The following is a 72,089-nucleotide window of genomic DNA, read 5'->3' as shown; positions in this document are numbered from 1 at the left end:
CTGCTCTCTTTGAAGTTCTTGATGATCTGATAAATGGTTGATTTAAGTGCAATCTTACTGGCAGCAATATCCTTGCCTGTGAAGCCCTTTTTGTGCAAAGCAATGATGATGGCGCGTGTGTCCTTGCAGGTAACCATGGAGGAAGAACAATAATTCCAACCACCTCCTTTTGAAGCGTCCAGTCTGTTATTCGAACTCAATCATCATTACAGAGTGATCTCCAGCCTTGTCCTCGTCAACACTCACACCTGTGTTAACGAGAGAATCACTGACATGATGTCAGCTGGTCCTTTTGTGGCAAGGCTGAAAAGCAGTGGAAATGTTCTTTGTATGACAAAGAGGGACTTTGCAATTAATTGCAATTCATCTGATCACTCTTCATAACATTCTGGAGTATATGCAAATTGCCATCATACAAACTGAGGCAGCAGACTTTGTGAAAATTCTCAAAACCTTTGGACACAACTGTACTTCATACCAGGTAGTTTACAGTTGTGTTATTAAATGATTTTAAATAAGTATCTGAAAGTATCTATATATTGTGACATACTTTTCGGGTAAATACCAAACTAGCTCTAACAGAATTGTAAAATAAAGCATTACCGAACTCTATTAGTATTGAACCCCCATCCTCCAAACACAGAAACAAACAGTGGAAACAAGACACCATACCACCAGGTTGTTTTAAGCACTGGCAAGGAGTAGAATAGACACCACAACTCACTAGAAACAAACATACTTAAAAGAAATTACTGATCAAATGTTGTTTTGTTTGTTATGTACTGTAGCTAGCTACGTATCTCAAATCAAATCAAACTTTATTTGTCACGAACACACCTTAGAGAGGCGTTTTATTTCTCTATTTGGTTAGGTCAGGGTGTGATTTGGGTGGGCATTCTGTTTTCTATTTCTTTGTGTTTGGCAGAGTGTGGTTCCCAATCAGAGCCAGCTGTCTATCGTTGTCTCTGATTGGGAATCATACTTAGGCAGCCTTTTTCCCACCTATGTTGTGGGTAATTGTTTATTTTCTGTGTGTGTTTGTGTGCGCCACGGTTGCGTCACGTTCGGTTTCTGTTTACCTGTTTTTTTTTGTGAAAGTTTCACTTTATTAAAAGATGTGGAATTACATGCACGCTGCACCTTGGCTCATCTATGACAGGGGGTTTGAAGACAGTGAACATGACAGTCTGTCACGTCCTGACCTTAGTTCCTTTTTATGTCTCTGTTTTTGGTTTGGTCAGGGCGTGAGTTGGGGTGGGCATTCTATGTTTTTGTTCTATGTTTTGTATTTCTGTGTTTGGCCTGGTATGGTTCCCAATCAGAGGCAGCTGTCTATCGTTGTCCCTGATTGAGAACCATACTTAGGTAGCCTGTTCCCACTTGTGTTTGTGGGTAGTTGTTTTCTGTTTTGTGTGTCTTCACATACGGAACTGTTTCGTTTCGTTCACTCTCTCTCTTTGTTGTTTTTTGCTTATTACAGTGTTGAGTTTATATATTAAAATTAACATGGACACTTACTACGCTGCGTTTTGGTCTGATTCTTCCTATTCCTCATCCGAGGAGGACGACGATCGTTACAGAACTACCCACCACCAAAGGACCAAGCAGCGTGGAGGAATGGACTCCTGGACATGGGAGGAAATCTTGGACGGCAAGGGACCCTGGGCACAGGCTGGGGAATATCGCTGAGTGGCGGCGATATGAGGTAAGGCAGCGCAACAGGCACGAGAGGCAGCCCCCCAAAAAATGCTTTGCAGCCCCCCAGTGCTTACCGGAAGAAGCGTAGTACTGGTCAGGCAGTGCAGTGAAGCGCACGGTGTCGCCAGTGCGCGCTCATAGCCCGGAGCGCTATAGGCCAGCCCCCCCTCCGCAAGTGCCATGCAAGAGTGGGCATCCAGCCAGGGCGTATTGTGCCAGCTCAGCGTGTTTGGTCTCCGGTACGCCGTTTTGGCCCAGGGTATCCTGCGCCGGCTCTGCGTGCTGTGTCTCCGGGGCGCTGGGAGAGTGCAGGTCACCCTATGCCTGCGCTCCGCCCGTCCCGGGTGAATGTGGGCATTGAGCCTAAGGGAGAGGTGCGAGTGGTATGCACCAGATCTCCAGTGCTCCCCCACAGCTCGGTTCAACCTGTGCCTGCACTCCGGAGGGTCCGGGCTAAAGTGGTCATCCAGCCTGAAGGATTGCCAAGGTTGCGCACCAGAGCTCCAGTGCTCCCCCACAACCCGTTCCATCCGGTGCCTCCTCCACACACCAGGCCTCCTTTAGGTCTCCCCATGCACCAGGCTGTCTCTCCATCTCCTCCCTCCAGGTTCTCCCGCCTGTCCGGAGCTGCCAGAGCCGCCCATCTGTCCGGAGCTGCCAGAGACGCCCGTCTGTCCGGAGCTGCCAGAGCCGCCCGTCTGTCCGGAGCTGCCAGAGCCGCCCGTCAGTCCGGAGCTGCCAGAGGCGCCCGTCAGTCCGGACCTGCCAGAGCCGCCCGTCAGTCCGGAGCTGCCAGAGCCGCCCGTCAGTCCAGAGGCGCCAGAGTCTCCCGCCTTTTACTCCGGCGCCGCCAGAGTCTCCCGCCTTTCACTCCGGCGCCGCCAGAGTCTCCCGCCTTTCACTCCGGCGCCGCCAGAGTCTCCCGCCTTTCACTCCGGCGCCGCCAGAGTCTCCCGCCTGTCCGGCGCCGCCAGAGTCTCCCGCCTGTCCGGCGCCGCCAGAGTCTCCCGCCTGTCCGGCGCCGCCAGAGTCTCCTGCATGTCCGGCGCCGCCAGAGTCTCCCGCGGTAAGGGTCTCCAGTCCGAGGGTCGCCACTCCAGAGGCGCCACATAAGTGGGCGAAGACTAAGGTGGAGTGGGGTTTACGTCCCGCACCAGAGCCGCCACCGCAGTGAAATGCCCACCCAGACCCTCCCCTATAGGTTCAGGTTTTGCGGCTGGAGTCCGCACCTTTAGGAGGGGGGGTACTGTCATGTCCTGACCTTAGTTCCTTTTTTATGTCTCTATTTTTGGTTTGGTCAGGGCGTGAGTTGGGGTGGGCATTCTATGTTTTTGTTCTATGTTTTGTATTTCTGTGTTTGGCCTGGTATGGTGCCCAATCAGAGGCAGTTGTCTATAGTCTGATTGAAAACCATCCTTAGGTAGCCTGTTCCCACCTATGATTGTGGGTAGTTGTTTTCTGTTAAGTGGTTGTATCACCTGTCAGAACTGTTTTGGTTATTCATTTTGTTATTTTGTATTTAGTGTTCAGTTTCGAATAAATAAAATGAACATGTACCACGCTGCACCTTGGTCCTCACCTTCTTCCTCTGAATGCCGTTACAGTCACATGCGCCGAATACAACCTTACCGTGAAATGCTTACTTACAGGGCCCTTAACCAACAGTGCAGTTGAAGAAAGAGTTTCAAGAAAATATTTACCAAATAAACTTAAGTAAAAAAAATATAAAAAGTAACACAAGAAACGAGGCTATATACAGGGGGTACCGGTACCGAGTCAATGTGCGGGGGTTAGTCGAGGTAATTTGTACATGTAGGTAGGGGTAAAGTAACTATGCATAGATAATAAACAGCTAGTAGTAGCAGTGTAAAAACAAATGAGGGGGGGTGTCAAAGTAAAAAGTCAGTGTGGCCATTTGGTTAATTGTTCAGCAGTCTTATGGCTTGGGGGGAGAAGCTGTTAAGGAGCCTTTTGGTCCTACACTTGGCGCTCCGGTACCGCTTGCCGTGCGGCAGCAGAGAGGACGGTCTATGAATTGGGTGATTGGAATCTTTGACAATTTTGGGGGCTTTTCTCTGACATGCCTAGTATATAGGTCCTGGCTGGCAGGAAGCTTGGCCCCAGTGATGTACTGGGCCGTACGCACTACCCTCTGTAGCACCTTACGGTCAGATGCCGAGCAGTTGCCATACCAGGCCGTGAGGCAACCTGTCAGGATGCTCTCGATGGTGCAGCTGTAGAACTTTTTGAGGATCTGGGGAACCATCCTTTCTATGCCTATTTGTCAGAATATGTTGTCTTGGGTTTCGTGAATTGCTTTGTATTGTGTTGTCTATTGTACGTTTGTGTATGAACCCAGTAATTTTAGTGATGATGGCCTTAATAAACTAAACTGTTTATTGTATTTTTTTTGTATAGACAATTGATACATTAACACATGCCTAATGCCTTTTGACATAAACACTTAGAGGACTAGTGGAAGACCACACTCCACCACCAGGTACAATCTCTGGCTCCTGTCCCACCACCACCATTCACCCAGGTCCTATCTCTGGCTCCTATCCCTATCATACCACCACAACCCCCAGGTCCTCTTCTCTGACTCCTGACCCACCACCACCCCCAGGTCCCATCTCTGACTTCTGACCCACCACCACCCCCAGGTCCTATCTCTGGCCCCTGTCCTTAGCTTAGTCTTCTCCCTGAAATAGCCTCCGCCGCCTGGCTTTGTTAACTTTGTCCCCCATAACACTTCCTAGCCTCAGCCCATCATAGTAATAAGCCAAACGATAGCCAAGGAAGTCTCAGGACAGGGGAGAAGGTGTTTGGATTTCTATTTTTATCAGATAAGTTGAATGAGTACACATTGTAATTTACAGCAACAACCTGGGGAATAGTTACAGAGGAGAGGAATAAGCCAATAGGAAGTTGAGGATAATTAGGTAGCCATGATGGTATGAGGGCCAGATTGGGAATTTAGCCAGCACACCAGGGTTAACACCCCTACTCTTACAATAAGTACCATGGTATATTTAGTGACCACATGGAGACAGCTCCCTATATAGGGCAATATCCCCAATCATTGCCCTGGGATATTTATTTTTTTAGACCAGAGTAAAGAGTGCCTCCTACTGGCCCTCCAACACCACTTCCAGGGCCATCTGGTCTCCCATCCAGGGACTGACCAGGACCAACTCTGCATAGCTTCAGAGACAAGCCAGCAGTGGGATTCAGGGTGGTATGCTGATGGCTGGCTGACAGACATAACACATACTTGGCTCCTCTCCTCTGGCCTGCTCAGACTTTCTCTATGTACATTAGAAACTGCCTGGGATCCCCTTAAAGTAAGAATGTCCAGGCTTCACATAAAATTACTGAGACGATTTACATACTTCATTACTAGAGACGCAAAACTAATGTCTTGAATGTCATAATTGTTTAGACGTGTAAGAGGCATAGCAAATCCATTGTACTCAAAACAAAGCACTACCGTTTCATACTGTTACCAGATTGATGTCTTAGCTTGGCTTAATTGTATCGTCCTTACAGTTTGCCCGGAGGCATAGTAGTAACTATCCATGGCCAGAACAAGTCATGTCTGTGTCAGGAGCAGCCAGCATGTAACCCTATAGGAGGGTTGAAAGGTCAATACTGTACTCAGGGTATTGCTGGTATTGCTCAAACAGCCTGTGTGTTTTCTCATTCTCAGAATATCTTGAGTTGATGCAGGAGAGTGGGCTTGGGGTTGCCTATGGGTGTGTGCCGTCGCACATGCAGTGATGTGTGGGCCAGTGGAGGCTGCTGAGGGGAGAAAGGATCATAATAATGGCCGGAACAGAGCAAACGGAATCGTATCAAACATATGGAAACCATGTGTTTGATGTAGTTGATACCATTCCACTGATTCCGCTCCAGCCATTACCACGAGCCCGTCCTCCCCAATTAAGGTGCCACCATCCTCCTGTGGTGTGAGCATAGGTCGACAGAATGGGAACGTTAAAGCAACGTTTCCTGGTAATTGGTATGTATAGTGTAGATTATTTGCTAAATGTTTTGAACATATATAGTATTCCCGGAGTATTATTAATTTAATTATGTCTTCTTGAAAACAAATGTTGACACCTTCATATCATTGCCTACATACAGCCCCTTCCACTACACACCATAGGTACAAATAGAGAGTCACAACTAACATTACCAAATCCCCATTCTGTTCTCCAGGGGAGTGCTGTCCTCAGCTTTCACGTGCTGTGGTAAGTAGGACTGAGGTGAATCAGAGAGGAGGGGCGTGAGAACGACGACCAGTGTCTGGTTTACAGCGTAGGACTGATGTTCAGGGCTTTTGAAGTACATTAAACCAGTTATGAGTTGTGAAATCTACTAATTCCTCTTCGCTGACGTTGTTGTCAGTGTTGTCACTCACCCTCATGATAAATCTCTATTCCTTCTCCTTTTAGCAGTTAGTTTCACAATACCACAGAGCAAGCCGGTGGCATTGGATCTTTGCTATAAGCATTTAGCTACACCCGCAATAACATCTGCTAAATATGTGTATGTTACCAATAACATTTTATTTTATTTGGTAAGGATGCTATTGTCACGACTTCCGCCGAAGTCAGTCCTTCTCCTTGTTCGGGTGATGTAAGGCGGTCGACGTCACCGACCTTCTAGCCATCATTGATCCATTTTTTCATTTTCCATTTGTTTTGTCTTCCTACACACCTGGTTCCAATCCCATTCATTACATGTTGTGTATTTAACCCTCTGTTTCCCCTCATGTCCTTGTCAGAGATTGTTTTGTTGTATGTAGGTGTGTTATTTGTTCTGGTGTGCGACGGGTTTTGCACCCTATTATGTTATTTTTGTATACTTTGGTTTTCTGAGGTTTTTTGAATGTTTATTAAACAGCTCCGTTTTTACCAAGTTCATTCTCCTGTGCCTGACTTCCCTGCCACCAGCACGCACCGCATTACAGCTATGTGAACACTGAAGTACAAAAATATATACACCATATTCTTAGGTGCTGCCACATTCCCATGTCATTTATTTTTGCCTTTGCAAAATATCAACTGAATACATTGCTGTAGTATTACTGATAAATAACTAAAACATTAGATGGCTTGGCATAAAGATAAAAATAGCCAAGAGTATGTTAAAGGGCCAATCAGCAGTTGAAACAATAACAAAGTGTTGTCTCCCCCACTGTTTCGGTAAAAGGACTGACCATCAATAATATAAAAATTATAGTTTTAATCATGTTTTGAGGCTTTATAGTGTTTGTTTGCATTTACTTCATTTACTAACATTGGAGTAAACAAGCTTATATTTTCAGTTCTGATGGGGTACAACAGTTGAATTAAGCTCATGAGGCATTTATAAGTTATATTCTTCAAGAATCTATGGGTACATATCATTAATTTATAAGTCCAGAATTGGATGTAGCAGCTACTGAATGCCCCTTTAAGTATGTCACTCAGAGAGCTGTTTGCACGTGGTTCTTTTGCCACACTCTGAAATGACAGTGATGATAACAAAACTATCTAATTTATCTTATGGTTTTGATGATCTTCCTTAGGGATGCCTTCCTTTCTCTACTATGGCTAAAATAAGAAGGTAACCTTTACAGCTTCCTAACCTTGTTGTTCCTCACATTCCAATTGGCTCTTCTCCAATACGCCCTACCTTCTTTGTGCCTTGTTCAAATAATGGCCAAACTGCTCCTTGTAAATTGATAAAAATTTTCCCAGCTTCATTGTAAATCTTGATGTCAAATATTATTATTGCCAAAAATGAAACATAGTGAATATTATTTTGGATTTCAATTTTGTCACTTCCTCCCAGTGCAGTCCTACTTGTCGGTGGTCTTCTTGGCCTGCGGGAGTTTCACACAACCACACACACACACACACCCACACACACAACTCTTGTCCTGTTTCCTGTTTACAACGCTGTGTCGCTGCTGGTTATTTTGATCCACCGGAGAAAAAGTAGACCTCTTGGACTGAACAATAGGGAGAATCTGGGACCAAGAAGAAGAGAGAGAGAGAGAATGTTGGCTCAAAATAAATGTGGGCCTTTTGTTCTATGCACAGAAGTCCTTACAATTATGTCACCAGAGGCTCAGTTTAGACCAGGCTCACTGTTTCAATGATGAGGAGCTAGAGACGGAATAGATCTATGACTTATTTGAGTTTTGAGCAATTTAAGAAACTGGTAATAAGCACATGTGTGCGAACTATTTATAAAAGTACATATCAATGTAATCACTTTTCATGGAGTGCTACGGGTGACCAAAAACCTTTGCTTACCTCTTAAGGGCACTTGGCCAGGGGACGAGGAATGGAAAGCGTGGCCCATAAATCAGGAAAGCGCACTCACAGAGTTCTGTCTTGTCTGTCCTGGCCCTGCTTCCATCCGCCATGACGCCTATTTATCTTACACACTTTGTGCACGTGCAGACCTTGTCTCAGTTACACACACACACACACGCACACACGCACACACACGCACACACACACACACACACACACACACACACACACATGCACACTTGCTCAGACACACACACAAAAATCTAATAAAATAAAATGTTATTTGTCACATGTGCCGTGTCATGACTGTCCTGTGAGGATCCAAATTGGTCAGATCAGCTTTGCAATAAATAACTTCAACCAGACACTAACTCAACTGCAGAGGGAGGAGGAGGAAACTGGTGGGGGTTAATACCTCACACCCTGTTGTAAATCAAGGAGAGAATATTCAGGTTTCCCTCTCCAAATTCACCAGAGGAATGTGCCTTTGTTTCACAGACTTTTCCCACCAAAACGCTAACACGTTCTAAAGAAATAGTTTTTGTAACTGTGCACAGTAAGTAGTCTAGTCACCGCCCTCTTGAATGAGGTCAGAGAGACGATAGAGATTGGCTGGATTTACCGTGTATGAGCTGGATTGTTTTGGACTTACCTGTTGGCGTTTGGACCTGGACCTACCGAGAACCCGATTCGTGTACCGAACCCTGCTATCCTTGACCTCGCCTGGTCCTGGGTGGACCAGGACGGAGAAACAATCGATCGTCTCTTTCTCTATTGTTCATATATCCTTCCAGCACTCTCTCTCCCTCTTCCTGGTTTTTCTTGACCCTTTATCTGTGGGTCGGCTCCACCTTCTGAGGGTTCCCCTTGCTTCTGGGACTTGTAGTTTTGGCGGTCGGCCATTTTGTGATCTGTAGTTCTGACAGGGGTGGCCATTTTAGTGATCGGGCAGAGACCGTTTATTACTTCTGCTCTCACATATCTGCCATTTATCACTCGACCCCCTTCTTTGCCACAATACATTCATGATTTCGTACTCCAAGCAGGCGGCGGTTCGTGTGCAAAGTATAAGTAGTTTCTAAATGTACCAACATTAAGTGTCTCTGTCCCTCTCTCTTTCTCGCCCTCTCCATGTCTTTTGTAACAAGCAGCCATATTGTTGTCAGTCCGCTAGGGACCTGTTTTTAACATATTAAGTGTTTATTTATCCTGTGTTACCATTTAGTTAGCTAGTATATAAATAATTAAACCAATTTGTGTAGTAATGAGTCATAAGTAAGGCTCGGGTTTTTGCAGATGCAAGGAGTTTACAACTGTTCAGAATGATGATATGAGGTTATGATTAATAAGTTGACTATTTATAGATGTAATGAGTAAAGACCATTAAAGTTTAATTTGGGAGATGGCAACTCTTTAAAGAACCGCTCTCGTGGTGCCCCAATTCCTAATGAGTTAATTGTTACATAATGAATTTAATCGGGTAACAATTAAACATATTTAGGTTGATTAGATAAATAACAGTCTTCAGATTAATGTAAAAGTCAAGTCACGACAGCCAAATACAGCAGGTGAAGACTTTACTGTGAAATGCTTACTTACGAGACCTTTCCAAACAATGCAGAGTAGCCAGCTATCTAAACTTGTAGTAATCATGGCCAAATACCGAGCGGACATGAAGGGCACGTTCCCACGGGCCCTGACCTCCAAGGGGCCCCATTGGTTTTGCTACTCATTCTCACTCAAATACAGTATCATTAACATGGCATAAGTCATGGCAAAATGTGTAGAATTGCACAAAATTAGCTTTAAAACTGCAAAAATGTCTCCCTGCCCCATGGCAGAATGAATAGGATTGTACGAAATGTGTTATAAAATTGCACAATTTTCTTTTTGAGGATCTGGGGGGCCATGCCTATGGAGAGGCAAGAGGAACTGCCCCTCCCTACTTTCAGGCTGTGCTCAAACTCCACCGCTGGTCTTTTGGACCTCCCTCCCCTACGGCAGGGCAGCTCCCGCTCAGCCCAGTCCAAGCTCTTCTCTGTCCTGGTACCCCAATGGTGAAACCAGCTTCCCCATGAAGCTAGGGCAGCAGCAGAGTCCCTGCCCATCTTCCGAAAACACATCCTCTTCAAAGATTATCTTAAATAATCCCGCAGTAGTGTATGGTTACACAGTCGTGGGTGAACAGAGAGAACAAAAGGGTACTAAGCCCGCACCCCGGGGGGCCCCCGTGTTGAGGGTCAGCATGGCGGATGTGTTGTTACTTACCCTCACCACCTGGGGGCGACACATCAGAAAGTCCAGGATCCAGTTGCAGAAGGAGGTGTTCACTCCGAGGGTCCCGAGCTTGGTGATGAGCTTGGAGGGGACTATGGTGTTGAAAGCTGAGCAGTAGTCAATGAACAGCATTCTCACATAGGTGTTCCTCTTGTCCAGGTGGGAGAGAGCAGTATGGAGTTATCTGTGGATATTTTGGGGCAGTATACGAATTGTTGTGGGTCCAGAGTGTCTGGGATGATGGTGATGATAGGTGCCATGACCAGCCTTTCAAAACATTTCATGGTTACAGATATGAGTGCTATGGGACGATAGATGATTAGGCAGGTTATCTTTGAGTTCTTAGGAACAGGGACAATGGTGGTCTGCTTGAAACATGTTGGGATTACAGACAGGGACAAGGAGATGTCTGTGGGTCTATGGTAGCATGCAAGCACACACATACACACACACACACCAGAGGAGGAAGGGGAGGACCATCCTCCTCAGTGAATTTCATAAAAATAAAAATTGTAAAACATTAAAAGTGTAATCCTTTTTCGATTAAACTATACAAAATATATTCAGGCCACCAAATAATTGATTAAAACACACTGTTTTGCAATGAAGGTCTACAGTAGTCTCAGCAGCACTATGTAGGGTAGAACCATGGTGTAGCCAAAGGACAGCTAGATTCTGTTCTCCTCTAGGTACATTGACTTCAATACAAAACCTAGGAGGCCCCCTTCCATAGACTTACACAGTAATTATGAGAACTTCCAGAGGACGTCCTCAAACCTATCAGAGCTCTTGCAGCATGAACTGACATATTGTCCACCCAATCAAAGGATTGGAGAATGTATCTAGTACTGAAAGCATAAGCAATAGCTAGCTAACACTGCAGTGCTTCAAAGGTGGTGAGTAATTGACTCAAAGAGAGAGAAAGACAATAGTTGAACGGTTTTGAACAAATTAATTTCTTCCAAAATTAGGGAGAAGCAAGAGAGAGAGAAAGATCGAGAGAGATATTTCGTAGTCATTTTTTTTCTCACTTACTGAGCTAGCATCAAATGCAGCTAGCTAGTTTAGCCTACTCAATACTATGTTAGCTAGCTGGCTATGGCTGTCCAACACTGGAACTCTTCGAGGGCAAGGTAAGCTTTTGGTTTGAATAATTTATTGTCACCGGGGCCCACCGTTGTAACTGCTAAACTGCTTGCTGCTGACTGTACACTGTACTGCATGATTGTAGTGGGTTAACTAACGCGTTAGTTCTAGTAGCTATGTTGACTGTGATGTGACAATTATGTAGACTGTGTCTAGCGGTTAGCGGTGATAATATGAAGGTGTGACTTGAAAAGGTTTTTCAGCCTGGTCACAGACAGCTGATATGTTGTGCACTGATGTCCACAAGAGAAGACGAAATGTGAGAAGTGGAGAGCACGTAGATAGATGCGAGAATGAATTATATATACAATGAGCTTTTTGTATGTGGCTGCTATGAAAGTGAACTGTGTTTGCATGTGGCCAGGTGTGTATTCATTCCACCGATTCTGTTGAAAAACATTTATTAAATGGAAGCAAACGAAATGGGGATAAACATACCTGAATTTGTCCAATAGAAACTCTTGTTTGCAACTGTTGGACTAAATATAACACCCTAGATCAGCTAGATACAGACAAGAGTGTGCAAGTCGGTATTGAATGAGTCACTGTCTGTCACTTTGGGTGTGTTCATAAAGTCACTCTGGAGTGCCAGACTGCGCTCAGAGTGCTCTTTGGGCATTTGTACACACACACACACACACACACACACACACACACACACACACACACACACACACACACACACACACACACACACACAGAGAGAGAGAGGGATGGCTGCTCTCTCCGTCACAGCAGCTCAATTTTGTATCCCTCCACAGTTCAAACACAACACAGCAGGTCTATATTTAACACCTGTTTTTTCTGAATATGCTTAAAGGTCCAATACAGCTAGTTGTATCTCAATATCAAATCATTTCTGGGTAACAATTAAGTACCTTACTGTAAAATGGTCAAAACAAACAAAAATAGCTTCTTAGCAAAGAGCAATTTCCCAAGCAATAATTTTGCTAGGACTGTCTGGGAGTGGTCAGTGGTATAAAGTACTTAAGTAAAAATACTATAAGGTACTACTTAAGTATTTTTTTGGGGTGTCTGTACTTTACTATTTATATTTTTGTCTTTTACTTTACTACATTCCTAAAGAAAATAATGTACTTTTTACATCCAAAAGAATTAGTTACATTTTGAATACTTAGCAGGACAACAAAATTCCTGCTGCCTCTGATCTGGCAGACTCACTAAACACACATGCTTTGTTTGTAAATTATGTTTTAGTGTTGAAGTGTGCCCCTGGCTATCCGTAAAAGTATAGTCTGGTTTGCTACTGTCTGGTTTGCTTACAGTTTTTTTTTACAATCGCTAAGACACATTTCTCAATACTTGGGTCACTTTTTCAAAACTCTTCACACAGTTCACCTAACCAACTTTCAGAGTTAATTTCACATCCAAAATGTACTAAAACTACCAAAACACTTCATACATGTCTCAAATCAACGTACGTACTATGGTGCGAAAAGATCAAATCAGAACAACAGCAAAGGACCTTGTAAAGATGCTGAAGGAAACAGGTACAAAAGTGTCTATATCCACAGTAAAACAAGTCCTATATCGACATAACCTGAAAGGCCGCTCAGCAAGGAAGAAGCCACTGCTCCAAAACCGCCATAACATAGCCAGACTACGGTTTGCAACTGCACATGGGTCCAAAGACCATACTTTTTGGAGAAATGTTCTCTGGTCTGAGGAAACAAAAATAGAACTGTTTGGCCATAATGACCATCGTTATGTTTGGAGGAAAAAGGGGGAGGCTTGCAAGCCGAAGAACACCATCCCAACCGTGAAGCACGGGGTGGCAGCATCATGTTGTTGGGGTGCTTTGCCTCAGTAGGGACTGGTGCACTTCACAAAATAGATGGAATCATGAGGCAGGACAATTATGTGGATATATTGAAGCAACATCTCAAGACATCAGTCAGCTAAAGCTTGGTCGCAAAATGGGTCTTGCAAATGGAAAATGAACCAAGCATACTTCTAAAGTTGTGGCAAATGGCTTAAGGACAACAAAGTCAAGGTATTGGAGTGGCCATCACAAAGCTCTGACCTCAATCCTATAGAAAATGTGTGAACTGAAACAGCGTGTGCGAGCAAGGAGGCCTACAAACCTGACTCAGTTACACCAGACTGTCAGGAGGAATGGGACAAAATTCACCCAACTTATTTGGGGAAGCTTGTGGAAGGCTACCCAAAACGTTTGACCCAAGTTAATTAAACAATTTAAAGGCAATGCTACCAAATATTAATTGAGTGTATGTAAACTTCTGACCCACTGGGAATGTGATGAAAGAAATAAAAGCTGAAATAAATCATTCTCTCTACTATTGTTCTGACATTTCACATTCTTAAAATAAAGTGGTGATCCTAACTGACCTAAAACAGGACATTTTTACTAGGATTAAATGTCAGGAATTGTGAAAACTGAGTTTAAATGTATTTAGTTGAGGTGTATGTAAACGTCCGACTTCAACTGTATAAAACACAGGAACATAATGTTTTTGCCCGCACTGGGCCTTTAATGTTTGGTAGCATGCTCAGTTAGGACTGTGTTACCCAGAGGGTATATACTCGCTGATTCTTATTTCAACAGTACAGTAAAGTGCATTGACGGACACAGTCAGCGCTGAAGACTGTCTCTCAAAATCTTTTCAATGACGGGACATCTTTATTTGGAATTCATGCATCCTCGACAGTGTAATGGCATCCCCCATGCTCGGTGCAGGGTGCACCACGTCCACCTTAACCTTGTTACAGCCTTGTTACAACACTTGGTCAAACATCAACCATCTCGGCAGACCTGAGCTGTGCTCCCGGCCGAGTGGAATTCTAATTCTAGCTTGTTGCTGTTGTTTTTCACCAGGTTAATGCATATGAAGTCCCAGCTCACCATTTTTATCTCTCTTCTTCATTCTCTCTCTTTTACCCTTTACTCTCTTTTCCTCTTTCTCTGGCTCCCATGCAGGCACTCCACATAAAGCCCTTATGGGGAAGAGAGAACTAGAGGGATGGGACAGAGTAAGGAAAAGGAGGAGTATGGTATACAGGCCCTGGGTGAGTATAGAAGAATACTACTGAGGTATTTCAAAATGCTGGTTTTGAAATACTGAGAAAGTCTGTGGATTAAGGTTAGGAAGCCCTAGCCGGAGCCAGCTTGAGTTTGTCTACTTGTTCTATTTCTGGACTGGTGAAGTAGGGCCGACCCAACTAGCTGGTGTTAGCAGTTTGAGACCTTTATTATGGTAATATAATGGGTGGGACATTTATTGTGAAGCGGTATTCTGGCTCTTGGGAGAAGAGCAAAGGTTAATGGATAATGCTTGAGTCTTGAGTTGAGAGTGGAAGAAGGAGCCACACTTTATTATTTTTTTCCCCTTTTAAGTTGTGTAGCACTCTGATAATAAACATTGAGTCTAACAGTGAAGTCGCAGCTTTCCTGGTTTACATTATTATCATCAGCCTCACAGTAGTAAGCATGCCAAGCTCACAGATTCAGTGTTGTGCTGCACTGTGCACCCCTAAACTGCCAAAGTCCATTTGATATCAGTCATAAAGACATGTTGTCTTTTGTTTTTAGCACCAGAACTACTCAGATAGAATTTCATGACATTTGTATTACCTTGCTTTACTTATTTCCTGATTTGAACCAGATTTAACGTAACTCTATAGTGTCATATACAGTACATAGAGTATTCGAACTGGGAATATACCATTCAGATGACTTGCTGTCAATAGATATGAACCAAGGCCTCTTACCTGCTCTCTTTTCTCCTATCTCTCCTGTTTTTATATCTCCCTTTCACACATCTCATGTATGTATCTGAATGAACAGACTTCTGTGCCAATATCAAGTGGACCTACAGTATTTAGGTGGGTGTTCTCACTGTAGCCTAGCATTCTAAGAATCTGCATGCAGGTACTCTGAGACATTGCCATAGTGATGAGCCATGGTGATAACATTAGCAGAGCGTGGGAGAGCTGAGCCGCCAGGAGCGAGTGTTGTTTACCTGACCAGAGGGCAAGACAGGGAGTTGTCAACAACAGTATATGGTTTTGCCTCTCTCTCTCTCTCTCTCTCTTTCCCTCCACAGGTATTGCAGGGAAGTCAAGGACAATGAAGAGGCAGATATCAGAGGCATTCCTAGCATGCTGACTTCATGAGGTCTGCTGTAGCTACAGGTTAGTCAGTGCTGCAGCATGTTACGTGGACCGATGACAGACGGGAGGGGAGAGCCAGGGACTCAAAGGATTCAACCTTCAACCCTTCAACCCCAGCCAGACACTCACCCTGGCCAGGCACCAGAGAATCTCAATCTCTATCTCTGTCTCTCTCTTCTCTTTCTCTATTTTACTCAGGGCCTCTCTGCCCACAAAAATAGTTTATAACAGCAGTCTCAATTAATCTTTGGCTGTTGTTTCCCCCCTAACACATTTGAACATGACCCATTTATTCAGAAGTGTGAGTAAAGCTGGAGTGAGGACATTGTTTGACACTATTCTGATTCAATTTCAGAATGCCACCACCTGTCTCTACATTTCTCAAGAGTGAAGTGTAATATTGTAAACATTTCCCACGGGGAGAGGCTATACGCACAAGCCTGGTGCCCAATATTGATTCCGTATGTCGCACAGCGAGAGTTGCGTGGGTACGAATGGATTAGGTTCAGTCAGTGGTCCTGATGAGCCCTCCCCAGCTATATAGTTTATGCTTGTGGCTGGAAACTTCAACGAGAATTTGAAACTTGTCTGCCGAAGTTGGGACTTGAGAGTGTAAAGAATTATTCAGTAATTGTGTGAAAATTACTACATTAAGTGTGCTTTAGCTGTCACCCTGATTTGATATTAGCTACACTATCTAGCTACTTCCCTCTTCTTTTTGCAGGATAGCAGTGCTTGACAACTTGGCATGTGGGAGCGAAGGACACACTGTGCCCCGCGTTGTTGTGTGCTTGACAACTTGGCATGTGGGAGCGAAGGACACACTGTGCCCCGCGTTGTTGTGTGCTTGGCAACTTGGCATGTGGGAGCAAAGGACACACTGTGCCCCGCGTTGTTGTGTGCTTGGCAACTTGGCATGTGGGAGCGAAGGACACACTGTGCCCCGTGTTGTTGTGTGCTTGGCAACTTGGCATGTGGGAGCGAAGGACACACTGTGCCCCGCGTTGTTGTGTGCTTGGCAACTTGGCATGTGGGAGCGAAGGACACACTGTGCCCGCGTTGTTGTGTGCTTGGCAACTTGGCATGTGGGAGCGAAGGACACACTGTGCCCCGCGTTGTTGTGTGCTTGTAGTGCAAATTTTCCCCATTGAGCAGTAGACTGTATCACGGTGACATCTTGATGGTTACTACCAATATTACAAGTTATTTCTTGTGTAGGCTGCTATCCTATTTTAAATATAATCAAGTGGGATGGAACAAATTGGGGCGTAAGCTACTGCCAGGGACATGTGATAACAGCTGCTTGGTGAAGCAACTCCTGCCAAGTGGGAAGCAACAGTGGCAAGCACCTCGATACAACATCATTGCACTGGTAATTCACACCTGCTTGTCGTTACATTAGATAATTGGTATTTCACGGTGACATCTAGATGGTGACCAATACTACAAGTTATTTCTCCCTCACCCATTGAAAAAAACATCACTTTCTTTTAAAAGTTTTAATTAAAGCCATGCTGCTGTTGTTGCCAGCTAGCCAGGATAAATTAGCTAACTGGGAAGGGCTCATCAGGATGACTGTCTGAACTGACTTAACCTAATCCGTTCGTCTCCTCTGGTCTCTCAGCTGCACGGCTTACTGTACGTCATCAATTTGGGCACCAGGCATTACTGTATAGCCTCTCCATTTCCCACGCCTATCAGGCGTCACTCTGTGTGTGATAGTATGTTCGGGTTATTGAGAGTATTCTGTTGAGACATGTTGATGTCTGTCTTGATAACATGTTCCACCTGTAATTCAGCATTGCAATAATGCAATATACTCATTTGCATGGGAACACCTTGTTAATCTCAGCAGGAGGGCATGGAAACACCCAGTTGCACGCATGCACATTCACACACACACACACACACACACACACACACACACACACACACACACACACACACACACACACACACACACACACACACACACACACACACACAGCGTGCAAGGGAAAACCGGTTTCTTGAAAGGCCTCCAGCAGCCTGCATCTCCACTGTTGAGGAAAAGTGTATGTCAGTGTTTCTCCACCTGATGGATAGGGCTGCATGCTCAGATGACAGGCTCAGCATGCTCACTACAGATGTAGGATCTCAACTGAATCACCCTGTTGCAGAACTTTCCTGCAACGCAGGACATTTAAAACTTGTAGTGCATTTAATTTTGAAAGGCTTCTGAAGTTTGTCATTTGCACCTTGAAATTTCAGACTTTATGAAAAATGTATGAACCCATACAAAAATGTCAGTTAATTATGATCCACATGATAATTAAAAATGTATTTTTCTACAGGATAATTTACCTGCTGTAGCTGTCTGAAATTAAAATCCGACATCTATCTATCTGTATGCAGCAGTTGTGAAAAAAGTTTGAACGGAAATGGCGCCACACCAAACTGGAAGTCTTCCGACTAGCTTGGAAAGACAGTACCGTGCAGTATCGAAGAGCCCTCACTGCTGCTCGATCATCCTATTTTTCCAACTTAATTGAGGAAAATAAGAACAATCCTAAATAAATTTTTGATGCTGTCGAAAAGCTAACTAAAAAGCAGCATTCCCCAAGTGAGGATGGCTTTCACTTCAGCAGTAATAAATTCATGAACTTCTTTGAGGAAAAGATCATGATCATTAGAAAGTAAATGACGGACTCCTCTTTAAATCTGAGTATTCCTCCAAAGCTCAGTTGTCCTGAGTCTGCACAACTCTGCCAGGACCTAGGATCAAGAGAGACACTCAAGTGTTTTAGTAATATATCTCTTGACACAATGATGAAAATAATCATGGCCTCTAAACCTTCAAGCTGCATACTGGACCCTATTCCAACTAAACTACTGAAAGAGCTGCTTGCTGTGCTTGGCCCTCCTATGTTGAACATAATAAACGGCTCTCTATCCACCGGATGTGTACCAAACTCACTAAAAGTGGCAGTAATAAAGCCTCTCTTGAAAAAGCCAAACCTTGACCCAGAAAATATAAAAAACTATCGGCCTATATCGAATCTTCCATTCCCCTCAAAAAAAAATTAAAAAGCTGTTGCGCAGCAACTCACTGCCTTCCTGAATACAAACAATGTATACGAAATGCTTCAGTCTGGTTTTAGACCCCATCATAGCACTGAGACTGCACTTGTGAAGGTGGTAAATGACCTTTTAATGGCATCAGACCGAGGCTCTGCATCTGTCCTCGTGCTCCTAGACCTTAGTACTGCTTTTGATACCATCGATCACCACATTCTTTTGGAGAGATTGGAAATCCAAATTGGTCTACACGGACAAGTTCTGGCCTGGTTTAAATCTTATCTGTCGGAAAGATATCAGTTTGTCTCTGTGAATGTTTTGTCCTCTGACAAATCAACTGTAAATTTCGGTGTTCCTCAAGGTTCCGTTTTAGGACCACTATTGTTTTCACTATATATTTTACCTCTTGGGGATATCATTCGAAAACATTTCACTTTCACTGCTATTGTCACGGCTGTTGAATGAAGTGGACCAAGTTGCAGCGTGGTGAGCATACATTTTCTTTTATTATAAAAAATTACGCCAACAAAACAATAAACACTACAAACACATAAACGAAAGTCAACTTCCCACAAAGACAGGTGGAAAAAAGGGCTACCTAAGTATGGTTCTCAATCAGAGACAACGATAGACAGCTGTCCCTGATTGAGAACCCTACCCGGCCAAAACATAGAAATACAAATAATAGAGAATAGAATACCCACCCCAACTCATACCCTGATCAAACCAAAATAGAGACATAAACAGGATCTCTAAGGTCAGGGCGTGACAGCTATGCGGATGACACACAGCTGTTCATTTCAATGAAACATGGTGAAGCCCCAAAATTGCCCTCGCTAGAAGCCTGTGTTTCAGACATAAGGAGGTGGATGGCTGCAAACTTTCTACTTTTAAACTTTGACAAAACAGAGGTGCTTGTTCTAGGTCCCAAGAAACAAAGAGATATTCTGTTGAATCTGACAATTAATCTTGATGGTTGTACAGTTGTCTCAAATAAAACTGTGAAGTACCTCGGCGTTACTCTGGACCCTGATCTCTCTTTTGACAAACATATCAAGACTGTTTCAAGGACAGCTTTTTTTCCATCTACAGTACGTAACATTGCAAAAATCAGAAACTTTCTGTCCAAAAATTATGCAGAAAAATTAATCCATGCTTTTGTTACTTCTAGGTTAGACTACTGCAATGCTCTACTTTCCGGCTACCTGGATAAAGCACTAAATAAACTTCAGTTAGTGCTAAAAACGGCTGCTAGAATCCTGACTAGAACCAAAAAATGTCATCATATTACTCCAGTGCTAGCCTCCCTACACTGGCTTCCTGTTAAGGCAAGGGCTGATTTCAAGGTTTTACTGCTAACCTACAAAGCATTACATGGGCTTGCTCCTACCTATCTTTCCGATTTGGTCCTGCATTACATACCTTCACTCACAAGACGCAGCCCTCCTAATTGTCCTTAGAATTTCTAAGCAAACAGCTGGAGGCAGGGCTTTCTCCTGTAGAGCTACATTTTTATGGAATGGTCTGCCTACCCATGTGAGAGACGCAGACTCTGCTTCAACCTTTAAGTCTTTACTGAAGACTCATCTCTTCAGTGGGTCATATGATTGAGAGTAGTCTGGCCCAGGAGTGTGAAGGTGAACGGAAAGGCTCTGGAGCAACGAACCGCCCTTGCTGTCTCTGCCTGGCCGGTTCCCCTCTCTCCACTGGGATTCTCTGCCTCTAACCCTATTACAGGGGCTAAGTCACTAGCTTACTGGTGCTCTTTCATGCCGTCCCTAGGAGGGGACTGCGTCACTTGAGTGGGTTGAGTCACTGATGTGATCTTCCTGTCTGGGATGGTGCCCCCCCTTGGGTTGTGCCGTGGCAGAGATCTTTGTGGGCTATACTCGGCCTTGTCTCAGGATGGTAAGTTGGTGGTTGAAGATATCCCTCTAGTGGTGTGTGGGCTGTGCTTTGGCAAAGTGGGTGGGGTTATATCCTTCCTGTTTGGCCCTGTCCGGGGGTATCATCGGATGGGGCCACAGTGTCTCCTGACCCCTCCTGTCTCAGCCTCCAGTATTTATGCTGCAGTAGTTTATGTGTCGGGGGGCTAGGGTCAGTTTGTTATATCTGGAGTACTTCCCCTGTCTTATCTGGTGTCCTGTGTGAATTTAAGTATGCTCTCTCTAATTCTATCTTTCTCTCTTTCTTTCTCTCTCTCGGAGGACCTGAGCCCTAGGACCATGCCTCAGGACTACCTGGCATGATGACTCCTTGCTGTTCCCAGTCCACCTGGCCGTGCTGCTGCTCCAGTTTCAATTGTTCTGCCTGCGGCTATGGAACACTGACCTGTTCATCTGACGTGCTACCTGTCCCAGTCCTGCTGTTTTCAACTCTCTAGAGACAGAAGGAGCGGTAGAGATACACTTAATGATCGGCTATGAAAAGCCAACTGACATGTACTCCTGAGGTGCTGACTTGCTGCACCCTTGATGACTACTGTGATTATTATTATTTGACCATGCTGGTCATTTATGAACATTTGAACATCTTGGTCATGTTCTGTTATAATCTCCACCCGGCACAGCCAGAAGAGGACTGACCACCCCTCATATCCTGGTTCCTTTCTAGGTTTCTTCCTAGGTTTTGGCCTTTCTAGGGAGTTTTTCCACCTGTATTGTGCTTCTACACCTGTTTTGCTTGCTGTTTGGGGTTTTAGGCTGGGTTTCTGTACAGCACTTTGAGATATCAGCTGATGTAAGAAGGGCTATACAAATACATTTGATTTGATTTGATATGGTGGTAGGTGCCATGGGCACCGGTTTGAATGTGTCAAGAACTGCAACACTGCTGGGTTTTTCCACGCTCAACAGTTTCCTGTGTGTATCAAGAATGGTCCACCACCCAAAGGACATCCAGCTAATTTGACACAACTGTGGGAAGCATTGGAGTCAACATGGGCCAGCATCCCTGTGGAACATTTGACAACATTTGGCTGATTTCTGAGGGCAAAAGGGGGTGCATCTCAATATTAGGAAGGTGTTCCTAATGTTTTGTACACTCAGTGTATAGTTATATATAAAAAGTAATAGTAAATGCTGAAATATATTTAAGTATCAAAAGTAAAAGTAGGTGCTATAAATAATTGTTTAATCCTTATATTAAGCAACCCACATGGCTAGATGGATAGCTAAGGGCACACTCCAACACTACAAATTAAGCATTTGTGTTTTGTGAGTCTGCCAGAAAAAAAAGGCAGTAGCGATGACTACATGTTATCTTGATAAGTGTGTGAATTAGACCATTTTCCTGTCCTCCGAAGCATTCGAAATGTAACAAGTAATTTTGGGTGTCAAGGAAAATGTATGGGAGTAAAACATCTATATTTTATTTAGGAATGTAGCTGAGTAAAAGTATGTTTTCAAAAAATACAGTATAAATAGTAAAGTATAGATACTTTTACTTTGTTACTTTATGCCACTGCTACGCAGACGCACTAACGCAGTAGACAAAACATGCTGATTAACAGTGCAGTGAGGCAAAACTGTCAATAGACTTTACAATTTACAAACATTTCAAAACATTAACATGTAGTATGTGTGTGCATCTATCAGTTACACATACATGTCAGTACATACACACAACAAGTAGGTCACATGTGGGAGAGGTGTTGTGCGTTGAGGTGTTACGTTATTTGTTTTGTGAAACCAGGTTTGCCGGTCACTTGCATTATATAAGATGGAAGGGAGTTCCATGCACTCATGGATCTGTATTATACAGTATGTTTCCTTGAATTTGTTTTGGACCTGGGAACTGTGAAAAGACCCCTGGTGGCATGTCTGGTGGGGTAAGTGTGTGTGTCAGTCTTGTGTGTAAGTTGACTATGCAAACAATTTGGAATTTACAACACATGAATGTTTCTTATAAAAACAAGAAGAGAAGCAGTCAGTCTTTCCTCACATCATAGCCAAGAAAGATTGACATACATAGTCTTAATGTTGATTACAATGAAGAGCAAGACATGCTACTCTGTTCTGGGCCAGCTGCAGCTTAACTAGGTCTTTCTTTGCAGCACTTGACCATATGACTGGACAATAATCAAGATAAGATAAAACTAAAGCCTGCAGGACTTGCTTTGTGGAGTGTGGTGTCAAAAAAGCAGATCCTCTAAAGCTCTGCCAAGTTGGATTGGGAGCGTCGTTTCACAGCTATTTTCAGGTCTCTTCATTGATGTTCGATTGGGTTCAAGTGGCTGGGCCACTCAAGGACATTCAGAGACTTGTTCCAAAGCCACTCCTGTGTTGTCTTGGCTGTGTGCTTAGGGTCGTTGTCCGTTTGGAAGGTGAACCTTCACCCCAGTGTGAGGTCTTAAGCGCTCTGGAGCAGGTTTTCATCAATGATCTCTCTGTACTTTGCTCTGTTCATCTTTCCCTCGATCCTGACAAATCTTCAGTCCCTGCCACTGAATAAACATCCCCACAGCATGATGCTGCCACCACCATGCTGCATCGTAGGGATGGCACCATGTTTCCTCCAGATGTGACACTTGGCATTCAGGCCAAAGAGGCCAAATCTTGGTTTCATCAGACAAGATAATCTTGTTTCTCATGGTCTGAGAGTCCTTTATGTTCCTTTTGGCAAACTTCAAGTGGGCTGTCATGTGCCTTATACTAAGGATTGGCTTCCGCCTGGCCACTCTACCATAAAGGCCTGATTGGTGGAGTGCTGCAGGATGGGTGTCCTTCTGGAAGGTGTTCCACAGAGGAACTCTGGACCTCTGTCAGAGTGACCTTTGGGTTTTTGGTCACCTCCATGACCATTGGGTTCTTGGTCACCTCCATGACCATTGGGTTCTTGGTCACCTCCATGACCATTGGGTTCTTGGTCACCTCCATGACCAAGGCCCTTCTCCACCGATTGCTCAGTTTGGCCAGAAGGCCAGCTCTAGGAAGAGTCTTGGTGGTTCCAAACGTCTTATATTTAAGAATGACGAAGGCCACCGTGTTCTTGGGGACCTTCAATGCTGCAGAAATGTTTTGGTACCCTTCCCCAGATCTGTGCGTTGACACAATCCTGTCTCGGAGCTCTACGGACAATTCCTTCGACCTCATGGCTTGGTTTTTGCTCTGACATGCACTGTCAACTGAGGGACCTTATATAGACACGTGTGTGCCTTTCCAAATCATGTCCAATCAATGGAATTTACCACAGGTGGACTCCAAAAATCTCAAGGATGATCAATTGCAACAGGATGCACCTGAGCTCAGTTTCGAGTCTCAGTTTCGAATACTTATATAAATAAGGTATTTCTGTTGTTGTTTTTTATACCTTTGCAAACATAAAAAAAACTGTTTTCACTTTGTCATGGGGTATTATGTGTAGATTGATGAGTAAAAACAATAATTTAATCAATTTTAGAATAAGGCTGTAACATAACAAAATGTGGAAAAAGGGAAGGGGTCTGAATACTTTCTGAATGTCTTCCAGACTCTTGAAATACTTTGCAAATGCAACTTATTTCTATGTGAAAACTGTAATGGTCTGTTTGTTCATTTTCCGTAGACACTCTTATCCAGAGCAACTTACAGTAGTGAGTGCATACATTGTCATACTGTTCCCCCATGGGAATCAAACCCACAACCAAGAATTTCAAGTGCCAACTGAGCAACATCATCACGTCATCACAAACCACTTGATGTCTCAATGTACTCAATTACAGTATTGGTCATTGTTTTTCTTCATGGTGATGGAAAGTCTACAGGTACAAACCTAGATGACCATATGTACAATACAGTAATGTGGTTTGTAAGGATGGTAAATGAATACTTAAATATTTAATTTGATATGGATGTTTGATATGGATGTTTTGTGTCTTTGCACCTCATTTTCACCGTTTAATGTCAATGTTTGAGGACAGGGTTTTGTTCTTTCTTTTTAATTGTTTATATATATATTTTGCTTTTTCAGGGGGTGCTGCAGCACCCTCAGCACACCTACTTCCCGCGGCTATGGGAACTTCTTTTTGTTGTTGTTGATGTGCATGTGTGTGTGTGTGTGTGTGTGTGTGTGTGTGTGTGTGTGTGTGTGTGTGTGTGTGTGTGTGTGTGTGTGTGTGTGTGTGTGTGTGCATTAATGTAGTGTTAAAGAAAATTGTTGGGTTAACTGAGATCGCGTAAATCGCAAAAAGCTGCGTAAACTATGTTTACATGTGTTTACCCTCCACGGCTATGAGTATGTGTGTCTACAAGCACCTGCATTCTATGTCCTCCATTCCCAGTGTATCACTGCAGCCCTGCAGCAAAGTAGACAGAAGACGGCAGTACAACCATGTGTCAATACTGCACTGTGGACTGACTGTACACCATGCAAGATGCATAACTTATTTTTTTGTGTGAGCAATTGTTTGTCCTAGAATATATTGTGTTGGGAGGTACTTGAGACATCACATTAATTAAGACTCGAGACAGCATGAAGTGGTAAGAGATTACAGTAAATAGTACACCATTAGATAGTATTGGTAGTGTACTATGGTCTTGTTGTGTCCAGAAGATATTGGCCTCAGTCCTAAGAGTCTCTAAGAGGCTTTGAGTGGGTACCGACCAGGCGACCATCTGTCTCAATGTTCTGGACAGGGTCCTTCTGTGTATCTGGGAGATTAGCCCCCGTAGAACCAAACCAATACCTATTGCATTTTACTTTACTCTGTTCTACTCTGTTCTAGTAAATGCTCGTCCCTATATTTGCTGATGCACAATCAAGCAAGACGTGTATTCACTCTCATGGCACTTCTTGTTATTCATGGTGGCTGTTTACATAACTGCTTAGAGTATATCCCCAGCCGCGCCCTCAGAGCATGCGCAGACCAGCTGGCTGGTGTGTTTACGGACATATTCAATCAATCCCTATCCCAGTCTGTTGTTCCCACATGCTTCAAGAGGGCCACCATTGTTCCTGTTCCCAAGAAAGCTATGGTAATTGAGCTAAACGACTACCGCCCCTTAGGACTCACTTCCGTCATCATGAAGTGCTTTGAGAGACTAGTCAAGGACCATATCACCTCCACCCTCCCTGACACCCTAGGCCCACTCTAATTTGCTTACCGCCCAAATAGGTCCACAGACGATGCAATCTCAACCACACTGCACACTGCCCTAACCCATCTGGACAAGAGGAATACCTATGTGAGAATGCTGTTCATCTGCATTTAACACCATAGTGCCCTCCAAGCTGGTCATCAAGCTCGAGACCCTGGGTCTCGACCCCGCCCTGTGCAACTGGGTACTGGACTTCCTGACGGGCCGCCCCCAGGTGGTGAGGGTAGGCAACAACATCTCCACCCCGCTGATCCTCAACACTGGGGCCCCACAAGAGTGCGTTCTGAGCCCTCTCCTGTACTCCCTGTTCACCCACGACTGCGTGGCCACGCACGCCTCCAACTCAATCATCAAGTTTGTGGACGACACAACAGTGGTAGGCTTGATTACCAACAACGACGAGACGGCCTACAGGGAGCAGGTGAGGGCCCTCGGAGTGTGGTGTCAGGAAAATAACCTCACACTCAACGTCAACAAAACTAAGGAGATGATCGTGGACTTCAGGAAACAGCAGAGGGAGTAGTGGAGTGGAGAGGGTAGTAAGTTTTAAATTCCTCGGCGTACACATCACAGATAAACTGAATTGGTCCACCCACACAGACAGCATCTTGAAGAAGGCGCAGCAGCGCCTCTTCAACCTCAGGAGGCTGAAGAAATTTGGCTTGTCACTAAAAGCACTCACAAACTTCTACAGATGCACAATCGAGAGCATCCTGGCGGGCTGTATCACCGCCTGGTACGGCAACTGCTCCGCCCACAACCGTAAGGCTCTCCAGAGGGTAGTGAGGTCTGCACAACGCATCACCGGGGGCAAACTACCTGCCCTCCAGGACACCTACACCACCCGATGTCACAGGAAGGCCATAAAGATCATCAAGGACAACAACCACCCGAGCCACTGCCTGTTCACCCCGCTATCATCCAGAAGGCGAGGTCAGTACAGGTGCATCAAAGCTGGGACCGAGAGACTGAAAAACAGCCTCTATCTCAAGGCCATCAGACTGTTAAACAGCCACCACTAACATTGAGTGGCTGCTGCCAACACACTGACTCAACTCCAGCCACTTTAATAATGGGAATTGATGGGAAATGATGTAAAATATATCACTAGCCACTTTAAACAATGCTACCTAATATAATGTTTACATACCCTACATTATTCATCTCATATGTATACGTATATACTGTACTCTATATCATCTACTGCATCTTTATGTAATACATGTATCACTAGCCACTTTAACTATGCCACTTTGTTTACATACTCATCTCATATGTATATACTGTACTCAATACCATCTACTGTATTTTGCCTATGCCGCTCTGTACCATCACTCATTCATATATCTTTATGTACATATTCTTTATCCCCTTACACTTGTGTCTATACGGTAGTAGTTTTGGAATTGTTAGCTAGATTACTTGTTGGTTATTACTGCATTGTCGGAACTAGAAGCACAAGCATTTCGCTACACTCGCATTAGCATCTGCTAACCATGTGTATGTGACAAATAAAATTTGATTTGATTTGATATATCTGTTGTGGAAATCATCCAATTGCACACAATTAAAAAACAATTATTTTTGCATTTCACCATTATTTATATAGGTAAGTCAATTAAGAACACGTTTTTATTTACAATGACGACCTGTCAAAACATCCACTAACTGCTGTGTCATCATCTCCCATAATGCCCTAGGGTAGTAAGGAACCAGCTGAACCAGTTAGCCTAACCAGTGACCAGTCTGCATGTAGCCTTATGATTAACTGGGGTTTCTAAGGTTCATGGGTTCAAGTTTTATACACTACTTTAGTTCATAAGGCTATACTATACTTCTCCAACCTTGAGATTGATACATGTCATTGTAAACACAACAGACGTATAGAAGAGGCCTAGAAGACATCAGGTTTGCAGCTGTTTGCTTTTCAGGCTGAGGCTGCAGGCCACAGGATAAACATTGCTGGGATGTCTGTGGACCAAAGGCCCTTTTTTTGTACATTCTTGTCTCAGACAATGCATGGAATGGTTCCTTAGGTCTGCCAGCAGCACACAGTCTATCTAGTACTGTGTTATGGTCTCTTATGGCTGTTCAGTGGAATTCAATCAAAACTGCCCTGCATGCACTTTTTGCAATTCATAAACAATATTTTTAAGTACTGTAAGGTAATTTGTGTGGTGTTTTCCGAGAAAACTCATTATGGTATGAATTTTCTGATGATATATTTAATCCACCTAGACAGTGAGATTCCTGTGAAGGACTGATATGGGGAAGCAGGTGAAAAACAACATCCTCTGATTTGAAGGGGTTATTGTATCCAATCATTCCCATTGAGGAATTGTGAGAACCATGTGAGAACCCATTGTGAGAAACACGTACGTCAGTGAAATAGCACAGATCGATGACACCACCCAGACAGTGCTCACCAGACAGCACGGTAGAACATAACCATGTGTCAATACTGCACTGTGGCCTGACTGTACACCATGTCCTCTTCTTGGCTGATCTAAATACAGTGTAGTCACACTGGCCTATCAAAAATATGACCTGTCTATTATAAGTTATTGCCCATGGAACACTCAGCTCTAGTTTCATATTATCTCATCAATAATGATAGTTCCTAGAATCCCATAGTTAGAAAACAGAATCCCATAGTTAGAAAACATAATTCCACAGTTACAAAACAGAATCCCATAGTTACAAAATAGAATCCCATAGTTACAAAATAGAATCCCATAGTTAGAGAACAGAATCCCATAGTTGCAAAACAGAATCCCATAGTTACAAAACAGAATCCCATAGCTAAGAACACTTGGGGCCAGTTTCCCAAACCCAGATTAAGCCTAGTCCTGGACTAAAATGCACTTTCAATGGAAATTCTCCATTGAGAATGATTTGTAGTCCAGGACTAGGCTTAATCTGGGTCCGCGGAACCTGCCCATACTGACAGGTATACCCAGACTGTACAGTCCATAAAGATATGGTGGCATGTTTTCATCATCACACAGAAAATGATGAGGGATGGACCTCACCTTTGTCACAAAGTGCACAACTGGGACAAAGTGTAGAGGCTGGCACCAAACAAGATTCCCATATCTGTTCACAACAGTCGTGAGTTTATGATTTCCACTAATGTTAAATAAGAGGGCACTGTACTGTTTTGTTACATCATGCAGCCAGCCAAAATATAGACCTCTAAATAGAAACAAAGAAATCTACACTGAGTGTACAAAACATTAGGAACACATGCTCTTTCCATTACATAGACTGGCCAGGTGAATCCAGGTGAAAGCTATGATCCTTGCACATCCTCATCTGCACATCTATCACCCCAGTGTTAATTGCTAAATTGTAATGACTTCGCCACTATGGCCTATTTATTGCCTTACCTCCTTACTTCATTTGCACACACTGTATACAGATTTTCTATTGTGTTATTGACTGTACGTATGTTAATCCCATTTGTAACTCTGTGTTGTTGTTTTTGTCGTACTGCTTTTCTTTATCTTGGCCAGGTCGCAGTTGTAAATGAGAACTTGTTCTCAACTGGCCCACCTGGATAAAGGTCAAATACATATATTTTTTTAAATCCTTTATTGATGTCACTTGTTAAATCCACTTCAATCAGTGTAGATGAAGGGGAGGAGACAGGTTGAAAATATTTTTAAGCCTTAAAACAATTGAGACATGGATTGTGTATGTGTGCCATTCAGAGGATGAATGAGCAAGACAAAAGATTTAAGTGCCTTTGAACGGAGTATGATAGTAGGTGCCAGGCGCAACAGTTTGAGTGTGTCAAGAACTGCAACGCTGCTGGGTATTTTCATGCTCAACAGTTTCCCAGTGGTCCACCACCCAAAGGACTTCAAGCCAACTTGACACAACTGTGGGAAGCATTGGAGTCAACATGGGCTAGCATCCCTGTGGAACGCTTACGACACCTTGTAGAGTCCATGCCCTGACGAATTGAGTCTGTTCTGACGGCAAAGGGGGTTGCAACTCAATATTAAGAAGGTGCTAATGTTTTGTACACTCAGTGTAGATTTGGCTCAGCAGCAGACCTCCCAGGCAATCTCCCTCAGTGGTTAGTGTATTCTTTACACATCAACACTATATTCCTGCGTCAGCTTGAGACACCAGTCGCCACTAGTCCTCCAACCTGGTCTCAGAGCATTTCGTATTATTCTGTACATAAATGCTAGACACTCCGTTTAGAATACCGTTTCATATGGTATCAATTAATATTCTGGATGGCCTTCACCCATTTTGTATGATATGTTACGAATTTCAAATATATTATACGGTACGAATTTTCAAAACGTACAATATGTTAGAAATATAACGCAAATGTCTAACAACCTAAAGGTTGCGAGATCGAATATCATCACGGACAACTTCTGAAATATTTACTACTTTTTATCTACTTTGCAACTACTTAGCATGTTAGCTAACCCTTCCCCTAACCTTAACCCTTTTAAATCAAATCAAATCAAATGTTATTTGTCACATACACATGGTTAGCAGATGTTAATGCGAGTGTAGCGAAATGCTTGTGCTTCTAGTTCCGACAATGCAGTAATAACCAACAAGTAATCTAACTAACAATTCCAAAACTACTGTCTTATACACACAAGTGTAAGGGGAAAAATAATATGTACATAAAGATATATGAATGAGTGATGGTACAGAGCGGCATAGGCAAGATGCAGTAGATGGTATCGAGTACAGTATATACATATGAGATGAGTATGTAAACAAAGTGGCATAGTTAAAGTGGCTAGTGATACATGTATTACATAAAGATGCAGTACATGATATAGAGTACAGTATATACGTATACATATGAGATGAATAATGTAGGGTATGTAAACATTATATTAGGTAGCATTGTTTAAAGTGGCTAGTGATATATTTTACATCATTTCCCATCAATTCCCAATATTAAAGTGTCTGGAGTTGAGTCAGTGTGTTGGCAGCAGCCACTCAATGTTAGTGGTGGCTGTTTAACAGTCTGATGGCCTTGAGATAGAAGCTGTATTTCAGTCTCTCGGTCCCAGCTTTGATGCACCTGTACTGACCTCGCCTTCTGGATGATAGTGGGGTGAACAGGCAGTGGCTCAGGTAGTTGTTGTCCTTGATGATCTTTATGGCCTTCCTGTAACATCGGGTGGTGTAGGTGTCCTGGAGGGCAGGTAGTTTGCCCCCGGTGATGCGTTGTGCAGACCTCACTACCCTCTGGAGAGCCTTACGGTTGTGGGCGGAGCAGTTGCCGTACCAGGCGGTGATACAGCCCGACAGGATGCTCTCGATTGTGCATCTGTAGAAGTTTGTGAGTGCTTTTGGTGACAAGCCAAATTTCTTCAGCCTCCTGAGGTTGAAGAGGCGCTGCTGCGCCTTCTTCACGATGCTGTCTGTGTGGGTGGACCAATTCAGTTTGTCTGTGATGTGTATGCCGAGGAACTTAAAACTTGCTACCCTCTCCACTACTGTTCCATCGATGTGGATAGGGGGGTGTTCCCTCTGCTGTTTCCTGAAGTCCACAATCATCTCCTTAGTTTTGTTGACGTTGAGTGTGAGGTTATTTTCCTGACACCACACTCCGAGGGCCCTCACCTCCTCCCTGTAGGCCGTCTCGTCGTTGTTGGTAATCAAGCCTACCACTGTGGTGTCGTCCACAAACTTGATGATTGAGTTGGAGGCGTGCGTGGCCACGCAGTCGTGGGTGAACAGGGAGTACAGGAGAGGGCTCAGAACGCACCCTTGTGGGGCCCCAGTGTTGAGGATCAGCGGGGTGGAGATGTTGTTGCCTACCCTCACCACCTGGGGGCGGCCCGTCAGGAAGTCCAGTACCCAGTTGCACAGGGCGGGGTCGAGACCCAGGGTCTCGAGCTTGATGACGAGCTTGGAGGGTACTATGGTGTTAAATGCCGAGCTGTAGTCGATGAACAGCATTCTAACATAGGTATTCCTCTTGTCCAGATGGGTTAGGGCAGTGCGCAGTGTGGTTGAGATTGCATCGTCTGTGGACCTATTTGGGCGGTAAGCAAATAGGAGTGGGTCTAGGGTGTCAGGTAGGGTGGAGTTGATATGGTCCTTGACTAGTCTCTCAAAGCACTTCATGATGACGGAAGTGAGTGCTACGGGGCGGTAGTCGTTTAGCTCAGTTACCTTAGCTTTCTTGGGAACAGGAACAATGGTGGCCCTCTTGAAGCATGTGGGAACAGCAGACTGGGATAGGGATTGATTGAATATGTCCGTAAACACACCAGCCAGCTGGTCTGCGCATGCTCTGAGGGCGCGGCTGGGGATGCCGTCTGGCTCTGCAGCCTTGCGAGGGTTAACACGTTTAAATGTTTTTTACTCACCTCGGCTGCAGTGAAGGAGAGGCCGCATGTTTTGGTTGCAGGCCGTGTCAGTGGCACTGTCTTGTCCTCAAAGCGGGCAAAAAAGTTATTTAGTCTGCCTGGGAGCTAGACATCCTGGTCCGTGACGGGGCTGGTTTTCATTTTGTAATCAGTGATTGACTGTAGACCCTGCCACATACCTCTTGTGTCTGAGCCGTTGAATTGAGATTCTACTTTGTCTCTATACTGACGCTTAGCTTGTTTGATTGCCTTGTGGAGGGAATAGCTACACTGTTTGTATTAGGTCATATTTCCGGTCGCCTTGCCCTGATTAAAAGCAGTGGTTCTCGCTTTCAGTTTCACGCGAATGCTGCCATCAATCCACGGTTTCTGGTTTGGGAATGTTTTAATCGTTGCTATGGGAACAACATCTTCAACGCACGTTCTAATGAACTCGCACACCGAATCAGCGTATTTGTCAATGTTGTTGTCTGACGCAATACGAAACATATCCCAGTCCACGTGATGGAAGCAGTCTTGGAGTGTGGAATCAGATTGGTCGGACCAGCGTTGAACAGACCTCAGCGTGGTCTTTTAGCCTACTCCTAAAGTTAAACCTAACCTTAACTCTAACCCATAACCCCTAGCCTAGCTAACATTAGCCAACTGGGTAACATTAGCCACCTAGCTAGACTTCGTAACATATTATACATTTTGCAAATTGTACATTTTGCAAATTGTACATTTTGCAAATTTGTAACATATAATAGGAATTGTAATTCGTAACACATCATACGAAATGGGTGATGGATGTCCACAAATCAATACATACCATATGAAATGTAAGTGGACTGTTTCGGAATTATGTACAGAATAATACGGAATGCTCTGAGATGAGGTTGAGTCCTCATCAAACGATGAACTCAGTCCCTCTGGGAGAGCATAGCAGAGAGACTCTAGTCTTGTAACCCCTGCTTCTGTCTCCTGGTCATAAACACACTAAAGCTACTGGAGGAATTAATCTAGAGAGTGCATTAGCACATTTTCTAAGAATCTAAGAGATCATCTAGAGTTTCGGGAGAAGTACTGTAATACGATAAGAAGATACTGTACATATTGTAATATTCTCACTGAGTCCACTGTTTCCACATGAATGACAAGGTAGTATTTTAGGAAATTAACATAGCCGCCATGTCTTCCCACACAATCACAAAATGACCTCTTATATTTTCAATAATGATAAGTATCCTGTTCTGAAAATGGCCGTGGACAGATTTTGTTTCGATGGGATCTCCCCAGCCATACAGACAGGTAGTCTATCTGTCAGCCAGACGCGTGATTTCCCTACTTTCCTCCTGTTATTATTCCATTTCCTAACTGCTAACGGAAGGACGCAAATAACCATGGTGAAATGTATGACTCTCCTGGGGGGAACCTTTTGTGTCAGAAACTCTGAAAAACAAGAGCTACTGGCCGCAGAGTGGTGCTCTGGGGGCTCTAGTGTTTCACGGCTCATTACCAGGTGGCCATTATGGGGATAGGACAAGATATGCCTCTCCATGAGAACCTCCCTGTGTCTCAGACTAAAAAGTACTAGTGGAGGGGTCACATTGCCCAAACTACATCTGAGAGCAAAGTGACATATTCATAATGTAAAAGTTGTGTGAGCCTGGTACATTCTCAAGAGGCAATTGACTGAGCAGTGGTTCCCAACCAGTTAAGAATTTGTTCTTAACTGACTTGCCTAGTTAAATAATGCACATATGGGAGTACTTCAGGGGTACTCCTGGCAGAGCAAAATTCAGCTGGTGGTACAGTAAGCGAAAAGTGTTAGGCCAAGAATATATCTTTCCAGCTGATGCTGAAATCAGATTGGCCTTTCCTGCTGTGTGCTTCTTCAGTTTACCTTTATTTAATTAATGTGAATATTTGTCACATCATTGATGTGTCTGTATTCTTTCGCTACCAGAATAGCATAACAAGTTCTTGTTCCTTTGATGCCAAAATTCCAGAGACACCTCTGAACAAACATTCCTACAAATGTGTCGACATGAAAGTGTCTTAATGCCACAGACGAGCACGCACGGACACACACGCACACGCACACAAACGCTTACACGTCTACACTCCTGAAGGTAGGCTGTCCCAGCCAAAAAATGAGAGTTGTGGCTGGCATTGTGGTGGAGCCTCACACTAATGTCCAGGCTAATGTCTCTCAGAGCTTACCTTCCCTCACACAACCTAGGAATGTAATGGGGAGTGTCAGAAACGATTGTCTTTGTCTTTGACACCTGCCATGTCACTAAACCAGAGCACCCTGTTGTATTATGCCACTGCCAGGGAATGGGGCCACGGACATACAGATAACATTGAGTCAATACAACCAAAGTTGGCCTTGATTTGAATCTAGCCTATACGTACTGGGTACCGCAAAATGCACTATAATAGCAGCCTTGTTTGAGCTGCAAGTTGATTACTGTAATTGAAGCTCAGTTTGATTATACTGTACCAGTCAAATGTTTGGACACACCTACTCATTCCAGGGTTTTTCTTTATTTTGACTATTTTCTACATTGTACAATAATAGTGAAGACATCAAAACTATGAAATAACAGATATGGAATCATGTAGTAACCAAAAAAGTGTTAAACAAATCAAAACACATTTTATAGTTGAGATTCTTCAAAGTAGCCACCCTTTGCCTTGATGACAGCTGTGCACACTCTTGGCATTATATCAACCAGCTTCATGAGGTGGTCACCTGGAATGCATTCTAAGTAAAAGGTGTGCCTTGTTAAATGTTCATTTGTTGAATTTCTTTCCTTCTTAATGTGTTTGAGCCAATCATTTGTGTTATGACAAGGTCGAGATGGTATACAGAAGAGTCCATAAGTCCATAAAACAGCTCAAATAAGCAAAGAGAAACAACAGTCCATCATTACTTTAAGACATTTCACGAACATTTAAAGTTTCTTCAAGAGTGGTTGCAAAAACCATCAAGCGCTATAATGAAACTGGCTCTCATGAAGACCGTCACGGGAAAGGAAGACCCAGAGTTACCTCTGCTGAAGAGGATACGTTCATTAGAGTTAATCGCACCTCAGATTGCAGCCCAAATAAATGCTTCACAGGGTTCAAGTAACAGACACATCTCAACATCAACTGTTCAGGGGAGACCGCTTGAATCAGGCTTTCATGGTCGAATTGCTGCAAAGAAACCACTAATAAAGGACACCAATAAGAAGAATAGAGTTGTTTTGGCCAGGAAACACTAGCATTGAACATTAGACCGGTGGAAATCTGTCCTTTGGTCTGATGAGTCCAAATTTGAGATTTTTGGTTCCAACCGCCATGTCTCTGTGAGACGCAGAGTAGGTGAATGGATGACACTGTCTATGATTTATTTAGAATTCAAGGCACACTTAACCAGCATGGCTACCACAGTATTCTGCAGCGATACACCATGCCATCTGGTTTGCGATTAGTGGGACTATCATTTGTTTTTCAACAGGACAATGACCCAAAACACCTCCAGGCTGTGTAAGGGCTATTTGATCAAGAAGGAGAGTGATGGAGTGCTGCATCAGATGACCTTACCTCCACAATCACCCGACCTAAACCCAATTGAGATTTTAGAATGAGTTGGAAAGCAAAGTCAGAGAAAAGCAGCCAACAAGTGCTCAGCATATGTGGGAACTCCTTCAAGACTGTTTGGAAAAGCATTCCTTGTGAAGCTGGTTGAGAGAATGCATAGAGTGTGCAAAGCTGTCATCAAGAAAAGGTGTGGCTTCTTTGAAGAATCTCAAATGTTGTCACGACTTCCGCCGAAGTCGGCTCCTCTCCTTGTTCGGGCGGCGTTCGGCGGTCGACGTCACCGGTCTTCTAGCCATCAACGCTCCATTTTTCATTGTTCCATTTGTTTTGTCTTGTTCTCAGCACACCTGGTTTACATTCCCTAATCACACTGCATATATATATTCCTCTGTACCCCCCATGTCTTTGTGTGGAATTGTTTTGTTTTGTGTTTATTGTATCGCACCAGTCTGGTTTTTTCAACCTGGGCATTGCCTGTACCCTACTGAGAAAATTCTGGTGAAACTTATGGTTGTATTCTTGACGGTATTTTGCGCTTGTCACTTTTGCCAGTTGGCTTGAGTTGTAGCTGTTTGCGCCCGTCTGTTATTGCTCTTGGCAAATAAAGTCGCCTGATCAACTATCTTTGCTCTCCTACACTTGACTCGAATGACCAGCAGCGAAAACACTGACAAATGTAAAAAATATTTTGAATTGTTGAACGCTTTTTTGGTCACTACATGATTCCATATGTGTAGTGTATTGTTCCATGGTGTTAATGCCTTCACTATTATTCTACAATGTAGAAAATAGTAAAAAATAAAGAAAAAGCTTTGAATGAGTAGGTGTGTCAAACTTTTAGCTGGTATTGTATGTCTCCAGATTCTAAATCATACTCAAAAACAACAACAGTTGAAGTTGGAAGTTTAGATACACCTTAACCAAATACATTTAAACTCAGTTTTTCACAATTCCTGACATTTAATCCTAGTAAAAATTCCCTGTCTTTGGTAAATTAAGATCACCGCTTTATTTTAAGAATGTGAAATGTCAAAATAATAGTAGAGAGAATTATTTATTTCAGCTTTTATCTCTTTCATCACATTCCCAGTGGGTCAGAAGTTACCATACACTCAATTAGTATTTGGTAGCATTGCCTTTAAATTGTTTAACTTGTGTCAAACTTTTTGGGTTGGCTTCCACAAGCTTCCCACAATATGTTGGGTGAATTTTGGCCCATTCCTCCAGACAGAGCTGGTGTAACTGAGTCAGGTTTGTAGGCCTCCTTGCTCGCACATGCTTTTTCAGTTCTGCCAACAAATATTCTATAGGATTGAGGTCAGGGATTTGTGATGGTCACTCCAATACCTTGACTTTGTTGTCCTTAAGCCATTTTGCCACAACTTTGGAAGTATGCTTGGGGTCATTGTCCATTTGGAAGACCCATTTGCGACCAAGCTTTAACTTCCTGATTGATGTCTTAAGATTTTGCTTCAATATATCCACATAATTGTCCTGCCTCATGATGCCATCTATTTTGTGAAGCGCACCAGTCCCTCCTTCAGCAAAGCACCGCCACAACATGATGCTGCCACCCCTGTGCTTCACGGTCGGGATGATGTTCTTCGGCTTGCAAGCCTCTCCCTTTTTCCACCAAACATAACGATGGTCATTATGGCCAAACAGTTATATTTTTTCTTCATCAGACCAGAGGACATTTCTCCAAAAAGTACGATCTTTGTCCCCATGTGCAGTTGCAAACCGTAGTCTGGCTTTTTCATGGCGGTTTTGGAGCAGTGGCTTCTTCCTTGCTGAGCGGCCTTTCAGGTTATGTCGATATACGACTTGTTTTACTTTGGATATAGATACTTTTGTACCCGTTTCCTCCAGCATCTTCACAAGGTCCTTTGCTGTTGTTCTGGGATTGATTTACACTTTTCGCACCAAAGTATGTATTTCAATTTTTAGTAGGATTAAATGTCAGGAATTGTGAAAAACTGAGTTTAAATGTTTTTGGCTAAGGTGTATGTAAACTTCTGACTTCAACTGAAATTGCATTTTCCCACCAGTGGTGTTCCCACCAAACTGACTTGTTGCGGATAAAAATCTGTGCGTGATGACGTAGCGCACACAACATTTACCTTTTCGCTTAAGTTTTCATGTAGGGAATAAAAATCTAATGTTCAATGTGTTTCCATCGCATTTTCAACTCTACCGATAGTTTTGTTCCAAACTCTTGTGTTAAATAGCAAATGTGCCTATTCTGGTCTTGGCAAGTGCGCTCCAGCCAACGACTTACAGATACAGTCCGGGTAGGCTCTGCAGGTAGGTCAGTCTACACGATGAGAATATTTGTCAAACTGCAGTCAAGCATCAATCATCATGTCACCTGAATAAGACCCTCTGCATTTATTGGAAAGGTGCATCTAGCTCATACTGTGTTCTTTCACCACCCTGTGAAGTTCCTCATAATTTATTTAATCTGTAGCTTAATAAATTGCATGGTTTCCCAAGTCGTAGGGGGGGGACCACACACCATATCATGCGTGACTCCAAGTTTACTTCAAAATGATGGTTATTATATCAATATTTGCGCATAAAGGCGTTTCCATCGTCATTTCTCGCATTATAGTTATTACAGACACAAAACTCTCCTGTTGAGTCATATACGTACATTACAGTAGGTTAAGCAAACATTATGCTGTTTGTTTAAAGGTTCCGAACAGTGAAAATCATGTTGTTTAATTTTTTTTTAATTGGATGATATTTGGATGAAACCAGTTCATGGTAGGTAGACCAAAGTATGAAAAATGACTGTAGTTGGTACATAGATGGTCCCCTCCCCCCATGTGAAAAGTTTGGATTCAGGATGCAGGCATTACTTTCGGCTTCATGCAATGTCATGTAAAGCTGGAAATGTTATACACCAATGGTAGGATCCTATAATTTTAACTAATTTAAATACTTAATGCCTTAAAACCGTCATCACATGTAACTCAAGCAGAACGACACTGGTAACTAACCCTTTTCATCTAAGTTCTGACTTTTATCTAGCAAATAGTTACCAGCATGCCGGGAAAGAGCACACTGTGTTGTGACTGGATGCCATAGTGTTAATTTAAAGTTTTTCTGAAGAATGAAGAAATCTGACAGCAGTGGCTGCTTTTCATTTCTGGTGGACAGGCTACATTGAAAATTATTATTTTACTTTCAACCTCCTTTTGTCTTTCCTATCAAGTTGTAATGATGGACATTTTAGAAAATTAAACATCTACTCTGTCTGCACAGCTTCCTAGGCAACCACCACAGCAGGAATGCAGTGATACAAAATCAGCTTTCCCAGGACAAAGAAGGGGGGATATGCTGTGAAGCCTTTGAAGACAGACCCAACATCCTATAAGTCATAGTTATTCATTTCAGATCAATTGAGCATTTCAGGCACACCAAAATTCAAAATATAAACATTGAAATGTTTCACAAAAAAGTACACAACCAAATATTGCATATTTAAAATTGAATACTTCAAAAACACCAGAAAATATTGTAGAATGAGTAGATCATTTGATAGAATCATAACTCAGAACAGTAAATCAAAGGAAGCAAAATGTACTACCCATTTAACAAACATTTCCCTTTTCAAAAACATCACAGACAACGTAGACAGGCTCCTGGATCTCCTCTCAACGAGGTCACCCTTGATCCAGCGCCGTATGTGAGGAAACTGTGTGAGCTGTCCATCCCAGGATCCCTGTCTGCTCAGTGTGAGAGGCCATAGCTGGATTTGTCTCCCGCTTCAATCTTGGGGGTGACTGAAGCCACGTGGTTAACTGAAACCTGCTTGATTGATGCCGGGTACATCGGTCCCCCTCCTCTCCCACCCCCCTCCCTGACAATCTCTGTAGTTGGTTGCATTTCCTAAAGTCTAAGTAATTCACTTTTACGTGATATGATGTCACATTTTGTCACTTTGTATTGCTGGTTTTCCAAGCATTCAGACGGGAGATGATTGGACAAATCAATGGGGTCCATCCAGACTGTAGGGGAGTCTGGTGCCTATATTAGGCTTATTTTATTATTTGTTTTATGTCAAATGACGTCTCACTATTATTTCTCACCTGTATTTCTCAATTGTGTTCATGTTTATTAATATGTCAGCTATGCTGGCCTTTTTGTAAATTATTAAATAAATGTCTGATCAATACACACAATTCTGAACATTTTGTCATTTATAATGCTAATGCAGAGGCACCAATAAATTGTCAAATACAGTTAATGTATGCTGTTTTCATGTACATTCCCTTATGTGTAAGGTTCTAAGGTGACTCAGGTTAGACTAATTATTGTGAAGAAGTGTATCAGCGAATTGTATTCTGCAATTAGTTACAAAACAATAGATATGCAGTTGTGTATTGCTGCTGTTTGTCTGATATCCAATAGTCCATGAACAGCTCTGTTGACCATGAGAGCATTTTGCAGAGAAATGGGTTGAGGCATACTATTTAGGCTCGGAATGACATGTGGCCCATTGTTAACTGGTCATCAATGGCATGTGGCCCATTATTTACCTTGTTTCCTGGCAACAACCACAAGGGTGTTTCAAAGAGCTGTCAGTCAAGGCAAGCTCATGAATATAAGCTCCCCACCCGCTCAAAAATATTATGGGTGATGTTTTGGTCATTCATTGGCTACTTTTACTTGGGAAATAGGATGACTCTGCGGGACCTTTAAGAGGAAATTGTAGGTGAGCTTTGAACATTATAGGGGTTCCCTGAGGGTGCAGCGGTCTAAGGCACTGCATATCTGTGCAAGAGGCGTCACTACAGACACCCTGCTTCAATTCCAGGCTGTATCACAATCGGCTGTGATTGGGAGTCCCATAGGGCGGCGCACAATTGGCTGGGGTAGGCCGTCAATGTAAATAAGAATTTGTTCTTAACTGACTTGCCTAGTTAAATAAAGGTTCAAATTAAAAGCCTGTTTTATTATAATTATCAACACAGAAGGAGAGACAATAAAGTCGGCTCTTTTCCCAGGAGGTTTTAATTACCATATGTTCACATGCACTAAATGTCAACACGTCGTATCCTACTTTTAATCACACGCAGTCAATACACATCGAGAGGATATCCAGGTTACCCTGAGATACAAGAGAGAGAGGAACAACGTGTGATGTTTGGCGGCCCTGTAATAGAGCATCTAAATGGAGCTTGCTGGCACGGAGTGAAAATATACAGGTCACTGCTGCACTAGGGCCAAACTGTCTAGTGATTGCAAGGGGAGCTTTAAATACTATACCAATGGACAGTTTCACTGTCTTTATGAGAGGTTTATAGCTCTAGTTTGCAGTTGTCCACTAATAGCACATCCTGCTGCTTTATTTTCAGGGTGGGCGTGGGCTGATGATGTCGTACTGTCTGTGGTGTAATTATTGTACGGGAGGCTTCAATGAGACAGCAGCTGGAGCAGCATCACATCGAGAAGGGAAACTGTGTGGGTTTTGACCCGCTTGCTATTTCGGTACAGTTTCATACGCTTCCTGATAGAAAAAAAGGAGAGTGAAGTGAGTGACACAGCCCAGTAGTGGAGTTTTGTGTTACCGTGTTCTATGGAGCACCACTGCATCAATTCAAAATGAGGAGAAGTTTAGCCCAAAGCACCGACTTACCATTTTTAGAGCCATGGTAGGCCATCCAGGCCATACATGAAGTGTTGTAAAAGTCTGGAGACAGCCTAGGTTGATTGAGACACTGTTCATATAACAAGACACATCCACACATCACCTGGGTACTAAACAGGGAGCAAGCTCACCTTTCTCCCCTAATCTCTAATTCAGTTCCTATTCGCTACTGAGCAGCTGCAGCAGAGGTAGAAGTGGCTGCCTCTGAAGCAGCATCTCTGCGTCCAGTAGAGGTCTCTTAGGTAAAGCACTGGCAGATAGAATGAGGCTAATGCCGGGCTGGAGTTGCACTGCACTATAGCTGACTAGAATATTAATGTCCACATCAATACAGTAGTCCCCCCACATAGTCAGCCACAGAGAGTAGTGACTCCCCTCAGCTCTTCTCATGAAAAATTATATGAAAAATGCCATGCTTAGTGTGACAGCCCCAGCCCCCGACAGAACACTGCTGTGACCACAGTGGCACTACTGAGTTATTAATACCACTCAGTGTCAGACAGGAACTGTATACATTTGGTGGAATCCATGTGGGCCTGGTGCTAAGCGGGCTTGGTAGTGCATGGGAGGGAAGTAGCCATGCCAGTCCTTTCACTTATAGAAAAGCAGCTAAAGTAGAGTGTGGTGGCAGTGTGTGAATGCACATAGCCTAAGACCTTACATAGCCTAAGACCTTATTCTGTTCAGACGAGACAACCCAGGCTGTAGGCAAGATTTCAAATATCAAACCTGTCAAGATGACATTTGGACTAAGATACAAACATGACTCAGAGATGTACTGATACACATAGCTATTGCAGATATACTTAAGGTACTTAAATCTGTACCAAATTATGCAGTAACTAAGTTGTAATAATAGATGAATAACATTTAGTTTAGTAACTACTATAAAAAAGACTCCTTGGTCTTACATTAAGTATTTGTTTGATGTAACACAATGCTCTATCCTTCATGACTTGAGCACCTTGTGTTGTTGTGGTTTAGCTGGGCCTGCCCTGCCCATAAGGTTCTATGACTGCAACCATAACAATCATGAAGCATTTCTAGTAATTCCATCATTCCCATGGTGACTGCAATACTGTAGGCACACAGAGCAGGAGAGAAAATAGAGGTGTTGGAGAGGTGTGGCTTGTCGACTCAACAAGTAGCCTAATACAGCTACTATATGTAACATCTTGAAACAGTGACCAAAATAAACTGAGCAATGCAGAATGTCTGTGAGAGAACTGACAGTTGACTAGAAATCACTAGAACAAAATAGTATTTTTCCTTCCCCAGAAGAAATTTGTCCTTGAGATCTAGGCTCTACATGTCTCTCCTATGCATGCCACCCTGTAGCAAAACAATTTCCCCAAAATGATGTGATTCCCAAGAATGAGGGGTGTCATGTCAGCAAATTGATCACTTATCAATCAACAACAAAAAGCAGGCCTTCAAATTTTGAGGTGTGAATGCTGACATGAATGTTTCTATTATTTCATCGCAATTCTAAACCCAGTGATGGATATAATCAGGACTTCATTTGGAGGCGGAACGTTAAGAGCCATCAAATTACAAGGTGCGCTTGATGGAGATGATACCTGATTTGAACAAATAATGTTCCAAATGAGTGCATAAACTATACAAACGCCTGCATGTTATTTTGTTGTTTTTATTTGTATTTTTTTTAGGTTCACATAAACAAACCAATTTTTTCTCCTTTAAAAAATAATGGATATTTTTATACACAATGCATTTACTATGTATATCTTAATACATTAGGGTATTGTTCTTTTGCACAGCAAAGATATGACATTTATGTTTCTGATAACATATACGAGAAAACGATATTATACACATAATAAACGTAATACTCGACTGAATTTCACAACAGTGCAAAAACATAATTGTAGAAAAGCGTCCTGAAAGGAGAGTGAGTGACTTCTAATTTAACCCATTGCGAAAAAAAGGAAACGTGCTTTCAAAATGGAATGTTAGGCTACACATTTCTGGACAATGTTGTGCAAGAAAAAATGCATTTCCACGCGGGAAATGGGTTGGGTAAACAAGTTCTAATACAAAGCATCTTATTAAAGTGGGAATCCGCGGTGCATCACTCTCCTGGGACGCACGGTGACTTCGGGGTTCAGTCTCAGCATGCAGTCCTGCCCCTTTTCTGTAGGCTATCAATGTTCGCCAAAATATCATTAAATAACTATAACATAGGCTACCCCTCTAGATCCTTTCAAGTCGGCGAGGGGGTACAATACTACAGGCATAGGCTACACTCACAGCCGACAGCAGAAAATAAACAGAAAAGGAAATTGTTCTTATCCCAGTGGAGGGAATTTTGGCTCCAGGAAAACGTAGACTTCATGATATTTCCTGCATCTTCCCCTCCTCTAATCCGTTTGAGACAGAAATTGGCTCCTGGTTGCTTTCTATTGACGACTCGCTGCCCGTGCTCTCCCCTGAGAGGAGTCGTGTAACCCTAAGGTCAGCTTTTAGTGTTTGTACGTCGTTTCCTATGCTCATCTCTCCAAGGTCACTGATGATCTGGGACAGCTCCTGTTTACCATTGCCCACACAATCGTCATCCGTGTCTAAAATGTCCTCACACTCAAAGTGCATCGCTTTCTCCTCTTCCTCCTCTCCGAGCAAGTCCTCTGTGATAGAGCCCAATTTGGGTGCGCTCCTGCTGCGCTCCACCGGCGGTTTGTAATAACACTGTCCATTTAGAAGCTTCCTGAGGGGCACAAGGGGTATGGTTTGTTCCCCTATCAGCTGCTGTTGCTGGTGCCTTGCATCGTCCCTCCTTTTAAGTCTTTTAAATTCAGAAAGCGCTGTCGCCGAGGTCTGGTACAAAAGCAGTGCCATGGCCTTTGCCTTCTCCGGCTTGGACACCAGTACCGCATGGCACCGCAGCATCACTGCCTTGTGCTTCATCTCATGTCTGTATATCCAAGCGAAAATTTTGGGTAGCCTTGGGTCCGCAACGCAATAGGTTATCCGGTGCAATAAATACAAATGTCCCGGTCTCCTCGCTTTGTCGTCCACATGCACCATTCGGATGCCCTGCGAGCTGATGGTCAGTTTCATCTTCGTGCCATTTTTGCCCATTTCACTCTTGCCCCAAATTTTGCTCACAGCCACGTCCGTACAGCCTTCGCCTTTCGACTGGATGGTGGTGGCATTACCCAGGTAGAGGACCGTGTAGGTTGGGTCCTCACTGGTAATTTTAACCTTTTTCCTTTTTGTCTTGAACATGCTTCCAACCCTGTTCAAAGCACTCTCCGGGCAAGACTTGGCAAAGGAGGTCAGGGCAGAGTAGTTCAAACTCACGGCATAACCCTTCTGCTTAGACTGTTTATCTTCCTCAATCAAGTCGAACTTATTCTTCTTCCAAGGCAGCATTATATGGTCGTGTCACGTCCACAGCAATTACGTACACTATAGCGAACGTTTTACTGCAACTAAATCGTATATATTTTACTGACTTTGATGATTTATTAGAGACTCCTATACAACAAACGTTCAAGTTATCCTGTACTTAATTTGTTTATCCTCTCAAGACTTCGCCATAACCACAAGTGCGCTCTCCCATTCTATGTTCGCTGTCTATCTGACAGAGGTTGGGTCTGCTGAGAATTGAATGGTCTACATTGGCTATATACTGGGTTGAACCATTACAGTGTCTCTGTAGGGGAACATAGAGGGAGGGATGGATGGAACCATTATGAGAGAGACCAAAGTCAAACAGCTCTACCTTGAGGATGCAATTGGCACTCAGGGTGCTTTTGCCGAGGTTCATTTACTGAACTGAAATAACAAGAATTTGGAAATAATAGGCTAATGTACAAACTGATATAACCGCTTATATACATCGACCTGTAAATTCCAATAATACTTCCATTGTACATATACTCACTCAGAGCAGAACTGATAGATTTTTTTAAATCATTGGCAACTTTAATAAATAAACCACTAGTTACTTCAATAATGCCACTTTAATAATTCCAATAATACTTCCATTGTACATATACTCACTCAGAGCAGAACTGATAGATTTTCAAATCATTGGCAACTGTAATAAATAAATCACTAGTCACTTCAATAATGCCACTTTAATAATGTTTACATATCTCGCATTACTCATCCCATATGTATCTACTGTATTTTTATACCATCTATTGCATCTTGCCTATGCCGCACAGTCATCGCTCATCCATATATTTATATGTATATATTCTTATTCCATCCCTTTACTTAGATTTGTGTGTATTAGGTAGTTGTTGTGGAATTGTTAGATTACTTGTTAGATATTACTGCACTGTGGAACTAGAAGCACAAGCATTTCGCTACACTCGCAATAACATCTGCTAACCATGTGTATGTGACCAACACAATTTGATTTGATTTGATATAAAGAGTCTGCATATAGTTAGTTTGAAAACAAAATGAAATACAAGATGGATAACAGTAGAACCTATAGTTTCCGTATATCGCCATCTGGCGGCCAGTTGGGCTACCTAGTCTGTAACAAGCTTAAAATCCAATAATAACATTAATAATATTCATATTGTTAATAATAACAATAATAAGTAGGCTATGCATATAATTAGGCTATAGTATAATTTTCTCTTCATGAAACACCCCAAACATTAGATTATTTTTAAACAACCTGTAAAAATGGAAAATGGCTTGTTTTCGATTTCTGAATTTGAAAGACGAAAATTTGAAATCTACTTGTTTTGTCATTTATTGTGTCAAAATTGGACATGGAATAACGGAAAACAAATAAAGACAAACTGTATTACATTTTCCGACTTGAATGTTAGTCTGTGTGAGTGTGACAAAAGAAAGAAAAACGCCCCCACAGAGTACAGCCCATGTGCCGGTCGCATCAAATCCATTGTACTGAAACACTGTTTTCGCAGTGCGAGAAAACTAGCCGTTCTGTTACGCACAGCATGCAGCTGCTCAAGAAGCGTGACACTTGGCTCCCAGGAGCACCCAATGGCAATTACAAGTGTGGCCACTGTGTACATTGTGACAGTACGACCAATACTAAAGTTTTTTTTACCACCCGAGAACAGATAAAGAATACAAAATCCAAAGCTTCATTAATTGTAGCACCACAAATGTCATACACAGTACCAGTCAAAAGTTTGGACACACCTACTCATTCCATGGTTTTTCTTTATTTGTACTATTTTCTACATTGTAGAATAATAGTGAATACATCAAAACTATGAAATAAGACATATGGAATCATGTACAGTGGTTGCTCCACTAAAAGTTTTGCAATTATGCTGCAGGATTTAGGGGTAATTTGTGGTTTAGTACAGTACCCTGCATCACTACTTCATTGCTCCAGACCAGCGCAAGGGGGAGTTAGAGCACTGATTATGCTTTTGGGTCCCAAGGCGATACTGTGTCTCTGTAGTACTGTAGCCTACTCCCGGCCAGTCATGTTGTATAGTGCTTGAGTGGCGCAGCAGTCTAAGACACTGAATCACAGTGCAAGAAATATTGCTACAGATTCTGGTTCAATACCCATGCCGGCCTTGACTGGGAGACCCATGAGATGACTGTAGGTTTTTGGTTTCTTATTTATCAATAAATAATTATAAATAACAAACTAGCTTTATTTACATATTAGTAACAATGTCTCACCCCATGTTCAATAATGGCCTTTTTCCTCACTCATTTTATGTTATTTGAAAATGAAATAATCTCCAAAATATTGTTAAATACTCAAATCCATGGAAATCAATGACATTCATGTTGTCTTGTATGAGAAATTGAGAAGTGATAGGAGAGTGGGCCGACAGCTGCTGTCAGTTGTAGGAAGTGATGTATGTATGAAAGTGAGGAGAAGGAGGAGGGGTGGAGTTCCTAAGAGCTAGAGGTGACTCCTGACCTGTACAATGGGCAAATGTGTTGAAGGGAGACAGAGCGTGAGTAAAAATTGGAGAGAAAGGAAAGACATGGGTCGACCTGTTCTTTCCCAGCAGTAATGGTTGAGCCAAGCACACCTTCATCCAAAATGTAACTCACTCTTGTTCAACTTTTTTTTATTAAATCGGTTTAATTCAATGTTTAAATGTGCTTCAAGTGTGGTTTTTACTCAAATCTAAGGGATGTCGGCATGGGGGAGTGTGGGTTTGGGGAGGGAGATGGGATAGACGAGTTTGGTTAAAGAAACTCACTCTACCTCCCCACCTAGTCTTGATGAGTCAAAAAAGTGAATGCAATTGCTTCATTTTACCTGTGATCCTAAATTTTAAAAAATGTAATATTTTATAAGTTAAAAGCTAAGACAAAATATTGTGTAATGACATTTACTTTGTCTTTACACATCTACTGGCCAACTGCATTTGCCATCCACTTCAGCTAGCATTACCTGCTTTTCGTAAGTGTCAAAATGTGATACAAGCTGTATTATTATGCTTATGTACAGTGCCTTCAGAAAGTCTACCACTTGACTTACTACACAATTTGTTATGTTGCAGCCTGAATAAAAAACATGTTACCCATCTACACACAATACCCCATAATGATAAAGTTATTTTAAAAAAAAGGTTATATAATCACCTTTGAAAGCGATTACAGCTGAGTCTTTCTGGTTAAGTCTCTAAGAGCTTTGCACACCTGGATTGTACAATATTTGCACATTATTATAAACAAAAAAAATTCTGGTTCTGTCAAGTTGGTTGTTGATCATTGCTAGACAGCCATTTTCAAGTCTTGCCATAGATTTTCCAGACAGTTTAAGTCAAAACTGTAACTAGGCCACTCAGGAACATTCAATGTCGAACTGGTAAACAACTTCAGTGTATATTTGGCCTTGTGTTTTAGGTTATTGTCCTGCTGAAAGGAGAATTTGTCTCTCAGTGTCTGTTGGCAAGCAGACTGAACCAGGTTTTCCTCTAGGATTTTGCCTGTGCTTAGTTGACCTCATGGTATCTATCTTTGTAGTGACTGGGTGATTTGATACACCATCCAAAGTGTAATTAATAACTTCACCATGCTACCATGCTATTTTTTTTTTTACCCATCTACCAATAGGTGCCCTTCTTTGTGGTTGAATCTGTGTCTGTGAATCTGTGTTTGAAATTCATTGTTTGACTGAGGGACCCTACAGATAACTGTATGTGTGGGATGCAGAGGTAGTCATTCAAAAATAATTTTCAACACTATTATTGCATACAGAGTAAGTCCATGAAACATATTATTTGACTTGTTAAGCAAAAGTGTACTCCTGAACTTTTTTAGGCTTGCCATAAACAAAGGGTTGAACACTTATTGACTCAAGACATTTCAGCTTTTAATTTTTAATTAATTAGTTCAAAATAAAATAAAAAAATAACATAATTCCACTTAATTCCACATTATGTGGTATTGTGTGTAGGCCTGTGACACATCTCAATTTAATAAATGTTAAATTCAGGCTGTAACACAACAACAATATTACACTGAGTAGGTGTAGGTAGGGGTAGAGCCATAGTGAGACAAACTATTCTCCAACTTGTCATGACATTCTCATTCATAATGTAATGACCTGACTAGATCATAAAGGAACAATTGTCCAGACAGAGGAGTGAGTTTACGAATTTACGGTTTAATTAACCGAACTTCACACAGGCTACTGCTTGGCCGTAGCCCACGCCAAATAAATGAAGGATACCCTATAAAACAACCGTGACCTTCTCTTGTGAAGGCCAGATGTAAGACTTAACTTCCAATGCTCCATCCCCCTGCCCAACCACCCTCCTCCAACCACCAGAATGCCCGGCATCAGAACATTCCAGGCATTCCTGTGATTGGCAGATAGCAGGTTGATTGGCATGGCGGACCCCACGAACACTGGGTATGGGTAAGTACAACACAACCAACTAACAGCCTAACACATAACACACAGCTGTCTGTGCGGGTCGCTACAATAATTTAATTTTATTGTGGCCATGGAACCTTTCGGCCAGCATAACCCAACAAAGTGATGTCAAACACCACACCAGAGTGTTCAATTGTTGTTGAGTTTGTTCAATTGGCATGCTTACTTAATGATAAGTTCTGCATCTTAGCTAACATAAGTATTGTTATCTTCATTATCACAGACACAGTATAATTAAAGACCGTACAGTAGGAAGATAGGCAGAAACTGCTTCTAAATCACGTCTCGTGCCGATTTGCCATGTGCAGGCAGTCAAATCAAAGGCACGCCTTCGATATAAAGATTTTTTGGCAAAATATTTAAACGTGTCAGTTTGTCACTTTCACAAGGTTGGAGTAATAACATGTTCAACTAGTTAATTGGCTCGAATCTGGGTTGGGCCTTTAGATTTGTGAAAAATTTACAGCTAAGGAAGAACGTTTCACTTCTGTCATTGACATCTCCTCCCTCTAACCCAGTCTTGGTTTGCTTCGTAAGTGACACGTCCTGACCTTAGTTCCTTTTTTTATGTCTCTATTTTAGGTTGGTCAGGGCGTGAGTTGGGGTGGGCATTCTATGTTTTGTTCTATGTTTGTAATTCTATGTGTTTGGCCTGGTATGGTTCCCAATCAGAGGCAGCTGTCAATCGTTGTCTCTGATTGAGAACCATACTTAGGCAGCCTGGTTTCGCCCTTGAGTTGTAGGTAGTTGTTTTCTGTCTCTGTCTCTGTACCAGACAGGACTGTTTCGTTTGTTCCGTTTTGTTATTTTTGTTCTAGTGTTCAGTGTAATTAAAAGATCATGAACACGTACCACGCTGCACCTTGGTCCTCTCATTCTTCCACCTACGACGATCGTTACAGAACTACCCACCAAAAAAGGACCAAGCAGCGTGGTAACCTGGAGCAGAGGGTTCTGGACTCCTGGACTTGGGAGGAGATTTCGGACGGTAAGGGACCCTGGGCACAGGCTCGGGAATATCACGGTGAGGCGCACGGTGTCCCCAGTGCGTACGCATAGCCCGGTGTGCTACATCGCAGCTCCTCCTCGCCGGGCTAGAGTGGGAATTGAGCCAGGAGGAATGAAGCAGGCTCAGGTCATCTGGTCTCCAGTGCGTCTCCTCGGCCCGGGTTATATGGCACCAGCCCTACGCACGGTGTCCCCGGTTTGCCAGCACAGCCCAGTGCGGTCTGTTCCTCCCCGGTCTCCAGCCAGGGCAGGTTGTGCAGGCTCGGTGCTCGAGACCTCCAGTGCGCCTCCACGGTCCGGTTCATCCGGTGCCTACTCCACGCACCAGGCCTCCTGTGGCATCCCCACGCACCAGGCTGTCTCTCCGTCTCCTCCCTTCAGGTGCTCCCGCCTGTCCAGCGCTTCCAGAGCCTTCCTCCTGTCTGGAGCCGCCCGTCAGTCAGGAGCTGCCAGAGCCGCCTGTCAGTCGGGAGCTGCCAGAGCCGCCCGTCAGTCGGGAGCTGCCAGGGCCGCCCGTCAGCCGGGAGCTGCCAGAGCCGCCCGTCAGCCGGAAGCTGCCAGAGCCGCCCGTCAGCCGGGAGCTGCCAGAGCCGCCCGTCAGTCGGGAGCTGCCAGAGCCGCCCGTCAGTCGGGAGCTGCCAGAGCCGCCCGTCAGTCGGGAGCTGCCAGAGCCGCCCGTCACTCCGGCGCTGCCAGAGCCGCCCGTCACTCCGGCGCTGCCAGAGCCGCCCGTCACTCCGTCGCTGCCAGAGCCGCCCGTCACTCCGGCGCTGCCAGAGTCGCCCGTCACTCCGGCGCTGCCAGAGTCTCCAGACTATTCGGGGCCAGCTGAAAGGGTCCCCAGTCCGGGGTCGGCGGCGAGGGTCGCTGCTCCAAAGGCGCCACCTAAGTGGGCCCAGACTAAGGTGGAGTGGGGTCCACGTCCCGCGCCAGAGCCGCCACCGCGGACAGATGCCCACCCAGACCCTCCCCTATGGGTTTAGCTTTTGCGGCCGGAGTCCGCACCTTTGGGGGGAGAGGGGGTACTGTCCCGTCCTGACCTTAGTTCCTTTTTTTATGTCTCTATTTTAGGTTGGTCAGGGCGTGAGTTGGGGTGGGCATTCTATGTTTGTATTTCTATGTGTTTGGCCTGGTATGGTTCCCAATGAGAGGCAGCTGTCAATCGTTGTCTCTGATTGAGAACCATACTTAGGCCTAACCCTGTTTTCTGTCTCTGTACCAGACAGGACTGTTTCGTTTGTTCCGTTTTGTTATTTTTGTTCTAGTGTTCAGTGTAATTAAAAGATCATGAACACGTACCATGCTGCACCTTGGTCCTCTCCTTCTTCCACCTACGATGATCGTTACAGTAAGCAGTGTTGCCAACTCCTCAGTAAGGAAAGTCGCTATTGGCTGTCCTAAAAGACGCTAAATGACGTCATCGCCTAATTTGCATAATTGGCCATGTGCATGTAATTGTGATGGACGCTGTAGGAGAGAGGAATAACGTTGTGGGAGAGACAAAAAGTGAGTAAAAAACACCCTAAATATGTTTAGAACTACAAATGAATTTTTTTCTGTCGATTCTTGGTTTTTTTTTATGTCACAATTCCAACCCTCCTCCTTTATCTGGGCTTGGGACCGGCAAAAGTGACCCCAAAAGAGACACTCTGGCGGAGTTACTTATTTTTTTATTTTTTTGCTTTTTAGTTTATTTTTCTTAATTTGGTTTGGTTTTTAACCTTATGGTCCACTTAGGAGCCTACAACAAGTCACAGTAAAACATTAACATTTTTAACCATAACATTTTTTACATTTTTTTGTATACAATCTACATTAACAATCTAAATGGACCAAAAAGAGACAATAGAAAAACTGTCAATGGCAATGTGAGAAAATTATGGTAACTAGTCTGGCCCTAATTCAGGTTAATTGTTTTTTTTATGTAAACAAGTGCGGGATCAGCCAGCGGCAGCTTCCCGCATGCGCGATTCATTTGCAGTCTGGAAGCGAAGGGGTGAACATCTCCTGCTCTGACTGCAGCTGGGAGGGACTGCTGCGTGAGGACTGGGCCGCCTCTAAGTGCTTTGAGACGGGGTAGAGCCCACGGCAGCACTCGCTGCTCGTTGAGAAGATTAAGAACGATACGTGCTTTCACGTCAGAGTCTCCAAAAGTCTCCAATAACACCAGAAAAAGTCACTAGATTTGTCGCTAGAGGGGTCTGAATACTCGCTAAATATAGCGGCTAAGTTGGGAACACTGTGTAAGCGTTCCCAAAAGTCTTGCGATGTTGCGCCTCTGGGTTTAGAAACTCTTTGGTAAAATGACCACTAAGCTCTGGTCTAAACACACACCTAAGTATTATGAATATTCTATGAGGAGGCGTGTACTTCCGCGTATGAACAAAACGAAAAGCGAAAATCCAAAATGTTTATAACTTTTGTTGTTATTGTTTTCCGTTATTCCATGTCCAATTTTGACAAAATAAATGACAAAACAAGTCAATTTCCGATTTTCACCATATTTTTAATCAAATAACCAATGAAGGGACGATTATCTTGTGTTGCGCATACATTGCAGAAATATAATTACAAATATATTAAGTATTTAGAAACGTGTACAATTGAGAATCGACATTTAGATGATAGCACCTGTCACAAAAAGTTTCTATTTTAGAACGTGTCCTTGGCGGAAATGTTATTTGGCGGAGTGTGTTTCCTTCAATGCGTATTTGAGTGTTGTACACATCTTTTGGAATGTACCACAACCAAAGTCAATGCACAAATCATTAGTAATTCATAATAAAATGACACTTTAAGCAACAAACAAACATACTGAATCTGGTTCAGTTACTTCCAGCGATTTATACACTTGAGATCAATCTCGATAGCTGAATAATTACTAATAATATTAACTAAGTTGGTATGTTCCGTTCCACTTCCTCCTCATGGGACAACAATTCACTTCACATGGGGTCCTGTTTGCTGGGCTGTACTCGATATACCAATGTAATCTAATGAGACTGACAAAAAGTTATTTGTGGTAACAAGTAAGACTAAACCTAAAATGGGTAAGAAGAAGTCTGCCATGGGGCTCGGGAGATCGTTGATAAAGGAGAGACTCAACGCAGGCCGAGGCAACAAGAGGGGCGATACTTGGGTAAAGTTAATCAACGCTACGTTATTTAACTATAGTTATTTATTTATATAGCTAGACCTACCTCCAGGGGTCCTAGCCTGTTCTAACTTCTAGCTAGCTAGTTAGCAGAGTAAAGTAAAACATTTGGGAGAACCAGGATTTGGTGAATACTGCTCCCCTGAAAATAAAGTAACAAATCTTGTTTTAATGGTCGTCTGTCTTGTTAGCTAGCTACCTTGCTGATGATTTAACGTGATATCACATTGCCAGCTCCACACCAGTGAACTGAACGATGGCTACGATTGGGGTCGTCTCAACCTGCAGTCAGTGACTGAGCAGAGTTCTATGGATGACTTCCTTGCAACTGCAGAAATGACAGGGACTGAGTTTGTCCCAATTCCGACGTTATCCTATTGAAGTTTACATTTTAAATGATTAGGGTTTAGGGTAGGGACGTCCCAAAGATTCCGGATAGCGCTACCGTGCAGTAGGCACAGTGACTCCAAAGATATTACTTCCAAATGTTATTTCATGTCCTCTTTCTAGTTGTCTTAGTAGTAGGGATTGTGCTGATTGCCTCTGATGTTCCATTACTGTCTCTTCTTTGTCTTGTCATGTTACAGGCCTCACTGGGATGGGAGCACCAGTCCAGAGGTCCTCCAGCAGACCGAGAGAGACAGCTTCTTGGAGTGGAGACGAGAACTGGCACTGTATGAAACCCACTACAATCACAACACTTACCCCCCCCCATCAATTGAATAGGATCTCATTGTTTTGATGTTTATAGATTGTATGCCTTTAGTAACATGGTTTTCTTTCAGCAGTGCCCTAAAGTTGATCTATTTTGTTTCATAGACTTGAAGAGGAGCAGAAAATGATTCTCACTCCTTTTGAAAGGAATTTGGATTTCTGGAGACAGCTCTGGCTAGTGATTGAGAGGAGGTAGGAATTAGAGCTGCTGTGTCTCATGACTAATTGTGTCCTGTTTCAGCCTTTCAGTGCCTTGTATGATGATGGAAATGTGAATTTTCCTACGCAGTGACATCGTTGTTCAGATCGTTGATGCCAGAAACCCGTTGCTGTTTCGTTGCCCTGACCTGGTAAGTACAGTGCCGAAGGGCGCAGCCAAACTAGCCCATTGATTTAATCCACCGTTCTAATTAGTGTCCGTTCTCTACGGATCAGTCTGGCCAAAGGCTGTCATCAAATAATTTAGGCAAATTTTTCTTGGATTGGGGATGGCATTACCAGGTGAGGGAATCCGCCAAACCAAACTGATAGGTGGGGAAACACTGTGGCATTTCACCCATTGACCTTCAAGGTTCCTGTAGGAGTGCTATGTCAAGGAAGTGTCCCGGGACAAGGTGAACTTGCTGCTGGTGAACAAGGCTGACCTGCTTACCCGGGAGCAGCGGAGGATCTGGGCCAGATATTTCCAGAGAGAGGGCCTCCATGCTGTTTTCTGGTCTGCACTGGTGGAGAATGAGAGGCTGGAGGCAGAGGAGAAGGTGAGGAGTCATTCACATTTTAATTGGAAGGGCTGGTCTTAGATGGCCTGGTTAAAGCAGACTGAATGCTATGGTCACCATTGTTTCACTTAGGTCTGGTATACTTTTTTGACTTTTTTGACCTCTTCAGACTTCAGTGATACCTTCCCTTGTTCATTCTCCAAAGGGAATGGAAGTGGAGGAGCAGGAAGATGAACAGAGCGACACAGAAAATGAAGATGAGGGAATGACAGACAATGTGAGTCAAAGACAGGAGGTAGAGGATGAGGAAGAGAGTGAGGAGGAAGATGAGGAGAGTGATATGGATGAGGAGCAGCAGAGAGGGGAGCAGTTTGAAGACTGTGTAGCAGAGGGAGACTGGCAGACCTGCTCAGAGGGTGAGGAGCAGTTTGAAGACTGTGTAGCAGAGGGAGACTGGCAGACCTGCTCAGAGGGTGAGGAAGCAGACGACGAAGAGAGTATAGACGGCTCCACCCACAACTCCTCCTCCTTCCACAACTCCAGTGGCCTGCTGACCAAAGACGAGCTGCTGGCCATATTTAAGGCTGCTCACGATGGGCCAACGTTGAAAGAGGGCGAGCTCACAGTGGGGCTGGTGAGTACAGAGACTGTCACGAGAATTTTCAATCCCAATGATAATAACTAACAATCAATAGCTCTGACCAATCCCAGAGGTTTGTAAGACCATGGGTATAATAATAATTAGTCAAAGACTCAGCTTATGCAAAAGGTTAGTACAGTTTATTCAGAGAACGTTCTAAAGCCAAGAATACAAAGACATCCATTTTATAGCTGCGCACATACTTCTACACAAACAGTAGATATCCTACGCACATACATACACACACACACACACACACACACACACACACACACACACACACACACACACAACAGTAGGTATCCCACGCACATACTGTCCCACTACCCAGCCGACAAAGATTAGGGGTGGCCGTGGGAATCATTCCCCGTCCTCCCTCAAGATGGGGAGATCCTGGGAAGTACTCTGTGGACCCCAGCCAAGGTCGGTGCTGAATTCTGCTCAGACAGTCTGTTTTAAGACACTATAAAGACATAAACATTAGCTATATTGTTTTACCCTAATTCTGTCTAGAACTACACATTTATTGATTATAATTTTATACATTCTAATCAATTCCATACAATTATATGGTTTCAGGGTGGAATATTCTAATAATTCGATTAACAGATACACACACACACTGGATATCAGTCGGCTTAAATACTAGGTCATGTTTAAGTAATAAGGCACAAGGGGGTGTAGTATATGGCCAATATACCACGGCTAAGAGCTGTTCTTATGCACAACGCAACGTGGAGTGCATGGATACAGCCCTTACCCAAGGTGCCTTATTGCTATTATAAACTGGTTGCCAACGTAATTAGAACATTAATAAATGTTTTGTCATACCTGTAGTATACTGTCTGATATACCACAGTTTTCAGCCAATCAGCATTTGGTGCTTGAACCACCCAGTTTATAATACACTTTATATTACTATAGGAAGTCATTTATGAAGTAGGAGAACAGGTCTTGTTTGGAGTGATCTCAATTCTCCTATCTGCTCTCTAAACAGGTGGGGTATCCCAATGTGGGAAAAAGTTCCACCATCAATACTATTCTGAGAAATAAGAAGGTGTCCGTCTCAGTCACGCCTGGGCACACCAAGCACTTTCAGGTAAAGCACTGCTCTCTGATGTAGCCTACTTGACCTCTAAAACTGTGTGCCTTAGTTACAATAACTTTTTCTTGTGGAGTCAAATAAAGAATTCAAGTGTGTGTGTGTGTTCCAGACGCTGTACGTGGAGCCAGGTCTGTGTCTGTGTGACTGCCCCGGCCTGGTCATGCCCTCCTTTGTGGCCACTAAAGCTGAGATGATCTGCTGTGGGATCCCGCCCATCGACCAGATAAGAGACCACGTGCCTGCCATCTCCCTCATATCCTTCACTTACCAACCCTACAAACTGATTTTGTTAACTTATGGGTGTAGAAGTCATATTTATTGTCCCTATCAGTAGATACTGGAGTTTTTTTTTTCTCTTCTAAAATCCATTTTAATTCGTTTTTTCAGTAGAACAAAAGTGGAGCTGCATACTATGTTATAATTTCACATTACAAACATACAGCTAAATTTAGAGACCTAATCGTTTCACTTGGGTAAAGGATTTTTCAGATGTTTGATTGGGTGTTTATTATGGTTAAGGCCTTAACAGACTGCTCATGTGTGTCAGACTATTCCTCGGGATGTGCTAGAGGGCACCTATGGCATAAACATCATCCGCCCGCGAGAGGACGAGGACCCCGACCGCATACCCAACTATGAGGAGCTACTGATGGCCTACGGATGTGAGACCATAAACCCTGTCCTTATATAGTACAGTGTATAGTACAATACACAGCACAACATAAGCCATATGATAGTGATGGAGTCGGAGCAAGCTGTTGACACTGTCCTGTTCTCTGTCAGACATGAGGGGCTTCATGACAACACACGGACAGCCTGACCAGTCGAGATCAGCCCGCTACGTCCTCAAGGACTATGTTGTTGTAAGTTAACCCTCCTCCTTCCTCCACCATCCTCTTGATGTAAAGGTATGGTTTATTAGGCAGTAGTCTAAACATTGTTTTGTCTGTATACCTACACTGAAAAAATATATAATTTCTAAAAAAAAATTGTGCACAAATTTGTTTACATCCCTGTTAGTGAGCATTGTATCCTTTGTAAAGAATCCATCCACCTGACAGGTACAACATATCAAGAAGCTGATTAAACAGCATGATCATTACACAGGTGAACCATGTGCTGGGGACAATAAAAGGCCACTCTAAAATGTGCAGTTTTGTCACAACACAATGCCACAGATGTCAAGGTTTGAGGGAGTGTGCAATTTGCATGCTGACTGAAGGAATGTCCACCAGAGTTGTTGCCAGAGAATAGAATGTTCACTTCTCTGCCAGATAATAGAAAGTTCACTTCTCTACCATAAGCTGCCTCCAATGTCATTTTAGAGAATTTGGCAGTACGTCCACCTCACAACCGCAGGCCACATGTAACCATGCCAGCACAGGATCTCCACATCCAGCTTCTTCACATTTGGGATTGTCTGGGGTGGGGGCTGACTCCCAAGTGGATGGGCCGATGCCCACCCCTGGCTGCACCCCTGCCCAGTAATGTGAAATCTGTAGATTAGTGCCTAATACATGTATTTAAATTGACTGATTTGCTTATATGAACTGAAACTCAGCAAAGTCTTTGAAATTGTTGCATGTTGCGTTTTATATTTTTTCTCAGGAGAAATTCAGTAGTAGTAATGGCAGACGAAGCACCACTAAAAGGTTATTTCTGACCGTCCCCAGGGGAAACTGCTTTACTGCCATCTTCCTCCCCACATCAGTGCAGCAGACTTCCAGCCCCAGCACAGCAAGTTCCAGTCTGGAGATGCAGACGGTAAAGGCTCCAAGACGGGCCACAAACAGAGCAAAGTCAAGAGACATGAGAATCTGGTGGACAAGAACTTCTTCCGTCAGGTACAATAGAAGGTAACTCCACAGAAATTACATTAAAATGACACTGGCAGAGATTGATGCCAGTCTAGGCACATTACCTCACAGCCATTGGTTGTAATGAAATGAAGGGGAGGTCAGTACAGGTGCATCAAAGCAGGGACCGAGACACTGAAAAACAGCTTCTATCTCAAGGCCATCAGACTGTTAAACAGCCACCACTAACTTTGAGTGGCTGCTGCCAACACACGGACTCAACTCCAGCCACTTTAATAATGGGAATTGATGGAAATTGATGTAAAATATATCACTAGCCACTTTAAACAATGCTACTTAATATAATGTTTACATACCCTACATTACTCATCTCATATGTATATGTACAGTGGGGCAAAAAAGCATTTAGTCAGCCACCAATTGTGCAAGTTCTCCCACTTAAAAGATGAGAGAGGCCTGTAATTTTCATCATAGGTACACTTCAACTATGACAGACAAAATGAGAAGAAAAAAAATCCAGAAAATCACATTGTAGGATTTGGTCACCTACAAACAAGCAAGATTTCTGGCTCTCACAGACCTGTAACTTCTTCTTTAAGAGGCTCCTCTGTCCTCCACTCGTTACCTGTATTAATGGCACCTGTTTGAACTTGTTATCAATATAAAAGACACCTGTCCACAACCTCACAGTCACACTCCAAAATCCACTATGGCCTAGACCAAAGAGCTGTCAAAGGAGACCAGAAACAAAATTGTAGACCTGCACCAGGCTGGGAAGACTGAATCTGCAATAGGTAAGCAGCTTGGTTTGAAGAAATCAACTGTGGGAGCAATTATTAGGAAATGGAAGACATACAAGACCACTGATAATCTCCCTCGATCAAGGGCTCCAAGCAAGAGCTCACCCCGTGGGGTCAAAATGATCACAAGAACGGGGAGCAAAAATCCCAGAACCACACGGCGGACCTAGTGAATGACCTGCAGATAGCTGGGACCAAAGTAACAAACCCTACCATCAGTAACACACTACGCCGCCAGGGACTCAAATCCTGCAGTGCCAGACGTGACCCCCTGCTTAAGCCAGTACATTTCCAGGCCCGTCTGAAGTTTGCTAGAGAGCATTTGGATGATCCAGAAGAAGATTGGGAGAATGTCAGATGAAACCAAAATATAACTTTTTGGTAAAAACTCAACTCGTCGTGTTTGGAGGACAAAGAATGCTGAGTTGCATCCAAAGAACACCATACCTACTGTGAAGCATGGGGGTGGAAACATCATGCTTTGGGGCTGTTTTTCTGCAAAGGGACCAGGACGACTGATCCGTGTAAAGGAAAGAATGAATGGGGCCATGTATCGTGAGATTTTGAGTGAAAACCTCCTTCCATCAGCAAGGGCATTGAAGATTAAACGTGGCTGGGTCTTTCAGCATGACAGTGATCCCAAACACACCGCCCGGGCAACGAAGGAGTGGCTTCATAAGAAGCATTTCAAGGTCCTGGAGTGGCCTAGCCAGTCTCCAGATCTCAACCCCATAGAAAATCTTTGGAGGGAGTTGAAATCCGTGTTGCCCAGCAACAGCCCCAAAACATCACTGCTCTAGAGGAGATCTGCATGGAGGAATGGGCCAAAAAACCAGCAACAGTGTGTGAAAACCTTGTGAAGACTTACAGAAAACATTTGACCTCTGTCAATGCCAACAAAGGGTATATAACAAAGTATTGAGAAACTTTTGTTATTTCTGTTTCTGTTTCCTTTGACAGCTCTTTGGTCTAGGCCATAGTGGAGTTTGGAGTGTGGCTGTGAGGTTGTGGACAGGTGTCTTTTATATTGATAACAAGTTCAAACAGGTGCAATTAATACAGGGAACGAGTGGAGGACTTCTCATTTTGTCTGTCATAATTGAAGTGTACCTATGATGAAAATTACAGATCAAATCAAATCAAATGTATTTATATAGCCCTTCGTACATCAGCTGATATCTCAAAGTGCTGTACAGAAACCCAGCCTAAAACCCCAAACAGCAAGCAATGCAGGTGTAGAAGCACGCCTCATCTTTTTAAGTGGAAGAACTTGCACAATTGGTGGCTGACTAAATACTTTTTTGCCCCACTGTATATACTGTACTCTATCATCTACTGCATCTTTATGTAATACATGTATCACTAGCCACTTTAAACTATGCCACTTTGTTTACATACCCTACATTACTCATCTCATATGTATATACTGTATTCGATACCATCTACTGCATCTTGTCTATGCCGTTCTGTACCATCACTCATTCATATCTTTATGTACATATTCTTTATCCCTTTACACTTGTGTGTATAAGGTAGTAGTTTTGGAATTGTTAGGTTAGATCACTCGTTGGTTATTACTGCATTGTTGGAACTAGAAGCACAACCATTTCGCTACACTCGCATTAACATCTGCTAACCATGTGTATGTGACAAATACATTTGAATTGAATCACTATACTAACCACATTGTTGTGCATTTAGTTTCCAGGAGAATGTTCGAGTACTCACCAAGGGGGTCCAGTCTTACATGGGCTACAAGCTAGGCAGCATAGGCCAGCGTGAACAGATAGGGCAACCTGGCACGGAACAGCCTGTGGTCGAACCCTGGAAGAAGCATGGCAATAGAAACAAGAAAGAGAAAGTACGCCAACTCACCAAGCACCTGGATGCCTGAAGAATATCTATAAACTGTTAGAAGTCGCTGATAGTCTAGAGTGGAATGGAGTGTTAACCCACAAAGGACTTTTCAATGCAATCCACAAGTATTGGTGCTTTGTTGTACATAGATACTGGTCAACAACAGTAACCTCCATTGCATTTTGCAATATGGAGAACCAGGGATAGGTTGCCTTTTGATATAAAAAACATTCTGAATATTGTGAATTATCATGCATTGCAGTGACGATACATTCCAGCATTTGATTATGATTGAGTTGTGCAACAAATCTCACAGAAGTTATGAGTGTAGCAACAAGAGCAGAGTAAGGGGTCAACTAAATTCCAGGATTTTCAGAAATTGAATGGAATTGAGCCTTACTCTGAACCAGAGAAGTAATTGCTAAGGAGATCAATCAAGATTTATTTGGTTATATGCGTTTGTTACATATACAGAAAGGTCAGACTTGAACTTTACAGAGATAATGAACTACAGGTAACTGCCGAAATAAAGGAAACAACAAAGTGTCTTAATAGGGAGTGGAATGCCACTACGAGCAAGAACAGCTTCAATGCATTTTGGCATAGATTTTACAAGTGTCTGAAACTATTGGAAGGATGTGACACCATTCTTCCACGAGAAATTACATTATGTGGTGTTTGTTGATGGTGGTAGAAAACACTGTCTCAGGTGCTGCTCCAGAATCTCCCATAAGTGTTCAATTGGGTTGAGATCTGGTCATCAAACCATTCAGTGACCACTCAAGTCCTCTCATGTGTATGGGGGCATTGTCATCCTATGGGGCCATGGTAGCCAAAATAATAAATAGCCTGCCCAGTATTTCTATACTTGACCTTAAGCATGATGGGATGTTAATTGCTTAATTAACTCAGGAACCACACCTGTGTGGAAGCACCTGTTTTCAATATACTTTATGTCCATTTACTCAAGTGTTTCCATTATTTTGGCAGTAGTTGGATTCCCTAAGATTTTACAACCAACTGCTAACTCTGCAATAAATGTCTGAAGCAATAACAATTGAGTAATATCCCTGATTATATATTTCAGATGGTTTTCAAATGTTACTTTGTGGTGTTTTTGGCTCTCATTAGTGTTTTTAATATTTGCTGTGATTATGTGCCCAAAGGACCCTCAAACTGCCACCAGAGGCTTCATTGAGCTAGGGCTACCTGAAGCTGACCTACATTTTATCTTTTAGAAATGGCCTTGATCTTTCAGTGTAGGGCAACAGCAGAAATTAGGAAAGGTGTTCTTTGGTTTGTTGCACATGACTGGTGCACTAAATCGGGGCATTATGTCCAAAGAAAAGTACATAAAATGGGACTAATAAATTATTTAATGTGACTATCATTAATAAACATTCAATTGGCCCAGCTCGAGTGTCTTTATAACTCAAATAAAGAATTGAGTAAGAGCATCACCATGCCCTGGCAAAATCATGTCAATCTCATTGTCATTCTCTAATCTACAGGGAAATGTGTTTACGTTTGAATAACCAGGCAGCGCTTTTGTGAAGTAAATTTGCATACTATTAGGGCACAATTTCCCACACATTTTTCATAGGTCCGTGCTCGCCGTGATTATCGGGATGACTCTACCCCCCATTTAAGCTGAAATTTGAAATGGTTAGGTAAGGGTTTAGGGCCCAAGTATCCCAAATAGCATTGACCAGATTACATACCTGTGCTGTGCACTACTGACGCAGCTCCACCCCACTGGGTGTATTTGCCAATGCTATTCCAAATATTCTCTTTAGGACAACGTAGGCACAGTTTAGCGACATGGGAGAGGACGCACATTGTCACAAATTAACAGAGCAGAAAGCCTTTGGTGTGATGTCTTTGTAGTGCCCGACATATAAACCTGTTTTTCAAACCGACAAAGTTTGCATCCCGACCTGACTCATCTGTTTGGCGGTGCTTTTGATAATAGCATGTTTTATGTGAGTAGGCCTGTGGGTAAATACGCATTTAAATATGGAGGAATTGCATGTCTAGTGATTTACTTGGACTGAAATAACTGCCAGTACTCATTTCGTGTGCTGGTAATGTTTATATTTAAGTGTTGCCCGAAGATTACGATTACGATTGTTTACACTGAGCTGCACTGGGGTCGGAATGCAATCGTGGTTATATTAACACTTCGAACACACCAATTGTGTCATGGCATCACTGCTGCATAATATTTTGCGCAACTAGGCAACTATACTGATGCAGGTCTCTTTTGCAGATGGTCGCATGCGGTTGGACACATGGAGGAGAGAATCATTTTCGCAGTATCCTCAAAACGGTATTTTTTACATAACTGCTGACAGCTACAGGGACATAAACACAAAAAAATGCTGCTTAGAGACAAGTGTCCACGATAGTAGGATTGTCAGTTTAGTAGTGAGCTTGTGCTAGATGTGGCCAGTAAATTATACTGTTATGTGTGTGTGTGTGTGAAAGAAATAGTCAAATAAATTATGCTAGTTACTACCCCTGATTGCTACCAAATAATCATGTTTGAAAGAGTGTGAGTGTGTATGTCAGATAAATAGAAATGGTAGATACTACTGTACCCTGATAATTTGGTCAGATAACCGTGTGTGTGTGTGTGTGTGTCTATGTGTAGAGTAGGTGACATGTCCATGATAGCTATCTAATCACTATAGTTATGCTAGGTAATGGTTTGGCTTATCATGTTCATGTCTATGTAGAAGAAGACTAGGAGGAAGTGGAGAGGACTCAGGGACAGGTATCAGAGAGAGATGAGGGCAGAGAAAGACAAGAAGAAGTCTGGGTCAGCAGCTTCAGGCCAGCAGCCTTGGCGCTTCTGCCACATTCTTTCTTTTCTGGATCCATTTATTGTGCCTAGAGCAACAAGTGGCAATTTTACAGCCAAGACCCTCTACTATGTCATCCACAAGTGTTGTTGCCACCGGTGCATCAAGACCCTCAACGTCACCTACAAGTGCGACCATCGCCTCCACCGGTGCAGCGAGACCCTCTACAACGTCTATATCATCCACAAGTATGACCACCACCGGTGCAGCCATGGAAGATGATGAAATGGAGGAAGCACCTCTGGATCTAGGACCACCTGAGATTATTATGAACCTCACGAAAGTGACCACTGAGGACCTCGTTGAACAGGATGTGGCCGTGGAGAGAAACAGAGAGAGAAACGAAGAGGAACGTCACACCAGGCGTCATCGGAGGTACCAGCCCCCAGATCCACTCAACTAATTTCAGCAGAGGCTCCAAGCCGTCGAGAGGGATGCAGCACAACCTGATTCTCACAGAAAGGATGATGAGACCCTCTTTACCATGAGCCTGGTGCCAACACTGAAGAGGCTGCCTCAGCAAAGAAAAGCAGCAGTCAAGGATAAAATGTATCAGCTGCTTTTCGAAGCCGAGTTCAATGGTACGTCTTTTTTTTCCTCCACAATGTTGCGACAGTGAAGTAAAGTAGGTCATTTTTACAGTATAGTTATGTACGCTAATTGGTATTTCAGATCAAAGTATTAATGAGGGAAATGTATAGCTGTTGTTTCTGAATTACAACATATCCTAAAACAACAGTTTGCTGTCTAAACACACACGCACACCTCTTTCAATAGTTACATTTACAGTGCCTTGCGAAAGTATTCGGCCCCCTTGAACTGTGCGACCTTTTGCCACATTTCAGGCTTCAAACATAAAGATATAAAACTGTATTTTTTTGTGAAGAATCAACAACAAGTGGGACACAATCATGAAGTGGAACGACATTTATTGGATATTTCAAACTTTTTTAACAAATCAAAAACTGAAAAATTGGGCGTGCAAAATTATTCAGCCCCTTTACTTTCAGTGCAGCAAACTCTCTCCAGAAGTTCAGTGAGGATCTCTGAATGATCCAATGTTGACCTAAATGACTAATGATGATAAATACAATCCACCTGTGTGTAATCAAGTCTCCGTATAAATGCACCTGCACTGTGATAGTCTCAGAGGTCCGTCAAAAGCGCAGAGAGCATCATGAAGAACAAGGAACACACCAGGCAGGTCCGAGATACTGTTGTGAAGAAGTTTAAAGCCGGATTTGGATACAAAAAGATTTCCCAAGCTTTAAACATCCCAAGGAGCACTGTGCAAGCGATAATATTGAAATGGAAGGAGTATCAGACCACTGCAAATCTACCAAGACCTGGCCGTCCCTCTAAACTTTCAGCTCATACAAGGAGAAGACTGATCAGAGATGCAGCCAAGAGGCCCATGATCACTCTGGATGAACTTCAGAGATCTACAGCTGAGGTGGGAGACTCTGTCCATAGGACAACAATCAGTTGTATATTGCACAAATCTGGCCTTTATGGAAGAGTGGCAAGAAGAAAGCCATTTCTTAAAGATATCCATAAAAAGTGTTGTTTAAAGTTTGCCACAAGCCACCTGGGAGACACACCAAACATGTGGAAGAAGGTGCTCTGGTCAGATGAAACCAAAATTGAACTTTTTGGCAACAATGCAAAACGTTATGTTTGGCGTAAAAGCAACACAGCTCATCACCCTGAACACACTGTCAAACATGGTGGTGGCAGCATCATGGTTTGGGCCTGCTTTTCTTCAGCAGGGACAGGGAAGATGGTTAAAATTGATGGGAAGATGGATGGAGCCAAATACAGGACCATTCTGGAAGAAAACCTGATGGAGTCTGCAAAAGACCTGAGACTGGGACGGAGATTTGTCTTCCAACAAGACAATGATCCAAAACATAAAGCAAAATCTACAATGGAATGGTTCAAAAATAAACATATCCAAGTGTTAGAATGGCCAAGTCAAAGTCCAGACCTGAATCCAATCGAGAATCTGTGGAAAGAACTGAAAACTGCTGTTCACAAATGCTCTCCATCCAACCTCACTGAGCTCGAGCTGTTTTGCAAGGAGGAATGGGAAAAAATGTCAGTCTCTCGATGTGCAAAACTGATAGAGACATACCCCAAGCGACTTACAGCTGTAATCGCAGCAAAAGGTGGCGCTACAAAGTATTAACTTAAGGGGGCTGAATAATTTTGCACGCCCAATTTTTCAGTTTTTGATTTGTTAAAAAAGTTTGAAATATCCAATAAATGTCGTTCCAATTCATGATTGTGTCCCACTTGTTGTTGATTCTTCACAAACAAATACAGTTTTATATCTTTATCTTTGAAGCCTGAAATGTGGCAAAAGGTCGCAAAGTTCAAGGGGGCCGAATACTTTCGCAAGGCATTGTATCTGAATAGACCTATCGGACAATTTATCTATTTATTTAATTTTTTCTTGGGCCTCATATATATATATATATATATATATATATTTTTTTTTTTTTTTTAATTTTTTTATTTTATTTTTTTTTTTATTTATTTATTTTTTTTTATTTTTTATTTTTTTTATTTTTTTTATTTTTTTATTTTTTTTTTTATTTTTTTTTGCTAATTGGATTAATCCCCTCTACCACACGGAACCCCACTAATCCTACCGACGGAAACGCATGAGGTGGCTAAAAACAGACCTCCATCCTATGCTAGCTTGCTACCGATGGCCCGGCTAGCTGTCTGAATCGCCGTGACCCCAACCAACCTCACTACTCACTGGACCCTTTTGATCACTTGACTAAGCATGCCTCTCCTTAATGTCAATATGCCTTGTCCATTGCTGTTCTGGTTAGTGTTTATTGGCTTATTTCACTGTAGAGCCTCTAGTCCTGCTCACTATACCTTATCCAACCTATTAGTTCCACCACCCACACATGCAATGACATCTCCTGGTTTCAATGATGTTTCTAGAGACAATATCTCTCTCATCATCACTCAATACCTAGGTTTACCTCCACTGTATTCACATCCTACCATAACTTTGTCTGTACATTATACCTTGAAGCTATTTTATCGCCCCCAGAAACCTCCTTTTACTCTCTTTTCCAGACGTTCTAGATGACCAATTCGTATTGCTTTTAGCCGTACCCTTATCCTACTCCTCCTCTGTTCCTCTGGTGATGTAGAGGTGAATCCAGGCCCTGCAGTGCCTAGCTCCACTCCTATTCCCCAGGTGCTCTCTTTTGATGACTTCTGTAACCTTAATAGCCTTGGTTTCATGCATGTTAACATTAGAAGCCTCCTCCCTAAGTTTGTTTTATTCACTGCTTTAGCACACTCTGCCAACCCGGATGTTCTAGCTGTGTCTGAATCCTGGCTTAGGAAGACCACCAAAAATTCTGAAATTTTCATCCCTAACTACATTTTCAGACAAGATAGAACTGCCAAAGGGGGCGGTGTTGCAATCTACTGCAAAGATAGCCTGCAGAGTTCTGTCCTACTATCCAGGTCTGTACCCAAACAATTTGAACTTTAAAAATCCACCTCTCTAACAACAAGTCTCTCACCATTGCCGCCTGCTATAGACCACCCTCTGCCCCCAGCTGTGCTCTGGACACCATATGTGAACTGATTGCCCCCCATCTATCTTCAGAGCTCGTGCTGCTAGGCAACCTAAACTGGAACATGCTTAACACCCCAGCCATCCTACAATCTAAGCTGTGCCCTCAATCTCACACAAATGATCAATGAACCTACCAGGTACCGCCCCAAAGCGTTAAACACGGGCACCCTCATAAATATCATCCTAACCAATTTGCCCTCTAAATACACCTCTGCTGTCTTCAACCAAGATCTCAGCGATCACTGCCTCATTGCCTGCATCCGTAATGGGTCAGCGGTCAAACGACCTCCACTCATCACTGTCAAACACTCCCTGAAACACTTCAGCAAGCAGGCCTTTCTAATCGACCTGGGCCGGGGTATCCTTGAAGGATATTGATCTCATCCCGTCAGTAGAGGATGCCTGTTTCTTTTTTTTAAATGCCTTCCTAACCATCTTAAATAAGCATGACCCATTCAAGAAATTTAGAACCAGGAACAGATATAGCCCTCGGTTCTCCCCAGACCTGTCTGCCCTTAACCAACACAAAAACATCCTATGGTGTTCTGCATTAGCATCGAACAGCCCCCGTGATATGCAGCTGTTCAGGGAAGCTAGAAACCATTATACACAGGCAGTTAGAAAAGCCAAGGCTAGCTTTTTCAAGCAGAAATTTGCTTCCTGCAACACTTAACTCAAAAAAGTTCTGGGACACTGTCCATGGAGAATAAGAACACCCCCTCCCAGCTGCCCACTGCACTGAAGATAGGAAACACTGTCACCACTGATAAATCCACTATAATCGAGAATTTCAATAAGCATTTTTCTACGTCTGGCCATGCTTTCCACCTGGCTACTCCTAACCCGGTCAACAGCACTACACCTCCGACAGCAACTCGCCCAAGCCTTCCCCATTTCTCCTTCTCCCAAATCCAGTCAGCTGATGTTCTGAAAGAGCTGCAAAATCTGGACCCATACAAATCAGCCGGGCTAGACAATCTGGACCCTTTCTTTCTAAAATGATCTGCCGAAATTGTTGCCACCCCTATTACTAGCCTGTTCAACCTCTCGTTCGTGTCGTCTGAGATTCCCAAAGATTGGAAAGCAGCTGCGGTCATCCCCCTCTTCAAAGGGGGGGACACTCTTGACCCAAACTGCTACAGACCTATATCTATCCTACCCTGCCTTTCTAAGGTCTTCGAACGCCAAGTCAACAAACGGATTACCGACCATTTCGAATCTCACCATACCTTCTCTGCTATGCAATCTGGTTTCAGAGCTGGTCATGGGTGCTTTCAACTGTCAATCACCACATCCTCATCGGCAGACTCGACAGCCTTGGTTTCTCAAATGATTGCCTCGCCTGGTTCACCAACTACTTCTCTGATAGAGTTCAGTGTGTCAAATCGGAGGGTCTGCTGTCCGGACCTCTGGCAGTCTCTATGGGGATGCCACAGGGTTCAATTCTCGGACCGACTCTCTTCTCTGTATACATCAATGATGTCGCTCTTGCTGCTGGTGAGTCTCTGATCCACCTCTGCGCAGACGACACCATTCTGTATACTTCTGGCCCTTCTTTGGACACAACAATTCAGGCAAGCTTTAATGCCATACAACTCATCTTCCGTGGCTTCCAATTGCTCTTAAATACAGGTAAAACTAAATGCATGCTCTTCAACCGATCGCTGCCTGCATCTGCCCGCCTGTCCAACATCACTACTCTGGACGGCTCTGACTTAGAATACGTGGACAACTACAAATACCTAGGTGGCTGGTTAGACTGTAAACTCTCCTTCCAGACCCACATCATTGGCTTCCTATTTCGCAACAAAGCATCCTTCACTCATGCTTCACTCATGCTGCCAAACATACCCTTGTAAAACTGACCATCCTACCAATCCTTGACTTCGGCGATGTCATTTACAAAATAGCCTCCAAAACCCTACTCAACAAATTGGATGCAGTCTATCACAGTGCAATCCGTTTTGTCACCAAAGCCCCATATACTACCCACCATTGCGACCTGTACGCTCTCGTTGGCTGGCCCTCGCTTCATACTCGTCGCCAAACCCACTGGCCCCATGTCATCTACAAGACCCTGCTAGGTAAAGTCCCCCCTTATCTCAGCTCGCTGGTCACCATAGCATCACCCACCTGTAGCACGCGCTCCAGCAGGTATATCTTTCTGGTCACCCCCAAAACCAATTCTTTCTTTGGCCGCCTCTCCTTCCAGTTCTCTGCTGCCAATGACTGGAACGAACTACAAACATTTCTGAAACTGGAAACACTTATCTACCTCACTAGCTTTAAGCACCAACTGTCAGAGCAGCTTACAGATTACTGCACCTGTACACAGCCCACCTATAATTTAGCCCAAACAACTACCTCTTTCCCTACTGTATTTATTTTATTTATTTATTTAGCTCCTTTGCACCCCATTATTTTTATTTCTACTTTGCACATTCTTCCACTGCAAATCTACCATTCCAGTGTTTTACTTGCTATATTGTATTTACTTTGCCACCATGGCCTTTTTTTGCCTTTACTTCCCTTATCTCACCTCATTTGCTCACATCGTATATAAACTTGTTTATACTGTATTATGGACCGTATGTTTGTTTTACTCCATGTGTAACTCTGTGTCGAACTGCTTTGTTTTATCTTGGCCAGGTCGCAATTGTAAATGAGAACTTGTTCTCAACTTGCCTACCTGGTTAAATAAAGGTGAAATAAAAAATATATATATTGGGTTCCATGTATAACCTTTTCCCCAAAGGGTTATACCTGGAACCAAAAAGGGTTATTCTATGTGGTAAGCAGAAGGACACTTTTGGAACCTTTTTCTCTAAGAGTGTATGTGAGTCCAATAAGAATGTAATGAATTACTGTAACTGTCTTTAACAACAATGGGTCCTGGAGAAGACTAGCCTACTGTTACGGAGTCTAGGTGATAGGTATTTGACTAGCCGGACTGTTCCCCGGACTCCATGTGTAGGGATTTGTACAATGCACAAACAAGTTTATTGAACTTGACATTGGTGTCTGTCTTTATTCCTTTATCCAACATATCATACAAAACATGGTATCAGAAGTGGCTCGGAAAACACACGTTTCTTATTTTTGTAGCTAAGTACAGTATAGGTGCAGTTACGTTCCATATGCGAACACACGCCGTTTTCTACTCACAACACTGATCACCTCGTTGTTAGCTAGCTAGCTAGCATCACTACCTACCTCGATGACTGAAGGCAAAGAAATCTCCTATTCCATTGCTATGGCAGCGAACATTCCGCCACCAAATCCCATGGTTCTCACAGGGGACTGGAATACTAATTGGGACAACTTCAGGAATTAATTCGAGGACTATGCGCTGGCGACCGGTCTAGATGAGAAACCCAACGAGGTACAAGCTGCAACTCTGAGGAGTTTAATGGGCAGCGAATGCAGGTATATCTACCGGCACAATCTCACCCTCACAGCAGGACAACAGTGTGATGCAAAGGCTATATTGGATGCATTGGAGAATTACTTCAAACCCGCCAGAAACGTAATTTACGAGCGGTTCGTTTTCGGAAGCTGCAAACAGGAAGAGGGTGAGTCAGTACACAACTTTGTAACCCGTTTGAGAGAGAAATCCGCCACTTGTGAATACGGGGGATTGAAAGATGAATTGATTCGTGACAAAATAGTACTGGGAATTGCAAATGAGGATACGCACCGGCGTCTACTGAGAGAGAGAGGCTTAACATTAGTAACTGCCATCGAAATGTGCCACACTGCTGAAGTCACTGACATGAGAATGAGAGCAATAGAAATCGAAACCCTATGCTCCGACGTTGATACTGTTCACGCTGTTGCTAGGCAGACATTCAGACAAAACCAATCGAGGCAGAGTAATTCACCATGAACGGTGAACACAGAGAGCCCCGTAGCATGTAAATACTGTGGGAATACACACACACGTGGCCCTGCCTACGGAAAACCATGCAGATCTTGTGAAACTAATAATCACTTTGCAAAAGTGTGTCTCAAAAGCAAAAGAACGGGGAGTGAGGGCAAGATTCACTGTGTTGATGATGTCACTCAATGTTCAGAGCTGAACAGTGAAAGTTCATGCATGAATCCATTGGGGCTGTACACTCAAGAGGGAAGAAATGGTTTGTGACACTACGATTACACAACAAGCAACAACAATGTCAACTGGATTCCGGTGCTACATGCAACGTAATGAGCTACAAAGACAAAAATCAATCTGGCACCAGACACACATCTATTGCCCAGCGATACTAGACTAAAGCTGTACTCAGGAGAGCTAATGAGCTCTATGGGCACCTTTGAGACCGACTGTGTTATTAGGGGACGCAAACACAAGCTGGGGTTTGAGATTGTGAAAACCAGTCAACATCCTCTCCTCTCAGGCTCTACATGCGAACGCCTGGGACTGATGCAGTTCACTGTACCAAATGACCTGCATATTGTGGATCATGTCCAGCATGGACCCCTGTCCAAAGAACAACTACTCAGCAGATATGACGATGTATTCAACATGCCCGTTGAATCTGTGCCTGGGGAGGTACACTTTGAAGTGGATGAGAGCATCACTCCAGTCCAGTGTGCTCCTCGCAATGTGCC

The 72,089-nt window shown here is 43.2% G+C and overlaps 2 protein-coding genes, 2 long non-coding RNA genes and 1 pseudogene across 5 annotated transcripts; 3 read left to right on the top strand and 2 right to left on the bottom strand.

Annotated features, from left to right (window-relative positions):
- Positions 1 to 6,711: 6,711 nt before the first annotated feature.
- Positions 6,712 to 8,833, bottom strand: LOC149985429 (uncharacterized). The gene is made up of 2 exons (XR_016482743.1): positions 8,007 to 8,833; positions 6,712 to 7,717 (listed from the first exon to the last, which is right to left on the bottom strand). It is a non-coding gene; the product is annotated as an uncharacterized LOC149985429 (long non-coding RNA).
- A 2,452-nt stretch (positions 8,834 to 11,285) lies between these two features.
- LOC149985428 (uncharacterized) lies at positions 11,286 to 15,653 on the top strand. Of its 2 annotated transcripts, XR_016482736.1 has the most exons (4): positions 14,021 to 14,289; positions 14,392 to 14,480; positions 15,259 to 15,296; positions 15,518 to 15,615. It is a non-coding gene; the product is annotated as an uncharacterized LOC149985428 (long non-coding RNA). The 2 variants fall into 2 exon arrangements; XR_016482740.1 differs by lacking the exons at positions 14,021 to 14,289; positions 15,259 to 15,296 and adding an exon at positions 11,286 to 11,419 and having other exon boundaries at positions 15,518 to 15,653.
- Positions 15,654 to 42,946: 27,293 nt separating this feature from the next.
- Positions 42,947 to 44,947, bottom strand: LOC110497621 (protein FAM43A). The gene has a single exon (XM_021573900.3). The coding sequence runs from the start codon at positions 44,702 to 44,704 to the stop codon at positions 43,664 to 43,666; it is 1,041 nt and encodes a 346-aa protein (XP_021429575.1). The 5' UTR covers positions 44,705 to 44,947; the 3' UTR covers positions 42,947 to 43,663.
- An 8,294-nt stretch (positions 44,948 to 53,241) lies between these two features.
- Positions 53,242 to 62,055, top strand: LOC110497564 (large subunit GTPase 1 homolog). Its single transcript, XM_090196877.1, is given in 13 exon segments — positions 53,242 to 53,334; positions 53,584 to 53,846; positions 53,937 to 54,023; positions 54,169 to 54,255; positions 54,353 to 54,413; positions 54,645 to 54,821; positions 54,988 to 55,416; positions 56,420 to 56,521; positions 56,637 to 56,779; positions 57,065 to 57,189; positions 57,311 to 57,390; positions 58,201 to 58,371; positions 60,853 to 62,055. Coding segments are annotated over 13 exon segments (2,004 nt in total). The 3' UTR covers positions 61,039 to 62,055.
- Positions 62,056 to 63,585: 1,530 nt separating this feature from the next.
- LOC149985427 (uncharacterized) lies at positions 63,586 to 64,631 on the top strand (annotated as a pseudogene).
- The last annotated feature ends 7,458 nt before the right edge of the window (positions 64,632 to 72,089 follow it).

This window comes from Oncorhynchus mykiss, chromosome 1, assembly GCF_057628025.1.
Source record: "Oncorhynchus mykiss isolate SJ-2025 chromosome 1, ASM5762802v1, whole genome shotgun sequence".
Classification (NCBI taxonomy): domain Eukaryota; kingdom Metazoa; phylum Chordata; class Actinopteri; order Salmoniformes; family Salmonidae; genus Oncorhynchus; species Oncorhynchus mykiss.
This window is presented reverse-complemented; position numbering and strand designations above follow the sequence as displayed.

Bases quoted from the DNA above. Each gene is read 5' to 3' on its own strand.
- LOC110497621 (XM_021573900.3), bottom strand. From the start codon at position 44,704: ATGCTGCCTTGGAAGAAGAATAAGTTCGACTTGATTGAGGAAGATAAA.